This window comes from Polyodon spathula, chromosome 16 (genome assembly GCF_017654505.1).
Source record: "Polyodon spathula isolate WHYD16114869_AA chromosome 16, ASM1765450v1, whole genome shotgun sequence".
NCBI lineage: Eukaryota > Metazoa > Chordata > Actinopteri > Acipenseriformes > Polyodontidae > Polyodon > Polyodon spathula.
This window is the reverse complement of record NC_054549.1, coordinates 27522438-27594526: the sequence shown is the minus strand read 5'-3', so window position 1 is coordinate 27594526 and position 72089 is coordinate 27522438. Positions and strand designations below refer to the sequence as shown.

The window sequence follows — 72089 nt, the reverse complement described above, 5'->3', positions numbered from 1 at the left end:
GCTTACCACCCTTAGCTGTGGTCTATCATGATCATTTGAGCTTTACCTTGCCTGACCTTCTTCACTAATGAGAGTCGGGTGTAGCTGGAGATGCTCTTCCTCCACACATGTTGACATTCAGACAGGCATCACTAAACATTTATTAGATTAGCAGCTGTAAGGTCTTGACGTCACAAGTTGCTGACATGTCAAGCTTTCACTGTGCATTTTTCCATGATTTACTTAACTTTGCTATGCTTTTAGTATAGTATACATAACTTTTAAAAGGAGTGGAACCCCACTGTTTGTTTGAATAACAAGCATGATCATGGCTTTTCCCTGAATGATACCATAATGTACAGCAGAATCGTGTTTATTATATGCAAGGGTAGACACTAGCCTTCCACAGTAGGTTTCCCAAGATGTTAAGCGCTAACATGGCAGACCGGAGTGTCCAATCTGAAAGACATCAAGCAAAACAGTGCTTTGTGTATCCTCCACATAATGCTATAAGCCTTTAAAACTTGTAACGGATCAGTGGATGGTAATAAACAGTGGTGTTAGACAAAATGTACCCCTCCTAAAATCGATTGACTTTTTTCCTCCTTTTTTACAAAAAGACTATCTTATCTTACAGGGGTGCATGTTTTTCATGTAAGTTAATCTCTTGCTGTCTAGACTTGTGAAGTCACTTTCCAGGAAACTGAAGGTACCTGAGGGACCTTCATCAGGGTATAAATACTATCCCAGGCTTTATGAAGACCTTTTCCAAACAAAGCCAAATCTGAGCCTTTGTGTATACAAGTGTCTTGTCAATGAGCAATGACCAATTTGTGGGAAGCCATGTGTGTTTTAACTTCTGTTATCATCAGAGCTGAAGAACTAGTCCCAAGAGCATGCACCCATGCTTTACAAATTAGTCAATTTCCTGTCCGAATGTGTACATACCACTGTACTAGCCAGGAGAATCCCAACTCAGGTAAACACTTGGCCTTGTACTTTTACCTTTGTAATATATTTGAACTCAGCTGTATTTAAAGGTGTAGTGTCTTATATGGTGTTAAATATCAATTTGTAAACAAACTGTACTTTTATTAAGAGTCACTAATATTATATTTATAGACAAGCTAGCCGCTTCATGTGAAGAACATATAAATATTGATTAGAAATCTACAGTAGGAATTCAGAATGTTATTCTATCAGTGAAAATGGAACTTTTCTGACAGAAATAAAACTATTGCAATGATATACATATTTGAAGATGTATAGTGGTCACATCTCGCCTCTGCTGTTCAAATCCTGCTTCTGTCATTGACTGACTCACTGTGTGACCCTGAGCAAGTTACTTTACCTCTTTGTGCTCCGTCCTGCTGATGAGATGTTAAATCGATGTCCTATTATTAGTGACTCTGCATATAATGCACAGTTCATAGCCTACCTCTGTAAAGCACTTTGTGATGGTGGTCCACTATGAAAGGTGCTATATAAAAATAAAGATAATAATAATATAGTAATTGCAGGATGTAAGAAGTCCATTTATTGTTCTGACTAGCTGCTTTCTGCTTTGTTTTGTTATAAATTAATATTCTCTCTGAACTTGTGACTTTGGTATTGTGTTAATACCACCAAAACCATTTGGATTACTTATGTGTTAAGCAATCAGCAAACTGCTGGCTTGAAGTGGTCCATCTGGAATGTGTTTTAGTATCCTAATCTAGGGGTATATAGACTCTGTCTGTCTGTATTTCATGCTAACACTTATCTAGACATCTACTTGTCAAGTTATGATGAATCTTGAAAAGGCCATTCTTTAGCAGTAATTATAAGGAGTATTTTGGTCTGTAAAACACACATTGTGTGTATCCCTTGTTCAATTATAAAGAAATGAATACATATGTACAGCTGTCTGTATACCAAACTTACATTTCTACATGTGCATACAGTTTATTTTAATGTTACTACTAGCTATGAATTAACAGTCTTGCCAAGGGAATAAATGTCAAGGGCATTTACTGTGTCTCCAAAATGCACAATACAAATATTCATTCTCTTTCATACTGGGCCCTTTATGCTTTTCTTATCTGCTACCAAGCACTGTGAGATATATTGGACAGACATGTTGCTCTGTATAACATTGCTTTTACTCCCAAAGATAGAAATAGTAAAAATGTAAATTTTTGAGCATGCATCTGAGTTGTATATTACATGTTTTACAACTCAAAAAGTCTCTTGTGTCAATTTAGAAAGAACGATAGAGTTTTATTTTTCATATTTATCATTTTGTATTGAGTGCATGCAGCAGCTTATTCTAGAGTCATTGAATGCTTATAATGTACTACAGCAGATAGTTCCTATAAATGGCACAAATACCTAAAAGAGGAGACCCATATACAAATACTATTCTATCTGTAGTATTAGCATAAAGACTATAGTACAATATACAAAGACTATATAGAAATTAATCTAAAAACTAACTAATGTATGTAAATACCACAATGTGCAGCTAATGTCAATGAGCTTTAATGTCAAGGATCAATATTCATTATTCATTGAAAGATAAATCGAGTCAGGACAGAATTAACAACCTCCTGCTCTGTAAAGGCCATCTCTATCCATGTCAGGGCTTACTTCATTGTTAACATTATGAGGAGGCAGGGCTGCTAGCCAATCTGAAAATGTTATTTTGTTCAGCTGTTTTTTTTATATAACACTGCTGTTTTGAATGGAGAACCTGTGTGTGTGTGTGTGGGTAAGTCTGTATACAGTATGTAGATAGATCACATTCGTTCTAGTGTTTGTGATTGTCTACTCTATATGTCCCCTTGGTTCTAGGCTAAATCAGATATCAGTGTCTTCCAAGGATGTGATCAAGAAGAACAGAGAAAGGAAAGCAGCGGCTGATCTATTTGACAAAGATTCAGCCAGGGGCTTGTTGCTACTGAAGAGACGCCAGTCCAGACCATCAGTCCTCAGTAAGAGGTAGGCCTGCTATTCTTAGGTCTTCTGCTGTACTAATCTAAGTACATAGTAATACTGCAGCATGTTAGCAAGGCACAGCTGTTTAGCAGGCTTGTCAGTATGTTTTATAGTGTGTTCTTTCACAGTAAATGTACTCCACACAAAAAAACTGTTTCATGTTGGTTTTACTGCTGTAATATAAACTTTATGTTTTAGATCATGAAAGTTCAGAACTGTGTACTGCTGTTACATAAAAAAAAAAAAAAAAAAAAAAAAGTTGACTAAAAGCTTTAGTAGGGACACTTTTTCAATTTAAACAGTCTATTCACCTATTAGTGAATCAATTTTTTAAACCTTTCCCTGTCTCTATATCTGTATTTATGTGTATAATTAAATAAACGTACAGGTGTGCCAACCTATTTCTATTTTCTTTTTATCTGATCCAAGCTAATGTGAGTTCTTTATCAATCAATCAATCAATCAATCAATTAATCGATTGATTGATTGATTGAATTACATATACATTTCTTTTTAACCAGTCTCTATCATGTCCCAGAAAGAATTATAAAAACACCAACCAAATACATGTAAGCCTCAGCATATATAAACCTTCCTCAAACACTAACATCATGATAAGATTAAATAGCTCATAGATCTAGTTTCAAACACAGCTGTATGTTTTTCTTTAGCAATCTAGTACTTTAACCATTTTGAAATATACTGTTTTATCCACCACAAGTTCTACCCCATTGTGATGAAAACAACAGCCCAATAAAGAAATCTAGGAAAGGCTCTTATTCTTGTCCATCTCATTACACAACAACACATTGGATGATGATTGTAAGCATGATGCCTATTGTACAGATTTTCTTCCGAATTACAGTTTAAGTGGAGCTGCTGTGTTCTCTATTTCTGCAGGCGCTACATTCTGTTGAAAATTAAAAGCGACACCCCAGATATTATTTTACCCACTGCATTTGAAAAGAGGCTGCTGATGGACCGCTTCACAAATCACAGAGGAGTCTCCAGTCAGTCCAACACCTAGCCATAATAAAAAACACAAAGAAGTCAATAAAAAAGCATTCACTGGATCTCAATTCATTTATCGCAATTCTGGTGATCAACCATCCACAGTTGTGACAATGTGTATAGAAACATGACAAATCTAATGAACTGATGTGAACCCGAGAGTCATCTGCTCCCAGGAAAGATGTGTGCAGTGGTTCTGCTCGGGTCCGAGACAGCTGTCTTCTTCAGCCTGTTTGCACCCTCTCTGTGCTGCTCAGAAAGGTCTACTAGGCATACACCTTTATTTCTGAAATGAAATGTGAAAAATGAATTGAGGTCCATTCATAATAGATTAGACCAACAGAACCAGAGAGTCCATTTAATAACTTGAACTTAATAGACAACGATCTTACAGTCCACAAGCATGATAGAAGCCATGACATCAGTTTCTGTCAAAACTTTACCTAATGCAGTATAACATTCCAGTACAAAAGAATGTTTTAAGACAGTAAGACCAGCTTTCATAAGATTACAGTGCGTTTTAAGTATTGTAAACCTTTTGTTGTATACCAGGCAGTTAAAAACAACCAACACTTCACTGAGATTTTAGACTGGTAAGTGCAAATAACTGCTTAGTTCCAAGGACCGGTGAAGACTGATTTTACAGCACTGTACTTAATCAACCAACCTTAATCAACCAACATTAGTTTGAGCCTGTAATCAGGGGAATGTCCCGACAGTAAAGTGACTATTAATGCAAATGGCTATATTTATTTATTTTTAATGGTAGAAGACAACACAGACATTTGAAATGCATAGGCGGTATGTTAAAATAAAATAATTGTATTATTTGCTTTTGTGGTTTGATATATATATATAATATATATATTATATATATATATATATATATATATATATATATATATATATATACTATTAGAAGAGCTAGCAACTGTATTGTTATTAGAGAAAAAAAAGAGATTTTAAAAGCATATGTATTGTGAACAGGACCCATAGTCTACAGTTCATGTCCTTTGCAGTTTATTTCCTGCAGGCAGTTGTTTTTTTTACCAACTGTTAGTAACTTCAACTCAAGCTTCTTCTATTTTCTTAGAACTTTTACTGGATCGATAAAGTGCAACATAAAATATTCATTCTCTTTTTAAAAGCCCGTTTGGGCTTCTATTAAGCACTGCCAAGTTAGATTGCCTCTCGTATAGCACTCAATAAAATGTGGTTTTGTCTGTCATCATCAACATTGAATAGAATTTGGTTTCTAAAAGTTATTTAAATTGCAAAAACTCTTCCTGTTTTAACAGTTATCCTTTTGAAAAAAACATGGAAATTATATACAGTATTCAATTAGCATTCAAGTAGCAAGCTTTTTATTGAAGGTTGGTGCAAATACTGTAGAACAACTGTCAGAAGTCAATCTTGTAGGCTGTTTTTTAGTGCCAACAGAAGCCTGAATTGGCACTAAGTGGCAACAGGACCAATATTTTGATACTAAGCTTGAGACAAATACCAGGGTTGTTCTGGAGAGATATGTGACCATTCCTCAGTGATTACCAGCACCTGCATTACCCTCATGAAAGTTTTAGATGAAAAGTCTGCAGCAAAGTCCTTTTTCACATCATCAGTTTTGAGGCTGTTTCTTGTGAAACATCAGTAAAAATCCACAGACGACAGATCACCTCTTAGGTATACCATTGGCATAATAAGTGAGCCAGTTGGGGAAAGTCCAGCTACAATGAAGAGTATGCTTCATAGCACAGGAGTAATTTTTGTCTAACTCCTGTGAAAGACAAAGGGACAGAATTACTAAGCTTGTGCTCTAGTGCAACATTATTGCATAATTTATTTGTTATTGATTATTCAACAGATAACAATAAACAATCAACAGATCTAACTTTGATATAACAGATGTAAAAAGAGGAAACAATCAAATATACAGGATGTCCCAGAAGTCTCTCTGTTTCTTTCAGCAAAGCATAGATAAACCAATTCAGCTCATTTTGCTGTGTGGCGTAGATAGTCAACAGGGTGTGGCTGCCCAATTTAATAGGGGATATCCTATGGCATGATATGTGATATTGCTTGTTTTATGTCACCCTGTACAAACAAATACAACCAAAGCAAAGCTCATCACAGCATAAATGATATTGTTTTACATACTATCAATTACTGATCCTGGACGAGGTCTATTAGACATTGTCGTGTTTACTCCAGGTAAGTAATATCTCTGAAAGAATATAGCCAAGGTAGGACCTAAGGGAGATCTGGAATGAACCATGAAATCAGAAATGTGCTGCGGAAATGCTTGCAAGTAGTATTCTCAATGCTGCAATTGATTGCTAGAATCATGAATCATCACACAATACAAACGCTACTTTTCAAAAAAACTTGGACCTCATGTACATGCACGGAATGTTGTATTAGAGTGAAGAGTTTGTCTTCAAAAAGGTTACCCTCTAGCTGATGGTGTCCCTCGACAGACTAGCATCTGTATAGCGGGCACAGTGCAATTATGCAAGTCAGCATGAAAACTGACGGCACTTCTGTGTTGTGCCAGGATTTCCTTCTGCCTGAAAAGCTTTTCTTTTCTCACTTTGCGGGTGTGTAGTGGACAAGTGTTTTATTCACTCTCTGTGGTTAAAGCTATCAGTGCAAGTAGGAGCGCTGCCTTCTAGAGAGGTGCAAACTGAACTCGTCGGCTGTAGGGTTGATAACTAACTGAAGTACAGCTCTCGGGTAAATACAAAGGTTGAACAAGTTTTCAAGGTGTTTACATTGTGGCATTCTCCAGTGTTTTCTTCTAGGAAGGGGTGGAGAACTACAGCCAATCTGATGATCCAGAGAGTCATTGCTTTTGAGACTGTCCGTCATAAAACATGCAAGCAATTTGTTCAGTTGGATACAGAAGCGGCAACAATCATCCCTCTGCCATTGTCTGTCAGATGTGCTGTCTTGCCTATCATCACCGAAACAAACACAACAAAAAAATTAAACCTGTAACCTTAGCCACATTGTATTTTGATCAGCCAGGTTATTATCTGAGATGTTGAGGTTTTGTCAATATGTATTACTGTGTCCTCCATTTATACAACTTTATTATTAATAGAATAAACATGTGTGGGAGTAATATATTCACAAAGCTGTTGACAAAAGATTGGCTCAATTGTACAGTGTTCAAAACATTTAATTTTAACTTTATTATGTTACATACTGCAACCACTTTAGCATGGCATATACTGTTCTGCCAGACCAACAATACTCTGTATATTTTATATGCCGTCTTCTTGTTTTGTGAAACCACAGCACTGTTTGTTCTTTCTTTTTTTTTTTTTAACTAACACTTACATGAGAACAATGGCACGTCTATGCAAATATAAAAAATACGCTAGCGCTGGTAATGTTTCACAGCAACCATTAAATAAAATGGTTTAAAGAGCATATGGCAAGATGTGATTTGGGAATTGGGGACTCTGAAATTACAGAGCTATATACAATTCTGTCTTTAACAATCCTTGACAACCTTTCTGTGATTTTGAAAAAGATAAATCTCCCCGACAGTTTCAGTCATGATGGACAACAAAACAGATGTGACAGACTTTGACAAGGGATTTGTTGTAGGCACCTGGTTGACAGACTCTTTTGTATATAACACTATGCAAATGGTTGACGTTTCAAGAGGAACAGTCTCAAAAGAGTTGACTACAGGTGGTTCTAGAAAACAGTTTTTGCTTAAGATTTCCACCCCATCATGAAGAGATTAGGTGATTATGAGGAATGGTCAAATATAATGTAATGCCCTTGTAGACTAGCCACATTTGATTTAAACCCTACTCATGCTACCTAGATCAGGGTTGTCCAATCCTCGTCCTGGAGGGCCTCTGTCCCTCCTGGTTTTTGTTCTAACTGCCCTAAATTACTTAATTGGACCAATTATTACCAATTATTGTTCTAATTAAGTAATTTAGGACACAGTTAGAACAAAAACCAGGAGAGACACCGGCCCTCCAGGACCAGGTTTGAACACCCCTGACCTAGATAATGAACAGTCATTTTAGAAAAATGATGTGAATGGCAAACAGGTGGTTTCTGCATGTGCTGATTGCGCTTTGCTTGGTTCAGTAGTTCAGGACAAACCACAAAAGATACAGACTTTGTAATGAATTGTACGTTTATTTGATGATTATGGAGTATGGAATGGAAATGAGAACTTGCTAAATATGTTATTGCATGCATTTGGTAAATAGTGGATGACATAACAATACATTGATTTAAATACTGTCACACAGTAGATTTGTAAGGGTTCTTTGGTGCAAATGAGGTATCTGACTTCTACAGTATATATTGTAGAGATCTTGATTTCTCTGTATTTCAAGTCTACACTGTACTTAATGAATAAGTAGCTTCTAGTTGAATTTTCTTATCTTGTTGTGATCTAATCATTCAGAGTGGTTCTTATTACAGTTACTTAAATACTGTATGATGGTGTTATTAATATAAAGACACTTTGGCTGATCCAGCCTACATTACAGTACATATGTCTATTACTTACTCTTTAAATATGGCAAGAGTTAGAGGCGATGACATGCCATATATAATGTTAATGACACATTATAGACACTTAGGAAAGGCTACACATGTCATTTAAAGAACATATTTAAAGTACTCAGTATGTTTAACAGTTTGTAATCAAAATAAAACCCTGATTACCTTGGCTGCTAACCATGTACAGAAAGCCCCCTGTCAACACGGTCAACTAGAAGACACTAATGACCACTAATCAGGCTTGAATTGCTTAAGCAGTATAATTATCTCAAGAATCTGGCTTTAATGACTTTTTATAGTATCTGTCTGGTGGGCACATCCCCTGGAGTTGTTCAGTCAGTTGCTGTAAAAAGTGGCACCAGCACTCATATTTAAACTGGAATAAAGTTTATTGTGGAAGATGTTTACCCAGCAACTGCTCAGATAAGGTTTCAAGCTCATTACCATATCGATACTTATTTGACTTCCTCCTGTTTGGCCCAGTGTTCCAGTCTGCTTTTCCCAGTTAGTCTTTGCTGTTTCCTTTTCATCTTCATACGGTACAGCAGGTGCCAGATGGTACCAGTTTAACCAGTGAAAGTGTCTGATATGAGCGAAATAGGGAAGTTCCTGGTACACTACTGTGTACATATCATATCTTCAATCTGTATTACATAACTTTGAATGGGAAATAGAGGGTTTCCTTTTTTCCAAACCATGTTGCTTTGTTATACCAATAACATTGTATTGGAAATACAGATAGAGATGTTGACATGCATATATATTTTTTATTAATATATTTGCAGTATTTACTGTAGATCTGAAACTGTTTATATGGATTGCACCCTTACATCTCTGTAATATACTACTGTTTTATTTATGTACGGCTCATGCAAATATTCAGGATGCCTAGCATATGCAGTATGTAAAGTTTAATAAACCAATGAGCCATGATCTCAAAACAGATTTCCATAGTAGAGCATATAGTTCAGTGTTTCAGGTGCTGTTTGTTTCATTCCTAAGAGAGAAAGAACACCCACATGTTACAGTATGTATCCTGTTTACAAATTAACAATATGCCCTCCGCTTACTAAATGGTCCTCAATGGCAACGAAATGCAGCAGATACAATGGTATGATCCATTGCTAGAATGAAAGGTAATATGTTCACATGTTACCAGTGCTGTGATATCAACCACTCAAGTACCATGGAAACATAATATCACAACCAGAGTTCTTCTGAAATGGGATAACTGCGCAGTTTTTGTTCCAGATCCATTGTGTTGCCATGCTCTGGTCTGAGGGGGGTTCCTCCACCGTGTATTTGGCGTAGCAGACTGGCACATAATGGTATCCCACTAAAGATGACATTTTCTGGTCAAAAATGAGGCAGACCGTGTGCTTCAGTGTTTTAAACCAGCGGTGCTCATCCCACACTAAAGGAAAGCAGAATGTAAGCTATTGGCATCTCTCACTTTGCTGTTTGGCATCAACTCAATTATCAAGCTGAGATGACTCTCAGAAGTCTATAAAGACCCAAAGTTAATCAGTCAGGTATGCCACTGTATCTTTGACTGGGAAAAACAGTTTCCTTTTGCTGTATTTTTCTGCCCTGAAATTAAAAGAAGTCTCCTTGAATTATTCATTTACTTCAGCTGGAGAAAGGTGTGAAATACTGAACAGCTGTGATACATTCTGAGGTCCAGTATACTTTCTGGATGGATTTCTAATAGGAGCGAACAACTTCTTTGGGCTAATGGAATTCTCTCCCTATATGGATGCATTGAATTATATAAATGGCATACAATAGGGAACTGAATCACTCATTATTTCAAGCTGTTGAATGGTTCATTGGGGTGAAAACAGAAAAGTACTGGTGCAGTATTTATAAATGACAGACAGCAGGATTTTCAGAATGGCCAAATAAGCTTGAGGTTGCAAAATCATTTTAAAATCTTCTGCACCCAACAACATTGCAATTTTTTTTTTTAAGATGGAGTATTATTTGTGTAACAGAATTAAATCTGAAGCCATTACATTGTTTACTATGTGATTACCAACAGTGTTTTTACAAGACAGTTGTTCTTCATTTTCCAAATAACAAAATTATTATAAGCGATATTTTTGTATACTGTACTCCAGCCCCAAAATTGAGTTGACTGGACACATTTTCATACCACTTGAATGGAATGAGGAATGCACTCCAGACATGCTCAATGCTAGGTAAAGGCAGATTTAGAGAACATTTGTAAAACTCAATATTGGAGCAACAGAACCCAGATTGAGTCACAACGATTGGAAGCGTGATAGTAAGGGAAATTCATTTTCCAGCTACAATTTTACTGGAAGCAGAATACTGTACTGAATTAAAAGGCTATTGCAGACAGCTGGAACTCTGACGAAAATCTGAAACAAACTTGGAATCAGTCCCAAGGATAGTTATATGTTACAGACACTAGCCCCCAAGGTAGTTAGAATGTGCATAAATCTGCACTCAGTTGTATACTGTACATTTACCAAATGGATATACAAGCATAAATATAGTTTATTATACATCTTCGCTACAATTGTACAGTTACAGGGTATATTGCCTAATGCTATGTTAAAGTTGTTTCTTTTCCTTCACTTTTACATTGCTATCCATCATTGTGGGTGACTGAGCTCTGTTGCTTCAATGCTGAGATGTAAAAGCAGATGAAGCCAGCAGGGTTGAAATCTAGTCATGCACTCTGTTAAATGACTTTACATTTTGTTTTGGGGTAAGGGATACATTTATCAGTGGCAACACACAGCACATTGATTGAAACTTTGTACAGATTTTAAATCCAAAACCCATAAAACGTGGCACTATATATAAACCGCCACAACGGCAAGCAATTATAAGAGATTGCAGAGAAAGCCGGTAGTCTGTCATTAAAATAAACAATGTCTGCTGTGCCAGGTCTTTCTTTCTAAAGCCATGTTTTTATAATGCACAACGTATGCTTGCAAAAACTGATGCACAGACATTTATGCTACGTTTATGAGGGCAACATAGGGAAACAGGCACCATATCTGCAAACAGCATGGTACCTCCTTTGACCAATCAGGTTACAAATACATTAGCATGATAATTCTGCTTAATACCACTCACCCTCTGCTTATATTATCACCACATTGAAATGTGCCAGCCAGAATATGATGGGATTCAATGGAGAAAAGCTCCTGATAATATCACTTTGGTTATCATTACATTCTGTTCAATAGCAATCACATTTATCAGTCCACTTAATATCACTTCAAGAAATAAAAGCATAAGGTAAAAACATTATCCTGTTGTTGCTGTACAGTAGCTTAAAATAATTCTAGCTCACAAATGTTTTGACAATTAAAGGGGTATATAAACCAAAGACTTACCTATAAGTTCATTTTTGTTTGGTGCCCTTCCCCCTTTTAAAAGAGTCTCTCACAAGTAAAACATAATAGTGTTAGAAATCATAATGAAAGCATGATAGAGAATTGTGAGGTATGGTAAAGCATATTATTAAACATGGCAAACCAGGGTAAACGATAAAAAAGTATGCAAAAATGCTGTGGTAAACATTTCTAATTGCCTTTCCATGGGTTATTTTCAATTTGACACAAATTAAGACATGTTTTTTCCTGCTACAACCTGCCAATGAATAACCCTGTGTCCTGTGCTTCAGATGGGAAACTATTCAATAAAGCTGGACATTCACAAAACCTATCTTGACCGTTGTTAAAGAAGCCAAAATTAGTGTAGAATTTCAAGATAATGAAACAGACAACGAAGAAATGATACTCAAAAGGACATTCTGCCTAACAGCTGAAGCAATTTGTTGAATGTTACATTTTCACTCAAACGGGGGAAAGTTGCTTGAAAATGTTACATACTTGACTGTAGTTGTTTTAAAAAAAATTGCCTCATATAATAAGCATGAACACATTATGTTGCGGCGGGGGGTGAAATACTGTGCTGAAGTAAGAATTTTATCAGACCAGCAGTTCAAATTACACTTTGGTTTGGGATTACTGACAGTTCAAGAAAACTCCATCTGTGACCAGCAGGAGGCTCTGTTCTGTCTTTGAAGTTGTGAAGTCTGCTTTCTGAGGTCCAATTAGGGGCACCCTGCGGTGGGGTTGTGGATAATATCCTCCTGCGTTCATGCCTTACTTTGCAATCCTAATGAGCCTCAGGCAAGCCAATTATTCAAGGTTTAATGGCTTGACAAGAGGAATATTTTCCATAGTAGTCAAATGGGGACTTGTTCAGTTTGTGTTACATTTGATAAACACCCAACCAATGAAGGGCTTGGCAATATTCTGACGCTAGCTCTGAATTCTGCAAGGACTTACAAAACATTGTGCTTTGGAACCTTTACAACTTTTATATGCAACAACAAAACATATTGAGAAAAATGATAATTCAACTTCAGAACAAAATAAAAACAAAAAAGCTATGGTAAATGCATAGCATAACCATTGGAAAGACATGGTAAAACTGCAAAAATACTGTGGTGATTTTATAAGGGACAATAACTGCAGTAAAAGTATGAATGGTTGTAGACATGTACTTGAAATGGTGAGTTTGTTTGATTTTATGTTTTGGCAACATGTTATGAACACTTACATGCAAGCTATGTCAGTTTTCAAAGTGATTATTAAGGGGGACTTGATTGAAGCATTTAAAATTTTAAAAGGAATTGACAAAGTTAACCATAACAAATAAATTGATTGTGCCACAGAAACCAGAACCAGGGGACAGTGAAAGTGGAAGTAGACTTGGAACAGAGAGTAGGTGACACTTCTTCAGATAGACTGGTGAGGGGATGGAACAGGTTACCTTGTCATGTTGTTCATATTGAATCATTGATGTTTTGAGGACAATCAGCTACTTTTTGTTTCTTTTGACATTATAATTGTGCACAGTGCTATGTACTGTAGACTGTTTAATAGCTTTATCAGTGAGAACGTATGATTTAGTGTTAAGGTTTGAATGGATTGTTTTGTGTACTCTCTGACTCCTTCGTAAAGTAATCAAGAAGAATTCAGAATGTTTTTCACTATTCCAGAAGACAGATCACTCATTCAGCTCACCCCCATCATTTATTTATTTCCCCTTATTTTGCCATGCAATTCCTACCCTGAAAATGTCCACTTCATCTGTTTTAGAAATGCATGACTCAAGCAAAATGGATACAGGCCCTCCTGACTCAATTATGATTGTATTAGATACTGACCAAGGTCAGCGCAGAAATGTTAGGAAAAAAGTAAGGGTGGTCAGCAGTTATTTATACAAAAGTACATAAACAACTGAACCCACTCCACTGTCAACAAATACCATAACATCTATGTACAAAAGCTTTTGCCATAGTGAATATCTAGGCCAGCAAGGCAGCTGTGTGGATTGAATCTAGAAACCCTGTACATTTCCATATTCATTCTAATCTGCATAAGCCCTATTCACTAAGCTTTAATCTGTGGGGTAGTTTACTATATTTTTTGCTGCTTCAACTAAGAGGAGAACAAAAAATTGCTTTTACCAAAGAAAGCACAAGTGAAAATTCTTTGTGAATGTGATGCAGAGTGAATGCGTCGGTACGAAAACATACAAACATTAACATCAAGTCTAAATAAAGTTGCAACTGCTGCAACCCATTTTTTAAAATTATTATATTTATCTTTTTCTACACATTTTTAAATCCCAGTGATTCAATTGTTATATCTTCAATTTGACCATTTTAGGAATTGTGCAAGTGTGACTGTGGATCTCAGGCCTGTTTGTCGATCACATTGCTACACAGTGCTGTTCTGATTTCTGACGTGTTATTATTTATCCCACATTTGACCTCAGAATGACATCAGACTTAAAGATGAATGACCTCAAATAAATATTATATTTTCAAATATGTGTGTATTATTATTCCAGTCTCATAATTTCCCAAAGTTGTTTAAAAGTGTAATGTGACATAAAATGTGCATCTGTACCTCGCTATTGTTTTGTAATTTCTTAACTGAGTAGTTCTGTGATCCTAGGGTAATGTGACAATAAAATGACTTGCTTCTCCTAAAACAAAGGGTTATCAGGGGAAAAAAAATATCTGACAAAGGTTAAACAATGACGGATCTGCCACCTGTTGCTTACAGATTACTTAAACAAGCGCTGTGAACAGGGCTAAGGATACTTTGTGAACATGTCACTTACAGTATAGAGAGATTTGACTTTAAAACCATGAGATTTGTGTTTTTGCATTGGGTGTTATGCAGTTATGTACAGTATGCTGTTACAATATGTATAGAATACAAGAATGATATTAATAATATAGTAGTAACATCTTTATATAGCACTTTTCACAGTGGATCACCATCACAAATCACGTTATAGAGGTAGGCTGTGAACTGCGCATTATATGCTGAGTCACTTACAATAGGACATTGATTTAACATCTCATCCAATGGATGGAGCACAAGGCAGTGACTTGCTCAGGGTCACGTAGCCTCCTAATGGAGTGCCATGGTTTTTAAATATTTTTTCTACTGGCTGCTCAAAATCAGACCATGTGACCTACTGCACAAATTATGAAGTTTGTCCGTGTTGTTGACTTGAAATATGTGAATATCCTGAATTTACTTTTTAAAAAGTAAAGATGAACAAAAATTCAAAATGTTAAACAATAATAACAACAGGAGGTGCATTTTTAAGTATTAGTTAACATTCTATAGGGAATGAATTACAATAAATTCGTTCTATAAGAATGCTTACCAGTATATATCACATTTATTTGACAAGTGGAAATAACACAATATTATTATTATTATTATTACTATTATTATTATTATTATTATTATTGTTGTTGTTGTTGTTGTTAATAATAATAATAATAATAATAATAATAATAATAATAATAATAATAATAATAATAATAATATACTTCTGTTTTGTTTCCTTCCAATACCAACAAAAAAGTAACTGCACCCTCCGTCTTCTACTGGAAAGCTATTTAAAAAAAAAAAGTTTATCCAGGTCTGCAGTGATTTGAAGAGCAGCGTTTCCACCACAGGGAAGTTATCGGCCGGAACACAAAGACGACTGAAGGCTGTATGACAGCTGGCTATAACCACGGACTTCTGATTGGTCCTAAAAAATTGAGGTCTTTAACAACTGTTCTGTGGAGCAGCTGCAATACCGACAGCCACCTTGAGCCACTACTTACTCGTGCATTGGTTCAAATAATAGACAGGGGAGAACAATACCGTAGCTAATACCTTGTTTCAGTCGCAAATTTGGATCCACATTCTTTTGCAAGGGACGGCACTGTTAATCACAGAAAACACAGCGACGTTTTAAAAAGTGCAGCACTGGACACACGTGAAAGCAAAAACTGGCGAACAAAAGGGTAAAGCGTTTGTGGTAATCACCTTTCTGTGGTTAGATGGTACCTCCCCCTGGATGATTCAGTTATATTTCTACCTTTTGCAGCTGGTTGCTGAGTGAAATAGATTTATGATAGGGAGCATGGAGTTTTCAAGTGGTTGAACTATTAAACTAAGTTTTGTGAAAGCTACGTTTGTTTTTTTTGCTAGCAAAAACGAAACAAAAAAACAAACCCGGTTTCGTATGTTTTGCCTCCCGGGACCTGTGATCTGTAAGGAAGGATCAGGATGAGGAAGCCGAAAATCTGCAGGCTGGTTTTGGCTACATGTTTCGGGTCTTTTGTCCTTGTGATTTTTTACTTCCAAAGTAATTCAAACCCAGGTAAGAGTCTTTTAAATGTATTATTGCTTTACTAAAAGTGACTCTCGCTGCCATGTGGTTCATATTAAAAATAGGAAGGAGGTTACATGGAACAGCGTTATTTATGGGACAGCATTACAACAATGTCACTCTGTTACAAAATGTTTTGATGTGAATGATTTTGTTATCTCCAACTCAAAGTGCATTTCTGTCTGTTTGTTTTTAATTAACTTAGGTTAATTAAACAGCAGGTTGTATGGTTTCAACTTAGTCATGCTGATACGTTGTGTACATATTTTCTCCGGCACATTTTTTTTTTCTTCTAATCGTTTTCCATTTGAAACCGTTTCTTACAGTTTCGTGTCACGCTGCTGACTGGTTGAAACAAAGTTCAGCTTACCTTATTATTTTAATCCGCTTTAAATTCAAAAGTATAGTTGTCTTGACATGGTGCAAACGGACAATGCCCACTGTGTCTTCTGACTAAATAATAAGCGATATTGCTGGAGGTTATGTGATAAGCGTGTAATACAATATGCAACACCGCTGCCCCAAATAGTACAGTTACATCTGTGTAGCGTGTGTTTTGAAAGGCATACTATCAACAAAGCTGAAAACACCGCTTCCATTGTATAGCTGTTGAATTTCCAAACAACGTATTTCGTCCCACCTGTGCTTAATTAGACACGTACTGAAAACGCTGAGGTCAGATGTGACCCATTTTAAGAGCAATGTATACTGGTAAATTTTTCCACGTAGTCGCGTCAGCGGATACAGAATTGAATTTAAAACGAATGTATCCTATTCAGACCTCCTGGCTGACACATTTTGTGTTGCAGTGTGGTGTATTGCGGGAGGCGGTCTACAGAAATGTCTGGCTGTTAAACTCTTACAGTAAAAGGATCACCGCAGATTTCGCAGGCAGCAGCGGGGCACCAGTGGAGTTGATGTATGCGGCACGTCCTCCATGCATAAATCAAATTATTATTATTATTGTAATATTATAAAACCAAACTTGAACTCAGTTATGATGTAAATGTCAGTTTGAGCTTTTACTTGTAGAAATACAATGGTTTCAGCAATGCTCTTTAATTTAGCGGAGACCGGGGCTGGTTGTCACATTTTTTACTCTTTATTTTCCTCAGTCTGGTGACATGCGAGTTTCTGTTCCTCATTATGTTGAAGAATAACTCTTCATGTACAAAGTTATGTTTTTATTTATTTATTTCAGCATAACTTTATTCCAAATACGATATTTAGACGGTTGAAAATGCGCCGGTCATCTGTGACTGACAACCAACCCACAACGTATGTTCTTGCTTTTACAGTAGACAATGCAACATTAAAAAAAAAAAAAAAAAAAAAAAAAAAAAAAAAAGTTTCTACTGTGTACAAAGACAGGAGGTTGTATTTTTACTTTTCATGTGAACATAAACAATACAGACCTATTTATATTTGAAATGATCCATGCTACAAAATAATACCACAACCTGCACAGAACCAGAGGACAAACAGTAAATAATTTAAATAAGCATTACATGATGACATATCCCACATTTTGGTGTAAAAAAAAAAAAAAAAAAAAAAAAAAAAAAAAAAAAAAAAAAAAAAAAAAAAAAACTCTTCATGGACTTCTTCCAATTAGATTTACATGTGACAACCGGCCCCAATTACATGATAATTCAATTCTCTCAGTACTACTGGGACAACCTACTGGTTTTGTTTTTACACCAAAAGATAGCCAGTATCTGGTTCTAGTTAACATGGCCACCAGTTCAAACAAACTGCAATACTACTAAGAGTTAACATAAATAACAAGATATGCATTTTTTACTTTCTGTATGATAAAAAAAAAAAAAAATGAAATATGCGCTAACCTTTTATGTTAGATGGAATTGACCTCAAATTACAAGATGGTTGACTTCCAGACAATAGAACACACATTTCAGTGTTAGTCTCACCTGCGTGCGCCGTCTAGTTTCATAGCTATGAGCACTGTGACAACCAACCCCGGTCTCTCCTATATGATTGTATGTTGCAAGGCGCTTTCCCTCAAACAAGTTTTATCGATACTCAAAGGCTCAACTTAACAAATGTATGAGTTTTCTTGAAGTATTTTAGGTCTTAGTTTTTCAGCATAGAGGAATGCAGGGCTTTGCCATTGTTGCCGTCTTATTTGCTTTCTTATTCTTTACCTGTTTGACTGGCATTATGATATTTAATAGTATTGACTCATACATTGCTTTTTTTTTTTCTGGTGCAGCCGCCATGTTGAGTTTCAGCAGACATGGAGTGAAGTCACATGATGAATAATATATATATATATATATATATATATATATATATATATATATATATATATATATATATATATATATATATATATATATATTATGTATGTATGTATGTATGTATGTATGTATAGACGAGTTCAAAACTGCAAAGTTCATGTGCAATTCATGAGCAACACGAGAGAATCACCAGACGCCTGCTTCGCCAAACCTGTACCAGCATCTCTGGTGCTCAAGCGAGCTCTGCGCTAATGTGACGTGCAGTCTGGAGTCTCGATTGAGGTTTATATTTCTGATAATAACTTGCGAAAGTTAGTAAACTGAGTGTGAAGGTTGTTGCCAGTTACCGAGAAAAATGCACGCATTTTAGCCTTAGAGGGAACGCTGATTACAACCACAGTTCGTAATTGTATTAACATCAGTACAGACTAGTTATTTATTAATGTTGTGCTCTCATTTCAGCATTCTTCTGCGTTTAATGAGAAAGTAAAGACTTGGACGATTTAAAAGCCTATTTAGTTGTTTCACATTAAAACATCATAAATTAAAGTGATTTTTCTGCTAAACGTAATTTAAAAACAACCACATTTTTGCTGAAAAACCGCCCAGTTGGCAGCACTGCAGCTGACTGACAACCCATGGGTCAGAGGAAAAATGCTGATTTACTGTATTGCTGTCTTTGCTTGAATCATTAAAACAAAAAACAAAAAAAACAGCATTTCTGAAGGAAGGTGGTTTTAGAAACGACCACTCGGGATGTGCAGCAGTATTTTCTGCCCCATCTGAAACCGTGGTAACTAAAAGTAAGTAAATTTGGGGGGTGGGGATGGACGACACCTTTATTAAAAAATCACAATTTCAAAGGGGACAGAAGCTACAGCTGATTTGCTGTTCAAATTTACTGATGAATTGACTGAGTTCTCTCCCCGCTTGCCTACTAAACTAAATCCTTATTACATTAGACAGATTTGCTTTGTAGGTCAGACACACTGTCTTTAGATTTGATGCAAACTGAGATTTAATGACATCAGAAATCTCCGTACATCAGACACCAGATTATGTTTTTTGTAACGATGTTCCAGAACCTAAATGAAACGGCTGTGATTCAGATCCTTCCACTCGTAGGTAAATCTCATTACTGCATTTTTTCTGAAACGATTCAAGTATTAAAATAACCGAGGGAGGTGGGGCAGTGGAGAAGCATCTGTATGTATTAGACATACCGTAAACAGGACAGTTTCCCCTTTGTCTGGTCACAGCTATCCGATGTCCTTAATTGTTTTAAGAAATGTAATTTTGCTGGTATTGCTGGCAGGTGCTTAGGTCTGGCTTCTATTCAGGTTTCTTACGTCCTTCATGTCTGATCTGGCATTTTGATGCCTGGTCTTCAATGTAGTTGCTTGGCTGCATACTGCTGTGAGACAAATTGGCATCCTTGCAAATATGAGATGGCTTCCACTTTCATATTTAAACAGGGGGAGCGTTTGAAGGCTGCAATTGTCATTTGACCGCACTGTAAATAATGCCCAGAGGGGTTTGTTACAATACTGTATCCTGACACCTGGAAATTCAGTTAGTTTAAGCTGCTTACTTGCAGGTATAACTCAAGATGACTTGCTGCCTATTTGCTTCTGCTGTTTCTAGCCCCTAATTCTCGCTGGCTGTTGCCTGGAATGAAGTATATGGTTTATGACATTCTATTGGCCTCCCTAATGGAAACTGCTTGCCTGGGTTTTTGCTCGTTTTGACTTGCTGCTCCTTATCCTTTTATTGTATGCAGTGTACTGCTCTTCTGCAGCAACTGCTTAGCAGTGATAGTAACATTGTGAGTAAACTGGCATACTGTACCAAAAACTGCTACCCTTTCAAAGAGTGTTCTGATGTAAAAGCATTGCAATTACAAAAGTTTAATGCACAACTGCTGTTCATATACAAAATTGCATTCAATTATAATAATAAATACTGCACTATCCTATAAACACCTTGAGGTAAGGCTAGCATAGAACTGTATAATACAGTGTAACACAGTTTAAATGTGATTTAAGTGACAGAGTTTTTGTAAATCTTCGCATCATGACCCCTCACTCAAAGTGATACAAGGTGGCATTGTGCTGCACTCTCGTCCAGTGTTCTGGTGTATGTGGGTAGAACACACGAGGCAAGGCCCAATAACTTGCAGTTGTTGGGGAATGAGTACTGGGGAAGACCAGTAATTCCCAGTGATCCTGTGTTTGCATTCAGCTTTACCACTGACTGTGTGGCTGTGAGCTTTCCCCTCAGTCCTTTTACTTAACTGTACAATAGGGGTAAACAGAAGGACTGAAAAGATGCATCAAGATGGGTTCATTTTAATACATAAATAATAAATAAACAAAAAAACGTGAGGACCAAAAAAATGTGTGCCTCAGTAAATTTAACTGCTGACTGGATATAGTTGGTGAGTTTTTATTTGTTTTCTCCAATGCAAATCCTGGCATATCTCTGCTTTCAGCTGAAAGAAGTTCAAATGTTGCTGTTGTCAGCAATTAGAAAAAGCATTGCCTGAGGGTGCCCGTTCTATATCTCCTGTATGATTAGTAGCGTACCTATCGGACACAGCGTTTTGACATGGATCTTCACTCTGTGTGCCACATTCCTGTGGGTCATTTTCATACCATCTGTGTCTGGACTTGACAGGGAAAGTCCTGTGGGTGTCAATATGTCCAAACTGCCACTTCCTCTTCCATCAGTGGATTAAACAGAGCAGAAAGAGGCTACTTCCATTAAAAAGCTGTTCAAATAACAGTAAGGTTTTATTTAAATTGAACACTGTAGCTTTAATACAACCTGCATAAATGCATGATAACACTGAATAAGTGTACTGTACATTATCTATTATTACCACTTTGAAAACCGATGCAACATACATATTCTCAATATGATGTCGTAATGTGCTAGAAACTAAAAGTACAGGAAATGAAAACTTGTCGTAGTCGCTTTTACAGTAATCTGATCTATTCTATACAATACGTGTTTCATTATCAGAACACATTTGATAACAATGTTATGAATACATATATGTACGCTATGCCAGATTTGAAGAGTAATTCTGAACGGATTAGGTGCCTTATTATTATTTATTTGACTAAAGTCTTTATCCAAGGTGACAATGTTACAGGGCAGTACTGGGTTACAATGCAAGATTCTTATTTAAATTTAGTATAGTTTACAGTAAATGCAAATAATTTTACTAAAATGCAATATGAAATAGGGTGCAACAAATTAGGATTACTACAGGTTATATCTACACTGACATAATAGTAGTGCATTAGCTGAGGATCCAGCAACGTGGTGCTTAGGTCAGGGAAGTCCAGTGCATAGTCAGAGGTGTAGATAAATAGATCTACAAGTGCAGTTTAACAGGTTTACCCAATTCTAAAAGCATTTTCTCCACTAACCAACAGAGAAAAGAAAACCATAGCCCATCATAGTTTATTCTAGTAAACTTCACTGTTACACACTGCCAGTGTACATTTAAAGAGCACTGCATACAATGTTGATATAGCATTTTGATTTCAAGACTATACTTTGCGTAAAATGTTTTCTAAAAAAAAAAAAAAAAAAAACTTGTTATGGAAAGCCAAAGGCGGACACAAATCAAGCACATCTTGTAGACTTAATTAGCTAAACTAAAATCAATGACCAAAATAATTCTATACTGTACAGATGAAAAGAAAGTGAAAGAGTGTATCTGTGCTGAGGAAATAAACAATAACACAATAACAGAGAAAAACAACACCAACAACTAGATTTGTTCCCATAAAAGCAAGTGGTATCATAATATGAAACTTTGAAAATGTATCTCGCTTTACTCACACTTCCAGTACAATGGGCAGAGGGGCGAGCAGTGTCTTCTGGGAATAGTAGTTTATCTGGTACATACTGAAAGGTGTTTTCAATCGGCAGAAATGCAGAAGAAAACTACAACTCGTTTCGTCCATAAAGCTTTAAAATATCTTTAAGGGCCTCTCAAGAAACACTCGGTCTGCAGCTTTGGTAACAAGAAAATATCTTCAGTCTCAAACTGCCAAAAACAGCTTTGGCAGGATTGAGCAATATGCTCTATAGGTTAAACATTTGTTAGTTTACTATAGAAAACACTGCAACAGAATACACCAGGGCCTCCTCATAGAGAGTTCATGTGCTTGCATGTGTGCCCCCGGGGCTTCTGGTTGGCGATTGCTTAGTATAGAGTTTTCATTGTTTTTGAAGTTTTTTTAAGAATAGGTTATTTGCCTCCTCATATTTTCAACAGTTGCTGTTCTTTTTTTGGTATTTCTTTTCACAAAAAAAATCTTTTTTTCTACACATTTACAAATTAAGAAAAGCAACATTCCATAGCTCTAGAATAAATCTCACGACCTAGAACTACTGTGTCCCAGTGGACAAGCACAGAGTTAAAAATTCTGTCTCTGAATTACCATCACTTTATTATTTAAATCATCTGGAACCAGGAGCAGAAGCTGTGATGTATGGGAAACCTACACATTCAGATGAGGCGTGAACTGTTGCTGCGATCTATATAAGGCACAATCAATTTAAGTTTTGAAAATTGTAATAAAGTGATTGGCACTAATGTGGTTTCAAAATGTGTTGATCACACAATAATTAGGTGATGTGGATAGACCAAGTCTGCAGGGTTAACATAATTAATGCTGTGATGCGTGCAGTCAGTTAAGCGCATCCTTAACTTCCTGCCATCTGGTGTTTCAATAATATACTGTATACCTAAATAAGGAGTTCTAAAGCCCTGGGTAAAGACTAGTGTGAGTTTCCAGTCACGACAGCTACTCTAGGTAAATGTAGAAGTGTGACGGACAGTGGCATCACTGAGCCAGGTTCCTTGTTCAGTCAGCGCCTGCTGGCCAGTGCTTCACATCACACGTTCAGTAATCATTTTTTATTTTTATTTTTCATATATGTCATTTATAGGAAATTTGAATCTGTGATTTGCTTTAAAGTGTCCTGGCTGTTCATTATGTTTCTTTTGCCATCCTGCCACTTTACTGCTCTGTTCCCACTCCTCTGTTCTCTCCATGCTGCACTCTCCCCCTGCTGTGAGGTGGTGAGGGTAGAGTAGCTATGGTGTATGTGTTCCACAAATTGCTTTTTTGCCTGCTGTTGATTGCTGCCATGTACTTGCTGACCATTTAGTTTCTTCTTTGGATGGAAACTGCATACCACAGTGCCACACACACAGTACGATTTTTTTTTTTTTTTTGGGGGACCTTGCAGAGTGACGATTTTCAACTCCAGGGGTACATGGTTCAGCGTAATCATTACAGTTGAGGTGAATACTTGAGCGTTCTTTTTCAGTGCAACTGTCCTAAACCGAGGAAGAGGGAACTTCACCAAACAGCAGTTACATGGCTCATAATGACAGCTGTGTTTGGAAATTTAATGCTTACGTGGGTTGTGTTTGCTGAGGCTACTTGAAATTTTATGTCGCCGGTTTTAAGATTTGTTAGCTTTGAGAGGGTCTACGTGTGGGATAATTACCACTCTAAACATGTTTGACTGAGACTATCTGGTAGGTTTGTAATTGGAAATTGTTTAAATCTGTTTCAGTTGGCTAACGTGGCAAGTTTGGTTGTAGATTATACTGTGTGCACTGACTTGTAGCACACAGTATAATGCAGCTGCCTTCACCCAAAAGGGAAACTTGTAACCTGTAACCTGACATCTATTATAAGCAGCAATAGGCATTTCAGAAGATAGGCAGGGGCGTAATACAAGAAATGCAATCATTAGATAAGAGGAAAGGCGTCTTGGGTCACTCCAGGCCTCCAGAAGTGAAAGGTATCGGCACATACCTGTTACTCCTCTTCAAGCTACTGCAGAGCCCTCTGTTGAGTGAGTCTGACAGGCTAAAGGATTGTGGCACAGGATCAGGTGTGAGCAGAATGGTACAGACCCTTGCTCTGATCTGTTTTCACTCCGGTGGCCTGGATCTCCTCCAGCAAGTAATCAATTAAATAACTGTTAATGATTAGAGAGTGTCCTGTAATCGTTCAAAATAGATTCAACATCCGCCTGCAGTGCGAGTTGGAGGGATCCAGTTCTACCAGACCGCAATCCTAAATGGGGCTTGCCAAGTCCCAGCTGAAATTAGATTGATCGTGATCTGCTGCTGACGGAAACTAACAAGACTGGCTTAAAAAATGGCCACTATGGCAAATGAAAACCTGCCATATGTTTACTCCAAGATATTTTTTGACAGACTTAATCTCCTCTTCCCTGAGACTTCTACCCCCCCCCCCCCCCCCCCCATATTTCCCTCAAAACCATCATATTTCTTTCTATTCTCAAAACCATCAAGCTGTCCAAAAGTAATTTAGAAGACCATAAGGGCCACTACACCTGGAACGACCACAGCGGCACACACACGAGTTCTGCAGAGCCCCTTGGCTTTTCTAATGAAAAGCCTGGTGTAGGTCTAGGTGGTTCTGTCTGTCTAGTTTACTCATTGAGAAGAGAACTGGGGGCTGATTCATTAATCAGTGCCCGTCCAGGCGCTGGCACAGCCTGTGAGCTCTGCAGTGTTCTTCAGGGTTGTGTGCACCATGCCAGGTCTCGCACTGCCTCTGACATGAATAAACCCTTTGGTGATGGAGCTGGAAGGACAGCCTGCTCCAGTGAAGCAAACACTATTCACTCTGACTTGTTTGTGGGAAATGATTTATTGAAATGATAGTCCTTAAATGTAATATATAAATAAAACTGCACTGTAGTGAAGTTATTGGTTTAATTAGTCTTCATGTATTTATTGTACTGAAGTGTTGCTGATAATTGTTTCTGACAGTCATGTAAAGCAGAGACAAATGTTTATTTATTTGGCAGAGGAAATTAGTTTATTTGAGCCACCCTGTATTGTTTGAGAGTGAAAAAACAGACATGCAAAATTAGTATATGAGAGAAAGAACTACTACCTATGAAAAATGATGCAATTTAAAAGGTACATATCCTTCTGCTTGTTCATGGTTCTCTTGCTCCAATATTGAGTTACTGCAGTTTTTCTTTCCACCTGTCTTTAAGTGGCTTTGATCTATTTTAATCCTAAGTGCCAAGACTGAACTTTTTCCACACTCCCAGCCCCACCTACTCTACTTGTCTAATGTTAGTAAGAGTACATGGGGCTGACCATTTAAATGTTATTGCCAAACTATATGAATGAAATGAGGAACACTGTTTGTTCCAATACTTGGGATACCAGATAAGCTCAAAGCCAGGTTAAGGGAAACAAAGAGAAAATGAAACAGCTCAATTTTTCAAGAACCCAGACAAATAGTCAGACTGCAATTAAAATGACATTTGAAGCTGCATAGTCCAATTCATTTGGTAAAAGTGGGCTATTTTATACTGTCTGCTTTTTGGTATGCATTTTAGTCTGAACTAAGTTTAGCTGCCTATGCTTGGTTCCAGTATATACTGTTTGTAAACCCTGTTGTAGCTCATACAGTTTTCCTTAAACTTGGTATGGTAGTGGCTTTTTGTTGCTCTAAAAAAATTGCTGCACTGGAAAGTCATTGTCAAGCAGGTTTCTGTATGTTAACCTGGTTTGTTATTGTGTCTGCCCACTCGGATTTCTGTCATGATGTCATGTGCTTATGACTCCAGCATTAGTTCTTTTTCTGCTGATAATGTGTTTCACAAACCTGCACAAATTTTGTACACACAGTCTTAAGTTTCATGTCTCATGGAAAATAACGAATGCATTTGACCTAATTAACTTCTAAAAAAGTGAAATGCTCTAAAGCTAAAGTAACACAGTCAGTTGATTTTTTGTTAGTTTATTTCTGTTAAATAAATAAATAAAAAGCTTTCTTGGTACATGACAGCCAACTAGAACTGAAAGGATGTCATTAGTGGGTTTAGGGAGTCCTTTCTTTCAATCTTTCTCAATGTTAATCTAAACATTGCGTGCTGATTCAGAAAATCCATGAAAAATCTCTTCCTGTTATATGCACTTGAAATTCTGCCACTTTCAATTCTGAGACTAAAGCTCCATTTACACCCACTGACTGCCAGTTTGCCGCCCCAACGTCAATACCTCAAGTAAATAAATGAGGGTTTACGGGAAATTAAGGTGGTTGTTGTCTGCTTACCGAAGAGACAAAGTCTGCATTGCGCAGGATGTATCAAGGCCAACCAAGCACACCGGTCCTCTCACAGGACTTGGTTGGCATGGAAGCGGCGGCCATAGCTGACACAGCTCTGTAATAATGTATATTACCATGCTGTAAAAAGCTGGTTAGGCAGTAAAGTAACCTAAACCACCAATAAACGTAGTTTTAACCACAAGCTTTGTGTATAGCAGCAGTTCGCCCACATCAGTCTGTTTCACAACTACTAAAAATTATCTCAGATATCCGCTGTGGTAATAAGTTCACTGTATGATGAAGGAATTTCTAACTAATTTCCGTTCCAACCAGAATGCTTCAAAACATGTTTTTCTGAAATGCAGTGTTACATTTAAACGTGTTTTGTTTGTCTGCAACTGGGAGAGATTGCAAATAATTGTTTTATGCACCCCATAAATCTTAATTGTAAATATAGTGAACAGGTTTATTTTTTAATTTTGAAAGAGTATTCAAACATGAAGAAAAAAAAACATGTTTGTAAGCAAGAGACAGTTGTGTATAATGTGCCAGTTAGAATCATGTCTCTAAGATTTAAGGCATTAAACAGGTAGTAGGTGAGTATTGAAATCGCATGCAAGAATCTGCCCTAGCGAGAACCGTATAAAGTGCCCTGTGTGATAGGCTTGAGAAATAATATCATTAAAGTCTAAAACCAGACTGAAAGCAGCTGTGTTGATCATCAAGCCATTTAGCTCCTGTACCATCCATGTGTAAGCTCTTTACTGTGTCAAATTCAATGCCTCTTCCAAACTTTAGATGTCAATGATTGTCCTCCTGGTCAGACCATTTTTAATATATTTTAAAGCGAGCAGGACAGTCGTCTGGAGCTAGGCTTTCATATCGCTTCATCTTTTCTTAATTGTTTGACTGTTTTAGAGGTGGGTCATTCTGTAATCTGATAATTCAGTGTTTATTGCACGTGTATGTGCTTCTGCAAGTATAAAATTTAAGTGTTCTAGTAATGAGCTTGAGCTGTTTGCACTGGCTGGCCATGTCAAACTTGGTCAACTGAAGTTAGGTCTGTTCCCAGCATTCCTTTGTGGAAAATGAAATAACCCCAGTGTGAAGGTAAAGGTTTGAAGATCTGTGAGAGAACTCGCCATATGCATCTTCCAGTTTATCCACCAGTTTTTCCCACTCAGGCCCTATGGTCACTAAATATGTTGGTATCTATGAATAGATTTTTTTTTTAAATCTGTCCCTCACTTGCAGTGGTACCACAAAGAATATCAAGAAGAATGTCATGGTACCCCAAAGAATATCAAGAAAGATTGGCTGTGTGGGACAATTATGAACATTAACATGAACATGAATATTTCTGCAATGGCGACTGCAAAGAAAGACTTCAGTTCTCAGAAGCAATGACTTCCCATTGCATTGCTCATTTTGTGCTGACTAAACTGCTGTACTATTTAAAGAAAAGGTGAAGAGTTTGTAGAATTACATACTTAATACAGAAAAACTGGCCATCTGTTACATTTTTGAACCCAGAGGTATCTGTTGTAATTCGGTTTTTTTGTAGGGGCTGGATCTCCGCCTCATGTAATAGCCCTGCAAAAATATTTATTTTTCAACACAGCTGAATCCACGCTGTAGGAGGTTTCAAATATTGAAATAAGCAGGACTCGGAGCGCAATGCATGGGAGTGCTGCTGTATAAAATTGAGAAAAGAGTGCCTGGTTTTACAAGACAAAATGTGTCCATTCTTGGAGCCCATTCTGTTGAATGCTCCCTGTAGTTCAATGCAGGCAGGATTCTTCTTTACTGTAACACTGGGGTCTATTCAATTGACCTGAACAGTGGCACATCTAAATACTGACAATATCGTTAAAATAAGGCCATGGTTATGCCTGTGATATGCTTGTGTGTTTTTCTGTCTGCAATAGTATTAGATCCACTACTATGTAATTGAACCCAGTGTGTAGAATACCTGTACGGCGTTGAAAGCTGAATAAGCAAGTAGCTTCAATATAATTTTATTTATTTTTTTAATAGATTTTTTACATGCTCCTTTCTATTATGTTGTGTTTGGGTTCTGTTACTCCAATTTATGAGTTAGCATTTCTCTCTAAATCTACTTTTAAGTGGCATTGTGCTTGTTTTGAGCTTGTCCTGTGAAATCCTGGTCTGGACTGGCCTGAACAGCCTTCCTTGTTCTGTTTAAGTCACGTGGCAGTGGGACTAAATAGATAGAGTAGATAGGGCAGACAGAGTTGAAAAGTTGTTGCATGATTTGAATGGAATACATTCAGTCCTGGGACTTGGGATTGTTCAGACAAGCTCAAAGCCAGTTACAGACCTCGCAGGGAGAAAAATGATGACAACTCTGTGGGAGAAATGGATTCCAGACCCGACCCTAAAATAAAATATTAAGGGAATGTTTTGTGTGTTTTTGTTAAAACATTAAATTACATTTGTTTTAATGCATTGTGCACAAAGACTTTTTATTATTATTATTATTATTATTATTATTATTATTATTATTGGAGATACTCATGAACGATTGTGTTACGTCATAAATCTTTTGAAAAAGGTGGAAACGGGGAGATGAAGTGACACCAAGCTTGTCAAGACAGTTAAATACACAAGGACAAGCCTGAGTGTCTAGAGAAACATTCCTCAATTTGGTCAGCAAGCACATGTCGTCTTAGATGCTGAAAGAGCTGCAGGCGCTCAACAGCAGGCATTCATGTGGCTTGTGAGAGAGGACTGTGTTCTGGATCCCAGATGTCTTTTGGTGTGTTTTGAGTTGTCGTATTGTTAAAATAATTTTGTAGGGTTACATTTGAACATAAACTGGGGTGGCTTTGACTTTAGTTACAAGGAATGTATTACATAGTAGTAAATCTATGTTTTTTTACATATCACAGGCATAATAACCATCAGCATCAGAAGTTATTAATTAGTCTGGGGATATATGGAGAGGAACTTTGTCTTTGTCTTTGTACGGATTTATCCAAGTTATTTCAATATGCAGGTGTAGGTCATTGGGGTTACTTGCTTGTGATCGCTCTCATTTTTGTATTTACAGCTGTCTGTCATTTTATTCACACCTTTTTTTATTTTCAGGATTTCTTTCATTACTGGAATTAGGGTGGTGTCTCCAGGTTCAGCTCTACATGGAAGCAAAACCAAAACATTTTTCAGTGTGTCATAAGACGATGTTCATTGGTTTGGTGTGACTCCAGTGTTTTTGAAAGATTTGTATGCAGGAAAAAGCAAAAAATGCTTTCAATGTGAATATATGTCACTAAACTTTTGACTTAAAGGTGGGTCTCTCTGTCTTTAGGCTTGATTTCATATATAAGGACTACAAGTGCATGATGTCATTAAAACAACACTTATTGGATGCGGGTTTGGTCATGTGTTTATGTTTATGCAGCGCCGAGTTCACAGGTCTTGTGTGATGGCATTTAAATACACAACATTTTTAACAGGGTAGCTTTTACCAATTGAGCATGTTTCTCAATACCGTAAGCTGCATGTGTTCCCTATACTTTAAATAGTCAAAATGCAATAGGTCTTAATGGTGCTGGCAACAATAATAAACACTTCTACTTGTGGTGAAACTTGGTGAAGTACCACATACATATATTTTCAGCTAGTACTATTGTCAGTTAAGTAGTTTTTAAGGTATGCTTTATAATGCATACTAAATTGTCATTTCCCTATAAACTGATTTAGATTAAGTCATTTTGAAGTCAGTTTCTCTACAACCAAATGGGGACGTTATTTAGAAGACTAAAGCCAAATTCACATTTATTTATTTATTTATTGCTGCATCCAGATAAATATAAAAACCAAAGATTGTGGTTGTAAAAGCTGTAGTTAATTTAGTACATAGTCAAAGCATTGTACAATCACATACGCTTGTCTTATCTGAACATTTTTTATTTAACTGGGACGTTTTGAGAATAATTAAAACTCAGTTGGAAACTATGGAAATATCCACAATCAGTTCACTACTTAAACTCCTACTTATTCAGCAGCAGTAAGATAGCAGATAATAATGTGGTCAACTGATTCACCTATTACCTCCCCACCTCCCCTTGCCTTGCTTTTGTCATATTTTCCCCCTGCGTAGCATGACTAAGATACTGTTTAAGGAAGTGTATTCACTTGTCTAATGGCTGTGTAAGTTTGAGCCAAAGCAGAAATCAGGATCACTTTTCTCTGTTCCCTGCCAGACCACAATGCCTTAATACGCTACCCATTCTGCTTTCATTGTGAGGCGCTCCATTGAGTCAAAGCCAGAGCTAGTGTGCCATAGCATGTAAGGAATACTTGATGCAGCATGAAATCAATTTCTGCAATAATGGGTTTAGAGCATGAGGATGGGATTAGGATTTAGGATGCAGAGTTAATTCTAACAAGAATGTAACATAGCAGAGAGGGCTTTTTGCATGGGATTTTTTTTTTTTTTTTTATAGCATATGTTAGGGTTGTTGAGCTTTTAAATTAATAAACACTAATAACCTTACAATATATCCTAGACAGCGCTGCAGTGGTACTCGCTCACTTCATTCTGGGAATGAGAACAAATCAATTAAAACAACAACAAAAAAAGTCCTGCCGTCTGTCCTGGTTTTACCTTAGCTAGGCTTGGGAATCACAATTGACAAGTTTATAAAAGGAAAAAGAGAGTTGGATGAAAACCCTGCCTCGTCCCCAGCCTACCAGTCCCTTCCTTAGTGCTGTAGCTTCAAGAATTACGGAATGCAGGAAAACTGCATTGTGAAAATGTCCCTATTGTCTGTTTGTCATCTTATAGGCAATACGGCACAACAGCGAGTGCCTGTGCTCAAAAAAGATATGTTTTAAACGTTGAGTAGGCAGGTGATAGTGCAATTGTCGATTAACCTCTCCATAGATTCGGCACAACACGAATGCTGTTGCTCAAATTGTTTTAAACGTTGAGTAGGCCAGGTGAGAATTGTTGTTAACCTCATGCCATTAATTCAGGTTTTTTTTTTTTTTTTTTTTTTATGAAAAATGTAAATGTTCTTAAGCAGTGTACAGAACGTTTTCAATACCAGCCCTTGCTGTGAATCAAATTGCCTTTGCTCTTCAAGCCCATGAAAAGTTAGCACAGAATCTGGCCTCCTACTTGTGTGCTAATTTGGCACAATGATTACCCCGGAGAAGTTGGTCTTCATGCATTTGGCATCCTCATGTGTTGATGTCACTGCATTGGGCTGTGTGCGTCAATGAAGTTGCGCTTTTCATAATTTGAGGTCTGGCAGCCAGCAAGACCTGTGTCCCGCATGAAACAATTATTAAAAAAAAAAAAAAAAAAAAAGCCCTGTGCTTTTCCTCTTAGTAAAGCCTTCTAAATGTGACAGAGTTTGCCATTGTTGTTAAGAGCATGCTGCGTGTTGCATCTGCTTTAGAACAAGCCTGAATGAGCCATCTCCAAACTAGACAATGCAATATACATCTTTATGTAAATATTTGAGTAGGTTAGGATAAACAAAAAGTCCATCAACCACGTATTTGATGACATTATTAAACACGCTTTGTTCTGTGTCCCAATGTGTGGCTGTTATTTATAAGAAAGATTTGCATGTAGGGATAATCTGAAGATGGCGTGTTTGGTTTACAGAGTGGGTCTTGAATTGTCAGGTCTTTTTAATATCAAATAACATTTGTATACAACACATTCAGATGGAACATGCAGTGCACTCCTGTGGATTCCATCTACTTTTGTACACCAAACACACTGGCAAACAGCTACAACCCAAACAAACACATTTTCCCGAGTGCCAACTGGGATCCAGTCCAAATTAACAATCCTTTTTTTAATTAATTCCTCGCTTAAACACTTTCGTTTACCCTTCGCCCTAATGAAAAGTAGGATATTCTTTTGTAGAAGTTTACATATCGGGTACAAATAATTTGCTACAAGTCTTACAAATTATTTTTTTTTTTCTACTAAATCTACTGCGCTCACGCTAGAGACCTGCTGTAGTGCCTTTGTCCTGGTGGGAATTGAGGGCAGGAAATGATCCACAGACAGTGCTCATTGTTGTGGAAGGCAGGCTATCAGGATTCATTGCGATGTTATATTGCTGCTCATTGTCTTGGGCCATGGTTCAGGTGGGAAATCCGTGGGCTCCCAGTCTTCAAGATGGCCTTGATACGGGCAAAGAGACTCCCAACAGTTTGTAAAGTTACTAAGAATACTACCCCATATTTTTTTCATGTAAATGCATTTTTATTATGAGGCTCTGAAGAGGCTATCTCTTCCACATCTGGGAAGACTTTTCTCAAGAAAGTTTTAAAACAGAATTCCCGCATGAGAGCAGTAATAGTAGTTTTGACAAATGGACTCGGCCTGTATATCTAAGTAATGTGTTTGTTTAGTTCCGTGATTTAATTTGTGCTGTTGGAGTGGTACAATAATGAATGCTACCACTGTATTGCTGCATTATATTACATTACGTAGTCATGAAATTACTGTGCTGGAAAATGTCAGACAGTAGAGCTGGCTGGTAATTTAGTTTAAACCCTTGTTTCTGGGGTTGAAAAGTTCTATTGTATAGACAGCCTGCAATATGATACCCATATAAGTAAGTTTCACACATCTCTTTTTATTTCTAGTAAAGTTTTAATTGGTGAGAATAATGCGGTAATGTTAATAAACACTCAATCTCATTCAAAGTACCATTGGTATTCCACCTTATGTTTTTATTACCAATTAAATATAGACTTTGAGATGAGAATTAGAAATCAACTACGTTGAATGGGGTTTCTTTGACAAATCCACACTTATCAGTTGAACTAGAATAGTCAATTTAAAGATCAAATATTTTTTATGTGCATACTGAATTATGCACAGGGGGGAGGGAGGCTTCTCTAACAGTGCACGCTTGTTGCTTCAGTCTTTCTCTTTTAAAAGCTTGAAAACATAAAGGAGGGTCTGAGTTTAATGCTTAAAGGTATGTCGATCTTCCATACAGGTAATTTCAGTGGCCCACATTGAATTTGAGCTGTGGTTTAATATTTAATTGTGGTTACCTGCTAGTAATTGAAAACCACAGTTTTTGAAGTTACATACAAGCTCATATGGATTCAGGTGACATTAATATTTATTATATCCCTCAAGGTATGAATGTCACCAGCAAAGGCAATACAGTGGAGGCGTCCTGTACATTTACTGTAGATGTATGTCATGCTTTTCCAGTTGTGAAGAAACTTGGTTTGAAAATTGCTATAAGGTTTCAAAATTTCAGAATTTGATTAAACCTTTTGCATGCCAACAACTTTTTTTTTGTGTGTGTGTTTTTAATAAGCTTTGTGTTATTGAACAGGCTCTAAGGTTTAAAACAGAACACACTTTTATCTAGCTTGTATAAATCCAAAAAGGAGTGGACACTTATCACAAAAGCTATTGCTTTGTTGTAATCCCTCCAATTTGGGGTTAGGAGGTCGCATCTTGAAATCCTTCAAAAGTAAGAAAACCTGGACTTGGTCCATCTAGCATAACAGAAAGAAGTGAGCAGATTGATGGGGAGTGCTGCTGGGAGATGCAGAAAGTTTTGTATATTTTTTATTTAGTTTTTTGAAAAGTTTTTGACTGGAACATTTCATTTCACAAACTGCTAAAGCTCTTTATTAAAAGCCTACTTTTAAATGTATGTAAATCTTTCAATAGCACAGCAACCTGGTTCCAGATACAATGAACATTTGCAACAGATTTCCCCAGTAATGAAAAAAGGAGAGGCTTTTATTGCTGTGAATCTCAGGTTCACTCTGCTCTGGCAAAGTTTGTGGAAAAATGCTTAAGTGTAGATATGGAGAGTGGGATTAATGCAATATAAATGTGTCTGCTCTTGAAGATGATGAGCTGGTTTGTGCAACTGGAATGGCAGTATAGGTCAATGAAAGAATCTCAGGCATCCAGTAAGTATCCTATAACAACCACATTACAGTTTGCTTTATCCTAACATGTCAGTGGAGGGCAGTTGTTCAAAGAAGTATGAAGCTGCAATTTGTCTGCAGCAGTTCTGCTAGAGCATTTAGGTTACACCAAGCTTTCTCTTGCTGTTTATACTGTTTTCATGTCCCTGAGTATCTTGCCTAGTAAAGGTGTGTGTGTGTGTACAGGGTGAATTGGGAATGCACATTATGTCTGGTGCTCCTGTCTGTCAGGGAGGTAAAGTTGTTGAGGACTGGCCAGGCACCCAGTGTGCTCAAGCGAACACCCACAGGGCTGCCTCTTGTCCTGCAGGGTACGATTCTTGGAGTAGATTGACAGTCTACTGACCTTTTAGTTTTCTTGATGTTATGGGGAGTTGCTGTGGTGAGGAATCTTTAAATAAGACTATAAATTGGGGTGGAAAATGGGGTAAAATTATTTGGCACTTAAGTTTTTGCAACTTTTTTTTCTTTCCCTACTTGCATAAACATATGGGCTTGTGGTTTGGTTTCTGGTATTTAAGTACAGATCCAGTGTAATTTAACTTTGAAGTAAATGTGTTTTTACTGGTTTGGTTTAGTTCCTTACTGTGAAAGCAACCAGAAGCCATTGCTAATTAGTTTAGAAGTGAATATAGGATTACAACCTCAAGCAAAGGCTGTTTTCTTAATTTTAATTGTTAGGCTCCTCACTTGTGCATATTTCAACACACAAAAATACCTGAATCTTGATTGTGTTGTGGAGTAGGACTCTGACCACAAACCACTGAAGGTGTCTGACAGACAAGTTAGAGCTTTCCTCCAGAGAGAGAACCATTCTTGGATTAAGTTACTGTGTTTATGGGGGTGAAGGGGCGGTGGCATCCTCATATGAGGTCATCATGTTTTTGTGTTTTCCATATGTTTGTTTTATCAGTCCCCATGTGGTTGCTATGCATGAAAAGATTAACCTTGATCGGAGAATTTCCCATTTCTTTTACCTATTTTAAAGTGTATAGTAAGTTGCAAGGTACTTGCTAATGTGGTGACCATAATAAAATAAAACATTTGTTGGATGGTGTGTCACAACGTGAGCCTGTAGAATGTGTAATTGTCTGACCTTTCCAGCCATTGATCCAATATAATTTGGTTCAAGGAGTCTTCATACGTTTGGGGCCTGGGATGGGGTGTTGTATTATAAGGAGGGAAATTAAAAACAAAGTGAATTGAAAATGTAACATGTTACACTGGATTGGGAAAGCCTGAGAATTTTTGATCATCGGACTTCTGTATATTATGATAGACCCTTTACCACGAAAGTGGTCTAAAGCTTTCCATTTAGACAGACCATCAATCACTTATCAAGACATGAATCATCTTCATGGAATGGCTTTCTGCAAAGTGTAAAAAAAGAAAGAAAGAAATAATATTAAAAAAAAAAAAAATCCTTGGTGTTTTGTAAGGAATGGCTAGCAGGTTTTTCAGAATTCGAATTGTGTTTATCTCTTAAATGCACATTCAATGTTTTTATGTAAACAACTGACTGCTGGTGCTTGCTGATTTTAAACTGCTGACCTGCTTTGTTAACATTTGCCTCTAAATGATGGGGGGACCGAACCAGTTTGGAATTGGTAGTGGTCGAGCACTTAACAGGTACACTATAATCCGCCTGTGTAATAATGAAGAAGATTAATAGACACATACACTGCACAACAGCTGTGTATGATTTTTAAGTTATGTCCTGCAGAGTTTAGTGTGGTGGGCTGCGGTTTCTGCTCAACCTCTTTCCCTGTAGTTGTGACTAGATTGATTCCTGCGCCCTGTGGGAGTAATTGATAAAGGATAGCCAAGTTTGCTGTGATTTGACTCTTAAACATCTAGTCTACACCAATGTGTGCGTGCGTGCGTGTGCACGCACACACACACACACACACACACACACACACACACACACACACACACACAAACATAATGTATTCCAGCCTTTCTTGGACAAGAAAAGAAAATGTGACCATCAATCCCCCAAACGTTTCCTTCCATTATATAATAATCAAATGCAATGTGTGTTTTATATTAGAAAGAAAGATTTGTACAGCTATGGGCAAAAGTTTTGCATCACCCTATAGCATTAACTAATTTTGCTCGATAAATTTGAATAAAATCTGCTGAACAATGTTACATTAACATATTCAACTATATACCGCCTTTTAGTTGCCCTTGTACTTAGCAAAAAAACTAAATTGTTAATTGTGTCTAAATCCAATAATACAGAACTCTATGCGGCTTCCGTCCTAGGCCCTATGGAACGATAGCCTTACAGTATGTGGTCAGCCTTGTCACCTTTTTTTTTTCTTCTATGTGTGCGGTCAAGTGGGGAGGCGGGTGGTCTTTTGACTTCAGTTTCACTTGCACTTGCAATCTGTTATAAAAGTAAAATAAGTCAGTCAGGTATTGGAAACGAAACTGAATGCTTTTATACCCTACCACTGTGCTTTCGTGTATACAGCACCCTTCATGGAAAAGAAGTTAACAAAAAAATAGGCTCCAAACTGCTTGCTGAATGAAAGTCTGGATCAAAATGGAATCTCATTTGTCTCTGCATTCCATGTAGAACTCAAGCGAAGGAGCTCTTGAGCACAATGCCCTCAGCTCCAATCAGTTTTTTAAAATGACCATGTGGCTGGTTGGCTGATCTGGAAGCACAGGCCTGAATTGTTGGGTTTAAGCAGCTTGCTTAAAACCGTGGGCAAAGTTTTGACAGAGTACAGTTCTTCATTGTATCTATCCTTTCATACTGAAGTCTGGAATCTGGTTGTTCCCTGTCTATATAAAGGACAGCCTCTGCCATTGGACATTTTTGTGCCATAAATATATTTTGAATCTAAACTAAACCCACATTCCTGATTTTTCACACTGTTTCAGTACTTCAACATTAAGTATACTGCTTAGAAAATGCCTTTTGCGTACATTTATTGCAATAGAGTGCGAGGGGACCCAATATCTATAGTTGTATTTGGTGACCATGTGTTTGCCATTGTATCCACCTGCAGGACCCTTTTAAGCCAACGTGGTTAGTCACATATAGGGAATGATAGACTCTTGGCACAGGCAGCTTTATGATCCAATAAGCTGTACATTTGTTTGAACACCCCTTAACAGCAATATATTATATAGAGCATGTTGCATTGATAAGAACTGAACAGAGCTGAAATACAACAATGATATTAACAAAGCATCAAATACTGCACAATGGGTGTTACAGTACATGATGTTTTATAGTCTAGGAATACTGCTAGTCAGATTCAGCTCAGATTCAAAATGCCTGGATCTACAGTTAGTCTCTAGAATTCCTAATTAAATTTGAAAATCCGGGTAGTGTTGTATTTCTTTTAAGGATTCTGTGCTTGAACAGAGGTATAAGAAGGCAACTTTCTGCCTGGTTTCTCTCAGAACTGCCCAGTTGCTTGTCTCCAGCTTGTGACTGCTTTTTGGCTTGTTACTTTAGGGTACTGTATACTGGTCAGTGTTGGAGACTTGGCATTAGTAATGTTAAAAAAATAATGATATCACCAAATCTAAATATAATCCAACACTTACAAGCCATCAGTGGAAAATTGGAATTCTTTAATGTGATACAGAAGCTATTGGTTTTGTACTGAATAGACCTCAAATATATGCACTGTATTTGATTAGGCCTTGTTGGTAGTACCTACTGTAAAAAACCTTTGTGTGGTTCTGTTTTCTAGGTATTTTAGGGGGTCCTAAAAAGGGAGGAGAGACTTATATACCAGTGTGACCTGTAGGCTTTTTCCTGAAATTGTTGTCTCAAAGTGGGGGAGACGACTTATACAATTGTTTTTTTCGGTATGTAATCTTTAGGCACCACTCATTTAGGCTGAGAGAACATGAATACGTTGACCAACTTTTTTTTTTTTTTAATCTTGATTTCAGTAGTCACTGCAGCAAACATGTGTAGAAACAGTTTGTCAGAGCCCAACGTGAGAAATGGTCAAGTGTAAGAGGTTGGTACAACAAAAATTAAAATCGAATCTGCTAAAATTGGAAAATTGCTTGTTTAAGTATATGTAGGATAATAAGACTGCACATCACAGGTAGATAATAAACACAATCGGCTTCACCTCAGTACAGCTGTACAAATAGGCAAAGATCAATATTATTTGTATTCATGTGGAAGAGGAATGTATTTAAATTCAAGAGTAACAATGGCAATGCTTGAGTCACTAAACTTTAAAAGAAATTGTTGTGTACAGTTGGGTGGTGGTGTTTAATTATTTATTATTATTATTATTATTATTATTGCATAGCCTCTTATTTATTCAGTTGACCTGCTGAGGGCAAGGTTGAGACCAAAACCCAAACCATCAGAAGATGAAGGGCTTGAGCTGATCCACTACAGTACAGCGAGAATTCATGATTCTATATCTAGAGGGAAAAAAAGTTGTTTGCTTCATTCTTAATGGTCTGACAAATGGTGGCTGCATAGACTCCCATTTATCTGATCTCAAGGTTTGACAGGACTAGTCTATTACCAGAGCACTGTTCCACAAGGGGCACTTAATTAGAGCCTGTCCTAGACAGGGCCTGCCAGAAAAGTCTTGATGACAAACCCGAGATTATTTTTTAATTCCTTTGTACTCGGAAGGATATGTGCTTACACAACCAATCCTCACTTCTTCTTTTTTTAGATATAGCTATTATCCAAGAGACATGCAGGGATGAAACAAATGTGTGGCAGCAGCAGTCAAATGCAATACTTATATCTGTGTCATTTATAGCTGGTCAGCTAAGATATTTTCAGCATAGCTATAGAAGACCTGGCAGAGCTGAAGACATGGCAAAGCTTCAAATCAACTGCATAGTACAGTACAATTTTCAATTATTTTGACAGTGTAGACCAGTGGTATCATCACTGTAATTTTGTCAGGTGAAAAGGCCTAATAGCACATTCACTGCAAGGATTCACAAAAAAATACAGAAACAAGTGTCTTTGAATTTCTTTAACTCTTGCTTGCTTTTCCAGTCCTAATAAAGCTGTTTTTGAATTTGAATTGGATCTCATCTTGCGTGATTAGGCACATACGCAGCGTGGGTCATGCAATGATGTAGTAAATACTGCATTATTTGTAATCAGACAGTGAGCGCACCACTGCATTGTGCAGGTATGTTTGTCTTTAAGTGAAAATTTGTTTCAGTAAAGTGAACACACATTCATTGAGTACATACCGAGTACAGCACTGTTATTGTGTGAAATGCATGATGGAGGGGGATTGTGATGCGGGGGGGAGGGATATTGCACAGTTTTGCATCCACTTAGTGAAAAACTGAGCTTTGCATCGCAACTGACAATAAGTAAGGCACAGATGTTTAAATGCAGTGGTAGTCCTGAATAATGTACTGTGATGTCATTTTAATTCAAAGGCGATTACACATAACACTGCATGACAGTTAAACTAGACACCCTCACAAGACAATCACTTCTCCAGTATACTATAGTAAAATAGGATTCTTCAGCCTCGAGTGCATGTAATCGTGATCATGTAACAAGCTGCTTACCCACGAAGACTTGTTTTGATGTATTGTCCTCAATGATTGAGCACCATTGACATTTGTATACTTTTAAACTGCTGACCTATGGAGGCTTGAAATGTGACATGGCTGAGAGCAGGATAAATTATTAGGCTGGAGTTTTGATTTTAAAATCGGTGTTGGTTTTATTTCATACTGTGTGGTGGGGAAACAGTCGCTAATAAAACAGAACAAACACAATAAACCTAGCTCTCGGTTGGAGCACCAACTAAACAATGCTTTGTGTGGTCCCTGTCTGACGTCCAGGATGGATAAGCCTTTTACCCAACTAAACAAATACAAACCAAAACATTTCATACTTTTCCTGGAACAAACAGATGTCTTACTCGCTCTTTTGTTTTTGATTGCTTTCTCTTCGTTTCTGCTTCCGCTCGCTTCTACTTCCTTACTCCTTTATACCCCGCCCTCCTCCCCCCTTCACAAAGCTGTCAGCTAAGCCCTTTTCATCGAGAGGTCATTAACTTTAACAAGCAGTTAACCAATTGACCAGTTAACCTTAATTCGTTAAGCAAACAACTATGAATGTTCCGGAGGCGTGCATGCATGTGGAAACTCATGACATCTAGTGGCCAACTTGTTACACTGCAGGGAACAAAGCTATTACTCTCAAACTAACATACTGATTCTGCGGCACTTCACCACAGTAGTCATATCGGTCCGCTTTTAAGAATCAAATCACCCGGGAAGGATAAACGGAGTGCACTGTATTTTATATATAATATTGTGTAAAAGGACACAATATTACTGTTTAAATGAGGTGAGGGGTCATTTTATATTTGAAAGCATTTGCATTCAGATTAAATATATAGCCTATGTTCTTTTCAATTTAGTAACAGTAGTTAATTACAGACATGCTTGTATTACACAAGCCTCTGTTGTCCTTAGCAAAACTACACAGTAGTTTCATTCATGTAGTATAACAGCAGTATGCCAAATAGGTACCATTTTGTGAAGTCTCATACAATACAGTTTTATAGGAACATGTATAAGAGAAATCAGTGGGGCTAAGCAATTGTAACGCTGACTGTTTCAGCCTCTTGGAGACTGTCTGTCTGGCCTGGGAATGTAGTTTTGTTGCCCCCATGTTTCTTTGTAAAGTGATCTCTCACCACTGGCACATTTGCAAAACCAATTATGGCATTCTTCCAGCAAGGTCCCCCAGCAAGGGGATCATGCAGAGAAAAGCACAAGGGGGGAGGGACCTCTTTGCACACAGGCAGGGTTCTTTAAAATGAGAGTAACATTTGTATAACATCCCTTGCTTTTAAGAAAATGTTTAGCATAGGAAAAATGGAAAGGTGAATGTTTACTGAAAGGAAAAACTTAGACTGGACCCTTGAAGAGTTACATTTTGCCAGCGTTTTCCACAGATGTTTCTGTTCCATATTACTGCAGTTAGCAACAGATATATGTTGGATCGGCTTCAGCACCACTTTCACTCCTTCCCTGATTTGTTGTGGAGTTTCATTGGCAAGCCCTCAGAGAGGATTCAGTTTATTCCATTTCAGTACTTCTTTCCAACCTGGTCCTTCATTGTTTAAGCAGGGTCAATTAAGTAACTGTGGAACTGGTTGAGAAAAGTCCTGCAATGGAAATTCTAAGCTTGCCTACCTCTGCGTTTTTATAAAGGATTCCCTTTGGATTCCAGCTTGTCACTCCCATTACTTTCATGTTTTGGGCCGCAACGTTCTAGCTACTGCACGAAATACTCCCAACCTGAAATATTGCTGTCATTTGTGCATTGGTGTAGACTAGATGTTTAAAAGATTGGACTGAGGAAGCCCCTGGATTGAAATTATGTTCTGCTCCCTGTGAGTTTAGTAAATAAAACAGTAAAACCATTGCTTCATGTTTTGATTTTGTTTCTCCTAGACAGTGTCAGTAGGTAAGTCTTGAATTTCAGAATTTACAGTAAATCGTGTCTCGTTGCCACCAGATCAATGCATTCCATCTTTTCCGGGCCCCAGAGCAATTTGGCTCTTCAGAATTTGTCACATATTTGTCTAGCTTAGACAAGCCCTGGTCCAATTCTAAAGCAGCTTGGTATGGGCATTCCAATGTCCTACTTCTAATTCTGATCCCTGGTAGATTGAACTCTATAGAGTCAATAAATCAAAAACCACACATGGGGCAGATGCAGCATTTGTGAATATATAGGAAATCCTTAACTAATCCTCTTTTTTGTTTGTATTTCCCTTTTAAGTACTTAATTGTTTTTTATAAAGAATTTTCCGCTGTAGTGAATGCTTAGTAACCCTGTTGTGTCATTCTAAAGCAACCAGCAGCACCTAATTTTTCTGATATTTTTTCACTTTAGCTGCAGAACAAGGGAATCTTTGGAACGGCTGGCAAGGGAAAGCTGGGAGAAGTCCACTCCAGACCCTCTATGACAGTGACCAGGTGGGCAAACTGAAACACCAACACAGATTCACACTGCTCCTTTCACCATGTTTCAAATAATGATCAACACCAAGCTGATACTTTTTAGTATGATCATCCTTGTACCTGCAACACTTTTGATTGAACCATTTAAACACAATATAATGACTCCAAATCCTGTATGCTTTGTGGCTACCTCTGTGGGGTGCATTAATGTCTGTATACCATACATACATTAGGCAGACCTGGAGTTAATTAGAATTAAATACATTAAATAAAAGTGACTCTTACTAATTTCTAAGTCATCTGGAATAAAGGTGTGTGCTAAATAATCAATAATAATGAAGTCCAGTATATACATGTGCCCTTCTTTCATTTATTTCTCTATCTGACTAGAAAGTGGTTTAGAGCAGGGTCCTGGATTAGTGCTTCACCCTTACTGTTAACAAATGAGATTGGAAGATTGGCTGCCTTTTGGCATGTATTGAAAATATTGTCTATATAATTGCTGTAAAAGTGAGGATGATAGTGGAGCCGTTGCTTTTTTCATTGAACTAAATAGCTTTTTTTTTAATTTTATTTTTTTATTGAAATTAACCCTTCAGATTCTAAACCTTGTTTCTCAAAAGAAGATGTTTGTGGCCAGACCCCTCCCCCCTCTTGAACAGCCTTTCCGTGGTCCTGGTAACTGCTCCTCAGCTTTCATTGTTGTTAAGTCTTGGACTTGCATTCTGATTCTGATGTGACATAAGGATTGAAAGAGGCTTGGCAAGCCTGACTGAGAGGCTTAACATGAAAATGCCCTTTCACCCTTGGTTTGCTTTTGAGAGCTGTTGTAAAATAAACAATCCTCAGAGTTAAAGCAATAGGAGTTACATTTGGCTGTCTCCTCCTAATTCATAATTCTACTAGAAAGTAGAATTTAATTTATTATCCCAAGCTGCTTAACAAGCCTAGGATTAAGACGGATGAAATCTGAGACAACCACTGAAGAGGAGACTCATTTTATGTTGAACTCCTTCACAGGAAGCCATTCCTTTTTATACATTTTTTGCAAACCACTTGACATCTAGCAGCCGAATATATACTTTTTTCTGTTGTCAAACACGAATAGTTCGATATCGAATCTGTTTTAAAGAATTTACATCTGGGTGGTCTGTTGTAGCCAATTTATTGAGTGAGTGGCCTAGTCAGACCTAGCGTCCTCTACTGTCTGTCCTCAAACTTTTAAGCTCTGCTCAAAGGACAGGCACAAGCTCAACCCCACACCTGCAGGGTTAGCCTTTGCCACCAGGGGGCAGTAGCACAGATACATCCATGTTAAATCTCAAAAACAGCACTGTCAGATCTGATTTGCTTACAAAAAACAAATTATATAATGTGAAAATGTGCAAAATATGTAGTTAAAATGAAATTCTTATGTGTTAAAGCCAGTTGGGACATTCTGAGATTTTATTTTATTTTTTTAAATCTATCTCCAGTTCCTCGGTTTTTAGTGTCATATGTAGCCAATGTGTCACACTGTTGAGAACAGATTCAAATATGCTTGCTAGGATGCTAATGTCTCCTAATGAGTCACAGTTAAAGCATGTTAGGTTTCAGAAGTTTTTATTTGTTTTTAAAAGAACAGAACCCGTGATCCGGTTTTTAAAGTGTTATTTTAAGAACAGAATGAAGTCAACACTGTACTGTACTTCAGTTTGATTCAGAGTGATATGGTGGCAAGAGGAGAAAGCTTGTGCTGCTACAACTAGAGCTACCTAACTGTCAACAATGTAGTCTAAGTTATGGAATAAATGTGTTTTATTAAAACAATAGTGTCTTGCTATTTAGAGTCCAGGGGTTGTAGCTAACAAAATACTTACATACTTACTATAAGTATTCTTTGGCATTCCCTTTGCCACAAACTGTAGGCTCAATTGTGGAATTTTGACAAAACAGGTTGTATTCCTTTTTTCAATCACAGTGTTTGTTGTTATACTTGGTAAAATAACATTTCCAGGCTTTCCTCTCAAGACGTCTGTTGCTTCACTTCCCGAGTCATTTCACCTCAACAGCACATCGGTCACTAAGGGAAGCAGTTGAATGGTTGGGAGCAATTTCACGCTTCAGGTGACACAACCAAGGCAGTGCATCACTACCTAGAAAAAACAAATTATTTAAACCTAGTGTTCTACCAGATATGCCGGATTTTAAAATGAAGATACGTGTTTATTATAATTTAGCATGACTGTGGGACATTGCATCTTTACATATGTTCTTATACAGATCAAAAAACACTTTGGTAGTCTGTAAAAGTATACTGGAACACAAGCCAAAGCCTATACTCTTTTAGATCGCATAGGAGCATGGTTATCCTCATAAATCTGTTAAGTCGTCTAATTAGAGATTCAATTGATTTAATTTCAAGTTTTGTATTGAATTATTTTTCCAATGTACAGTTCAAAGTGATTAGGTTCACATCCTGATCCTAGAAGCGTATCCTAGTTCAATGAATTAGTTCAAAAGGCACATTTTCTTCTTTGGAAGAAGGGGTTAACAATAGATGTAAATGCATTGCAAGTGCCTTCATTGTTCACGGTAGTCTGTACCAGCAGTGCACTAGGGTTTTGAAAGTGTTTTTGTCTTTTATTTTATTTTTTTTAGTAGTTGAATTGTTTGCCTTTTTAATACATTTTATACTTTATTCATTCAGCTTTTCCCTGGTCAATATTGCGTTTTATTAAACCTTTAAATTCCCAGTTGGCTAATGCATCCCAATTGGCTAAGGCGGGATCACATGACTAAACAATGGTCAATCAAAGAGCCTTTGACACCACCCGACTACAAACAAAATGGCGGACCTGCCACAGCATCACAGATTTCTGTGGATGAGTAATTTGTATTATGAGTTTAATAAACACAAGTTCTGTAAAACAAGTATTTACTGAAGTTTTTACCTAATAACGGAAAACGGTTTCACTTGGGCCTCCAGTGTCTGTCTGGGCAACCCCCCCCCATTGTAAGCCTCAACTGCAGTCAATAGTTGTATAACCTCCGATTATATTAACACTAAATGAAATGCTGGCCAAATCATGCTGTAAGAAAAGTTTATGCTCTGTTGATTCTGTATATATTTTATTTCTCATTTTCTTAGTTTCTCACTAATCTCTATTTTCCAACCAGGCAATGCTCGTGTTTGCTTTCATCGCACAGCTGGTTTTTACGTTTTAGCCTCCAAGCTTCTTTCATCTGGTTTTTAAAACCCTTTCTCAAAAATGAATGTGTGTTTTCATTTGAAAAGTCTTTTTTTTTTTTTTTTTTTGTCTTTCATTTGCAATTCATATAAACAGAAACACATGTTGTGACATGGAATACTAACTATACATTTTAATTGGCGGGTGTAATGACTTTCACAGAGCACCCAAGTTTCTTTCTCACAATCTTTCATTCAAAACTGTAAGTCGGCATAGTCTACCCGACCTTACTACTTCCTAACAGTTTGCTCTTTTGAAATAAACATAACAAGACTGTGTTTTGAAGCCCATATCATGTTCTGAGGGCATGTGAGCGTCCTCGATCACAAGCCTAAAGCCAGAATCACTTTTATGCTGAGCAACCCAGAGCAGAGACAGGCGGTTTACCGATCCTGGAGAACAGACCGCTCCTATTCCCTGTGATTGTGCTCGGTGTCTGGCCAGTAGAGGTCACTGTTGCACGATGAGGAGAAGCAATCCCTGCTCCCATCCCCCACCCCAGGAGCAACAGAGCCAATGTGACGGGGTCCCTAGCAAAGTTCAGCCTCTTTGCACAGCCAGGACATGAACTGGCAGGGTCCAAGCTGTATGACTCATCCTGCACTCCCAGCGGCAGCGCTTTAACTGGATGAGCCACTCGGGGACCCCATACCCCCCAACATTTGACATATGACAATAGGTACATGTTAGAGCAAATTTAAGGTAGTTTTGGCTTTAAAACTATAAAACATAATAAAGCATGTTCACTGTCCACCTACTCTGAACATGAGTGGATTTCAAATTTCAGTCCAATTTGTGAGGATTTGGTACCAAAGTAAGACAGCCACTACTGTACCGGCCAAATCCTTACAGTTGGAGGGAAATCTTTTAACCATGTAAAACTTCAAGATAATTAACTACTGGCTCTTTCAACTTTTTGCTAATTTTTATTTTACTACAATTCCTTAAATCCTTTCTCAAAAAATTGCCTTTGCAGTTGATTCCTGTCAAACTTTTTAAATGCATGTCTTTTGAAAGATTTACTTGAGGAGCTGAGGAACTATGACCTAAGATTCTCCTTGCATTGGGTAATCTGGATGTTTACATTAAAAAGTGTGGAAGGTGATCTCAAAGAGGGAGCGAGAGGATGTGTTTAAACTATGGAGCACTTGTTCAGCTTTGAGTTTCTGTCTGTATTGACTCTTCACTGAAAGGACAGAGTACCGCTATGAATAGATCTCAGTATTTGGCTGCTAACCCCAACTTCCTGCAGAGCAAATGTGTGGAGCCCATCTGGCCAGCGAGAAGACCAGAGAGCTCAGACGCTGGACTGTAGGGAGGGCTGTGGGGTTTTGGCAGTTTTTAGTACTTCTTAAAGATCATGATAATCTTCAATACCTGCCTGAAACATTGCACATATACAACAGGAAGTACTGCTGTATCTGTTAATTCAATTCAAAACATCAGGGGGAGAGGGTATATATCTTAAAAAACAATGCAAGAGTTATGTTTGGCATATTCCTATACTCGTTCAATATCCTTTTAATGACAGAACTTTATAAATATACATGTTTTTTTACAGTATTATATCCTTTTATATTATATACAGCAAAGCATACAGTTAAATGTTGACATAACACAATGGAGACCAAATAAATAGCGTGGTCTACTTTTATAGTTTATTTCTATCCCTTTTCAGAAATCCGCAACATTTCAACAGAAATACCCAAACTATATTTTTAGGTATATGCTTATTTTTATTTTTTTTAAAAGGTGGTGGTTAATACTTTTTTAAATATATTTTGATATGTTAGGTATGTATTTTGGATATTGGGATGATTTAAGCTTCCTTGTCTGTGGCAGAAGTGAAATTCATGGTAATATTCTTTTAGTAGTAAACAGATGACACTTTCTCGGGACAATAAGACAAAATCATCTAAGGAGAGCAGGTGGCCCCTAGTACAGTTTATTCAATATTGCACCCATTATTTACATGGTCCTGACAGGGACAATTTATCTGTTGTTGAACTCTGTCAACCCGTTTAATATCCTCCACATGCTTGGGCTTGCCACCACAGTGCTGTTGGGCTTTAGTATTTGTTTTAGCCGTGCAGGGCGAACCTCAACCCCTTTTTGTGCAAATTTACAATGTACTTTTAATGAATTGGTAAATGTGCGTAAACAAAGCATGCAGCCACTTGACGATTGGGATCCCCTTTTCAAATCTTTTTTTTCCTGACCTTACAGTAATTCTGGAGTAACACATCAGCTTAGAAGCCATGCCCCGGCGTCTAGAGTTGGTCAATATATCTGACTTGCAGGTTGATTTGATCAGCCAGGGGACTTCACAGCACTAGCGAGCCCCTGGATTGTGTTAACAACCTTTTGTGATTGATGCAGTCCAGGAGAATTCATTGGTGCTCACAATAAACAGCTGTGACTGACAGGGTGTAGGATTGATAAACCCATAGACTGTTATGGTACAAGACTGTCCACTTTTTTTTTGTCTCAAGAAGTGTCATCATCGATACATACCTAAAAATCCTATTCAAAAGCGTACTTTTTATTGAACTACAATGACTTACCAGTTAATTATCATTCTTTTATATATATGCTAGGGAAACCTATTGAATTCATCCAAACTACTTTTTATATAATGAATGCCAGTCCAAAAATGTATTTTATTTCTGTCCATAAAATATGAAGACACATATTGTAATAAATATCAAGACTCTGTTTTGACCAATAGGCATGTGAGTAATTGTTTTTATTTTATTTTTTTGACCACAGATATATAATTGGGATTGCAAAGACTGGAGTTTTGATTTTCTACAAGGGGATACCTTTTAAGAACATCTGCTGTCTATTCACTTTTGGCAAGAATTTCCCCTTGTGTTGGCTGAAGCCCCATTCTCTAGCTTGAAGTGAATTTCAGACATGTGCAACTAGAGTTGTAGCCAGACACTAGCATCCCACTGGGAGTACATTGCTGTGCAGCACCCCTTTCTTAGCAGTGTGCTTCTCTTTCTCCCTGCTCTACCTCCTCGCTATAGGGATGTGAAGAGAATCACTCCAGGAATCAAAACCTGCTCTTCCATGCGGTATGTCGTCAGATGCATATTTTAAACTGTTATTCTTAGACTTTACAACTGCTCTACCTTGTTTAAAAATAAGAAAAAAAAAACAAATCCATTTGTTTTAACCTCCCACCATATTTCAGAAACTTAACACTACAGACCTAATTTATACAACTTTTACAACCACTCTCTCCTCACCCCAAATGTTCCTTTTACCTTACAAGTCCTTATCCAGCTTAGCTTTACTCATGTTTTACAAGCATTTCTTAAGTTTTACCCCCACGTGGAGACAGTGATTTTGTTTTAAAAATGGTGTTTATTTATTATTCACTTTCATTTGTTATTTTCCTTAAATGTTACTTATTTTATGTTATTGTTTTAGTTATTGCATGGTGATCAAAACATTTTCTAACAGAGGAATTATTGCAATAGTGACAAGACATTGCTTCATTGGGTTTACACAATGTTCCTTTTGTTTTAAAAAAAAAAAAAAAAAAAAAAAAAAAAAAAAAAAACAGAAATTCATGAATACAGTAGAGCGCTTTTTGTTTTGCCAAGGATTGGGTGGTGTTTTGGGAATATCACATACTGCAATAGGAATTTCATGACACCACAATACACCCTGTTCTCCTATCTTAAGCATTTTTCCTGCAATAAGTGAGAAGTTGCCTTTACAAACTACTCTGGACTACAGATCGCGGGGCTGTTTAAAAAATTGCACAAACTTGTTGTCCAAGGGCAAAATGCTAGAAAAATCTACTTATCCTTCTTAAAAAATCTACTTGCCCTGCAAAAAAAATTGAATAACTTGTAGGATTTTTTTTTTTTTTTTTTTTTTTTTAGTGATTAACAGTGGCAGATCTAGCGTAGCTTGACAGGTTCACTAAATTCTTCAAGATACACAAATGGTTCCCTGTGACCCCACCTCACCTCAGCAAATGTATAACATATTTTTAAGGAAATGTTTGTTTTAGTGCAGTTTGGAACTCATTTGCTGGTATGTTTAAGTACCATATAAAGAGTACATCTATAATAAGCAATACTTGAGTTATTCAAATATAAATGTAGCTTCTACCTGTTTTTTTTCCACTCTCTCTGTATATGCTGAATCCAACTCGGGCGTTTCAGTTTGTTACATCACCTGTTGCCAACTATTACTGCTTTGTGGAATTCTGATTTTTTTTATTTTTATTTTTTTCTAAGTTTTGTAACTGCTGAACCCCAGATTTAAGGACTTGTGTATAACCTGGGGATAGGTTAGGATGGCAATGGATTTATTTTTCCTTTCCTGTACGTAGGCTTCTTGGGTATTATGATTTAATATACATACATTAAAGATAAATCTGGAACCTCATAGTCACCAAATCAAGTTTCTTGTGAGCAATGTGACAGATTTCCAATACTGACCCCTACAGAACACTTAACTGGTACCGTGCCAGTGCCTCCTCAATCAATAGAAGAAGTTGGATTTAAACTTGGGTGCGTTTGGTCTCCAAGCAGTAATTAAATTACATGCACATTACTAAAGGGCTCTGAGTCGAGCTGTAGTCCATCTGGAGAGCTGCTGTGCAGAGTCATGCTTTTCATTAACACTGGGAACACTCTGCACTTCCTTTTCCACCATTTGCTTCTGATATAATGGCAGGATTGCTGTACTTCTTTGTGTGCCATTGGCTACTTTTTCTCTCTTAATGTAATCCTTATGTAGGCGATCACTGGCAGGAAGTCTTGTTCTCTTTTTTTATCGTAGTCCATTATCATTTTTTTTTTTTTTTTATGCCGTGGTTTTTGCTTTGTCAATGTTCCCTTTTTAGTTCTGCCTGTCTCTTGGATGGAAAGTTGTTGGGTTGTTTATCAGCCTTGCCATGTTTAGAGATTTAGAACTTGTATAGAGCAGACTTTGCAAGCATACAATTATATAAGCACATGAACTGTATACAGCCTTATAGTTGAAAAGAAAGGATAAACTGACTTGTTTAGAGATTGGGTATGTTAAAATAATCAGATGTTGGGTACATTTTTATATATATATATATATATATATATATTAAAAGGAGCGTTTTCAGTACATTTTGTTTTTTTTTTAAGATAAAAAATTCTAGCACTCTTAACACACGTAGAGCTGGGTTTTAATTCCTAAATTGTTAAAGAAACGTACAAGATAATATTGTAAGTGTGAATGATGTGTTTTTATATTTCGTATGAATACACACTTTATCTGATTTAATCGTCTGTTTGATCGTGATAGGTACACTATTGCATCCTGGCCTGCATATCGTGATACATACTGTATCGTGATATTAGTGTTTTGTTACACTCCTACCCAAAATTGTGTACAGCATACACTAAACAGTTAAGGATTGGCAAACTCATTAGTTAATGATTTTAGTTGTTTTGTTTACCATCAAAACTTTTAAACAACATCTAATTGAAAGGCATGTTTCTTTCTTCTCTCTCCCCTGCTCTCCAGTTTGAGCTATCGGCTGCCCAAGTGACCCACCAGAGCCGGCGAGACCTGCTGGAAAGGACCTGCCAGACCTACACCAGGAAAAGGCGAGTGCTGACCCCCGACGACCTCAAACACCTCATCGTGGACGACCGCCATGGGCTTCTGTACTGCTACGTTCCCAAGGTGGCCTGCACCAACTGGAAACGTGTCCTGATGGTGCTGACAGGTGACGGCAAGTACCGGGATCCCCTGAAAATCCCTGCCAATGAGGCCCACGTTCCCTCGAACCTGCGCACGCTTTCAGAGTACAGCACCTCAGAGATCAACCACAGGCTGAGGAACTACCTCAAATTCGCGTTCGTCCGAGAGCCGTTTGAGCGCCTGGTTTCGGCCTACCGCAACAAGTTCACCCGGAAGTACAATACAGCCTTCCACAAGCGTTACGGGACCAAGATTGTCAAGCGACACCGGCCAGACCCCAGTGACGAGGCTCTGGAGCACGGGGACGACGTGTCTTTTGAGGAGTTTGTGTACTACCTGGTGGATCCCCACACCCAGCGTGAGGAGCCCTTCAACGAGCACTGGGAGAGGGTGCACTCGCTCTGCCACCCCTGCATCATCCACTATGACGTGGTGGGCAAGTACGAGACTCTGGACGAGGACGCCCGCTACATCCTGCAGCTGGCGGGGGTCAGCGATAGAGTCCATTTCCCTTCCTCCTCCAAGAGCACTAGAACTACGGATGACATGACTGCACAGTTCTTCCACAAAATCAACCCCTTCTACCAGAAGAAACTCTATAATTTGTACAAAATGGACTTCTTGTTGTTTAACTACTCTTTACCAACCTACTTGAACTTTCGATGAGAAGCATTGTCTTTTTTTGATGTGATATTTTACCTAATGAATGATAGGTATTTGTGGTGGTGGTGGTGTTGATGGCTGTGTACGCTGATGTTGAGGAATTGTGACATGCCTTCCTCAAAAACTGGAAGTTTTAAAATAATTTGCAGGATGTTAAGACTCTAAATAAACATAATGTTATTTGTGCAATACATCACAAACCTATTCTTATAGGAGTGAGTAAACACACACAAAATAGCCCATGTATAGTATGCAAGATTGAGGAGCAACTAACCCCAAAACAGACATTAGCAGAGTAAAGATGAAGTGTTCGTATTGTGTGCCATCCCAACACGTGTAGAACTTCAACAAAGGCATTTTTTTTTTTTTTTTTTTTTTTTTTTTTTTTTTTTTTTTTTTTATTTTTTTTTTTTTTTTTTTTTTTTTTTTTAAGGATCTATGTGTAACATTGCACACAGAATACAATACTGGAGGTTTATGTAGTTCTGCTTTGCGAGTTTGCAGATAGCCCCTAATGTACATATTTATTCAAGGTCTACTTCCATTCCAACAGCTTTAATTTATTACTAGTTAAATACTCAAGTGCTCATGAGCTTGAGTTGCAAAGATGTATTAACTTTTAGATGCACTGTGCACAATAGTGCAGACAGCTGAGAAAGTAGAAGCAGCATATATAATACAAATGTATTTGTGAAATCTATTCTAATTTTGAGAACCTTCAGACAGGTCAAAATTCAATTAGCTGCCATGCTGGATGCTTCATCAGCAGTTAGTGAGGGTAAATTTACTTCCCTACATCAGAGGAGGCAGTAGAATGACTTTAGTGTTTCTAAGGAGAGCAGCTTTTCTGTTTTAATGTCTGTTGTACTGTGGGAAGTACAGTACTAGATTTTTTTTTTTTTTTTTTTTTTTACTTTTATATACCTTATTGCTGGCAGAACATGGATATTTTTTTAGCCTTTGTATACATCCGCAGCAGACTTTGTCCTTAAATTGCCAGGAAGATGTTGTATTTTACTGCACAGTATATACATGCACATTCTGAAAAGATTACAACCTTCAAGACCTGTCTTGTTCTTAATGTTTCATTTCTTATATTGAATATCATATTGTGTGGTCTGTACGCTTCTCTCATTGTTTCTGCTTGGATCATAATTTGCCATGCTTACTAAATATTCCAGCTTCTGTATGAGGAAGCATATTGGTGTTGCACACCAGGAGGAAAAATATTTATGTCGCACGTTATTATCCTTCCCCAGCTTGCATTGCCTTTTTAAAAGATTTGTTTGCTAGAATAGTTAGTAAGCATGACAATCTAAGCTGAAACAGCTGCAGAGAATCGGACTGAATAAACCAATAGGAGATTAAACTAGTAAAATGGCATTTTAGGAAAACTTACCATAGATTATGGTAGTTTCCTTTTCATTTTTCTTATCAGATCTCAGTTGAACTGAGTATTGTTCATAAACGTGCTTGCATATCTGTATCTGTGACAGAGTGCTGTTATTGCAGAGTCAGTGGCTGAGCTGCAATTTGAAATGAGGATGTTTGTGTGATTACATGTTTAAAGGTACAAGGTGTCTTTTGTGTGGATTACTTAACCTTTCTTCTGTCATGATTTTTTATTATTCAAAAGTCAAAGTGCACAGACAGCTAGTTTTATTTGTTGCTTTTTACTCCAATAAGGTTAGTTCTAAAGAATTGTAAGGGGTGTTTGTTATTAAAGACAGGGCTGTTTTAGCAGACAGATACCTGTCTTCAGGAGGCTCCAGATACAGTGACTGTCACTCGTTAAGTCAGTCTGGCCTTTCTGTGTGATCAACAAACGTTTTAGTGACTGCCTGGAATTTACATTGACAGAGATTAATAATGTTGCAGTGGAGGGTGCAATATGTGCTTTGTCTCACTCTGGTTCTAGGGTTTTTGTAGCGCCTTAGTTAAATGAATTATAGTTATTCGCAAATGCAGGTATAACACATTTTGATGGTGTATCATCATGCAGCATTGCTTTTTATGTCAACCATACAGTATGTGTGTCTCATAGATACAATACTACATACACTTCACCATTCAAAATAAAAGTATACTGCAATTCTAGGTTTAAGGCCATTGATCCATCTCCTTGTCCAATTTGTATTTATACATGAGGTAAAGATACCACTTTAGTCATCTTTGGTTTGAATATTCAATGTGCAAATATATGGGCAGTTTCTGTTTTTGGCTGTTGATTTGCAGTCAAATTACGGGGTGATTTTATACATTGAAAAATAAGACATTTTTAACACATAGTATAACATTCACTAGTTCCAACAGCATCACATACTGTAGTGTCAAACCTTTTTCTTTGGAGTGCTGTGCCATGTTACGGATAGGATTATATTTATTGAACAAGGATGCTGTGAATTTCAAACGTTTTAGAATTGGTGGTTTAAACTGTTGAAACTAAGGTAAAATAGTGCTATTTTATGTATTAACAGACAAATGTAAAAAAAAAAAAAAAACCTGACCTGTTTACAAACTGAGTCAAGATACTTGGATTTATATATTGGTGAATTCCGTGACATAATCAACAGTGCCAAGAATCTCCACTAAACAGAGATGCCCTACAGAAGGGGTTCTCAAACCTGGTCCTGGGAACCTTTGTCTGCTGGTTTTCATTCCAGCTGAGCTCTGTTACTTAACTAGACGCTTAATTGAACTAACGGTTTGCTTAATTTGACCATTTTACTTGCTTTCACTTTTTTTTTTTTTTTTTTTTTTTTTTTTTTTTTTAAAGCAAATTATCAGGTCTCCGTTGGAATGAAAACCAGCAGACACATGGGGTCTCCAGGGCCGAGATTGAGAAGCCCTGCCCTACAGTATACCGTTGATGCAGGCCAGAGTGACTTGACATATGTGGTTCATTATGATCTTTTTAATTATTTTCATTTTTTATTTGTGTGTAATTGTCTGTTGAAAATCACTGGACGTTAATAGTATTTTTCATTGAGGAGATGTTTTAATTTAAATAAGAGGTACTTATCTTAGTTGTGTTCCAGTGGTTCTAAGCATGAATTTGGTTGTGAAAGTGAATCGGCTGGAGCAAAACTTGCTTCATAACAGAAGGAGGTCTCTCTTCACATGATTGTTAAACAAATAAAGTACCCTTTTTATGTAAAAAAAAATAAATAAAATAAAGTGCATTTTTAAAATAATGCTAAGATGGTTTATGTTTTGGACTTTAATAAAATCTATTAAAACTCTCAAGTGTCTAGTGAAACATATATTGACACCCCTGCCCCCACTCGAGTGTCCAATAATTTCTACTTGGCAATGTAGGTTTAATCCAATTAAACAGTAATGTTCCAGGCAGTTCCAGCCAAATAATTGACAGAGGCGTCAGTAAAGCAGCCAGTTTTTTCAGTAACGGTAGTTTTAACTACAGGCACTGATTCCTCCCTTAAGTGTTTTCTACCTGCATGCTGTCATGCTGTCAGAGTGTACCTCAGGGAATCTAAATGTGTGTTTGTTCCAATAATATTTTTTTAGAGAAACCATCTACAACATAGACTTTAGAGAAAGCATCTACAACATACAGGTTATGTTGAGTGTGGTGTTTTTTTTTTTTATTTTATTTTTTTACAGTCCCTCGTGTGTGTGTTTGTTGGTTGTTTATTATTGTTATTATATTTATGATCTATTTTTTTCAATTTAAAAAACACACAGAATAATTAAAAACATCATACAATGTGAAGGTACAGTAGCTCAAAAGTATTCACCACCCTTGGACTTTTCCACATTTTATTGTATTACAACATGGAATCAAAATGGCTTTACTTGAGTTTTTGCCACTAATCAACATAGTCCATAATGTCAAAATGAAAAATAAAATCTACAAATTTTTCTAAATTAATTACAAATACAAAACAGAAAATAATTGATTGCATAAGTATTCACCCCCTTGAGTCAATATTTGGTAGAGGAACCTTTGGCCCATAAAGGCCATTCTCAATTGGATTGAGGTTCGGGCTTTGACCCTTTTGTTTTAAAGCCACTCCAGTGTGGCATTGGCTGTATGTTTGGGGTCATTGTCCTGCTGGAAGATGAATCTTCTCAAGTCCCAGGTCTCTTGTAGACTTCAGCAGGTTTTCCTCTGTACTTCTCTGTACTGATTTCTCTGTACTTTGCTGCATCCATTTTGCCCTCTAACTTCACAAGCTTTCCAGGCTCTGATGCAGAGAAGCCTCCCCATAGCGTGATACTGCCGCCACCATGCTTCACGGTACGGATGGTGTTCTCAGGATAATGTGCGGGGTTAGGCTTGCGCCAAACATAGCACTTGGCGATAAAACTAAAAGCTCTATTTTGGTCTCGTCAGACCATAGAATCTTCTTCCACTTGGTCTCGGAGTCTCTCTCCCACAACTCTAGCTGAGATTCAATGTGAGGTCCCCCCCCCCCAACAGTGGCTTTCTTTTTGCCACTCTCGCATAAAGGCCAGTTTTGTGAAGCACCCGGGCTATTGTTGCCATATGCACAGTATTTCCCAGCTCAGCTGTGGAAGACTAACTCCTTTAGAGTTGCCATAGGCCTCTTAGTGGCCTCCCTGACTAGTGCCCTTCTAGCCCAGATACTCAGTTTTTGAGGACGGCCTGTTCTAGACAGATTCACAGCTGTGCCATATTCTCTCCATTTCTTAATAATGGACTAATTAGTGCTTCTGAAGAACCTTATTCTGGATTTACTTTGAATGTTCCTTCATCTTCATGATGTAGTTTTTGTTAGGAAATGTACTAACCGACTGTGTGACCTCCCAGAGACAGGTATATTTAACCTGAAATCATGTGAAATACCTTAATTGCACACAGGTGGACTCCATTCAACTAATTATGTGACTTCTAAAGACAACTGGTTGCACCAGAGCTTATTTAGGTGTGTCATAGCAAAGGGGGTGAATACTTATGCAATAAATTATTTTCTGTTTTATATTTGTATTTAATTTAGAACAATTTGTAGATTTTATTTTTCACTTTGACATTCTGGACTTTTTTTTATGTTGATCAGTGGCAAAAACTCCTAATTAAATCCATTTGATTCCATGTTGTAACACAACAAAATGTGGAAAAGTCCAACGTAAATACAAAAATGCTTTCTCCTTGAAATACAGTGGAAACCATCATGGCTACTCAAGGGAGCAACACAATATGCCCATAATAGGTGGTGGCCTTTGTACTGAAGGTACACAGACTTTATGGTTTCTTGTAACACATTTATTATGTAGGATTGTTTTAAGTTCTCGGTTTTACATTTGCATGTTTTTGCTCTGTTCTGCTTTTAGCTGTGAGGTGAACTTTATTCTAAGTTGGCTTTTAAGCAAGGGTTTACTGTGTGGGGCACTATACCGTTTAAGAAAATGAAGCTACCGTTGTAATGAGTTTAAGATTTAAAGCTGGCTGAGTTTGTCTTGGAGGTCAGATGCTGCAGCCAGGCTAGTCTTGTTTACTTAGCCTGGATAAAACTCTGAAGATGTATAAAACCATGTCAAATATTTGCTTTAGAAGCTTACAAAAAAAAAAAAAAAAAAAAATGAATTTCACTTTTCAGGGATGAAGCGAGGATTTACAAAGAAATGCAAGAATGGCTGAAAAGATGAAAGCTTCAAACTAAAGTGCAAATGGTATAAAAATGAAAATGTTCCACGCATCCCCTTCTAGTATTTGTGTACAGAAAATATTTGACTACTTTTTTTTATCAAGTCAAAACAGCTGAAATAGTACTGTATTCAGTTATCAAATCTCAATTGTGTTAAAGGAGTTTATCAAGCCACTGTATGATACATTTAAAACAGTAATGAAAAGACAAGGAAATCCATTGTTTGTTGGAATCAGGGTCTATTAAACCAGTTAGAATTATTTGTACAGGAGGGTTTGTAAGAGATCAGTTTTGCTTACAATTAATGGACAAAAAAGAATATTTACTATAGAAATTGGTTTTCCTTTTAATATAACTAGTATAGGGTATATTTCCAATAAACTTGGCTGTAGCCTCGTTTTCTTAGTGATTTTTAATGTGTATCAAATCCTATGTAGGCCTGCTTAAATAACTTCAGTCTTTAGTATATTGTTTCTTTATGGCATGTGCTAAATATTAAAAGATTGCTTGTTTAAAGAGTGCTCACATTTAAAATAAATAAATAATTAAAAGTAGGGTCCTAAATAGTATTTAATAATAAAAATAAGAATGTGGCAATAGACACTTTTCATTTCTGCAAATGTACTGTATAGTAAGTATTTCCTTTTTGTTTGTCGTTGGGCCAAAATCCCATCTTTAAGATGGTTCCCATCATACTAGAATTTCTGAATAGAAATCATACTAGAAATCCTCATTCTGGAGCTCATGACTTTGTATGGGGACTGAAAGAGTTACCAGACATCGAGAGGGGAGAGGGGAGAGGGGAGAGGGGGCATTCCAATTGTTACCCCCAAAGAAGACTGGAGAAGTGTGGGGGAAGTGGCAGCAACCTCAAAAAACACGACAAAAACAATTTCAAGAGGTGAGGTTAATAATTTCTTAACTGTGGCTAAAACATGTTATCTATTTAGGAAAGTTACATTTTAACATTTGTGGTTATTTGAAAAACCTGGGTCAAACCCCACTTAACTTTGTTTATATTGTGATATTTACTGTAGCAAACTAGCCACTGACCCGGTCACACAAAAAAAAAAAAAACTCAAACAAATTTGCCCGGCCCCTTTAAAATGAACAACACATGCAGCTCTTGAAGCTAGCTGGCAATAGAATGCGATACAGAGGTCACAAAGTATGTGCTGCACCAGTTAAATAATAGCCCCTGCTGGTTGTTGTGCAACATGGCCTGGCACAGAAGAATCCAGAACTATAAAATACTCAATGTCTTCATCTGAACATTTGTGTAATAATGTGTATAAATTGATTTTAGTAAAACTATAACATTGAAGATTGTTAGATATAGTTTACAAACCAGGGGCAGTAGTGGGTATATGTAATAATATGTTTACACTAACAGCACTGCTCTGGGTTAGGGTGACCATATTTCTCCTATCTTGGCAAGCAGTAAAAAACCAATGGTTTCTGTTATCACCACTAGATATTGTGGATAGCAGGATCTCAAAACTATGTAAACAGTTTGGTATGTTTGTCACCCCATTGGCAAACACTGGAGATCTCTGAATGGGATATTATGATAAATTAGTCATTTTAAACAAGCTGCTTATTACAATGTCCTACATATTCCCATGATGGCTATTTTGACAAAATGGCGGCCAAAACTGGTATATAAATAAATAAATTCATCCCGTCTGTCACACTCCATGGCAAATACCATAACTAGCTTGAATTTTCACCAGGCTCCACCAAACTTATCATACACTCCGACTTCTATAGATGCTTGCATTTACCTATAGTCCTGATAAACTCTCGATTTTATACAAATATTTGTAACTTTATCCTGTGATTTATTGTACAGACTTTCTGTATGTGTGTAGTGGTTTAGAAGTAGCTTGATAAGCTGAATATACAAAAGCAGCACGTTCTGCTGGTGACCCTTTTAAAATACACACAAAGTGATTTACAACCCTCTGTGATTATTGAATTACATTGCTAGCGTCCTTCTTAACTTACATTACCATTACAATGGAGCAAAATAACTGACCCATTTTGATTCCAGGCTTCTCTATTGGGAACCAGAGCTCAATAAGTTCTAAATTAATTTATAGAAATGAAATATTATTGTTATTATGTGTTGCCTCCAGCTATTTTGAAAAACAATTTTGCAAGTGTCAAATGTAACCACCTCTTAAGATGATGTAAATGCATTGCAGGGGGTGTATTTAGAAATTGTCAGGCAATTACAGTATTTCATATGCATTTATTTACTTATTGTTATTTAAAAAATGTATTTAATATACCTATTAAACGGCTTGATGTACTAGAAATTGTGTTCAACAAGATTTGTTTAAGAATCCAAAGTTTAAGGCAAACAATCAGTCCTACTGTAGATGTTCACCATAAATCAGCAACAAAGAAAGCAGCAGGTAAGGGCATATATCATATTTCAAAGCCTTTTTTGACGTTTACTCTTTTGAATAATGTTTTTAGATGCTAGTGTGCACATGTGGTCCCTTTCTTCATGGCTGCTGAACAGCAGCTCCCTGTGCACATGGATTATGTTGCCCTTCAGCCATGCTCTGTATTAGTCTGGTTACTTACTGCTACAGGTAAATCATTTTCTGAGATCTAAGCTAATGGTTAAAGATGCATGACACAGTGGTTGATTTACAATGGTTGCAGTTACACTCAAGGATAGGAGATGCTCTAAGTAGACTAACTTTTAATGTTTGCTACTGATTGAAATGTAACTTATTAATGTCACTTGTCAAAATGGTTCAACTTCTTTGGAATAAATACAGTTTTTATATATATTCCAAAGAAGTTAAACCATTTTGAATGATATGATTTTCCAGCTTTATTTCCTATTTGTTCTAAAAGAATGGCCACACCCTATAGCACAAAGTATTGGATTTCTTGACACCGACCCAAGCCCTCCAGTAAAAGAAGCTTAACTGACTTCATCTTTGTCTCAGAACTGGATAGCGTATCAGATGTTAACAGTGCATAACTAAAGTAGATAATATGGTTTTAATATGATAATATTTGCAAATGGGTAGATGCAGAAGATGTGAAATGCCTCAAAACCCTTTTTTGTTAACTTTAAAACAAACAAAAAAAAACTTTTCATGTATGTTTGTTTGTTTGTTTTAATGTATGTTGCATGTTAAGGCTTTTGTTTTTTCAAATCCACTCTGCGTCATTGAATAATTCATGTTGAACTTACCACCTAATTCATGAGAAATGAGGGCTAAACTACTAGAAACCAGTCGTTTTGATCCCAGTTTCAATTTCTCTTTTTTCTTGACATGAAAATAGAAGTTGACCACATAGTACAACAGGCCATTTGAATAATTTAAAAAAGCATTGAAACGCCACATAAAAAAATCAGTTCTAGGACGTTAAATCATTTGACACCAAATTTGTCAGGGGATTAAATTAGATTCAACATGTTAGTTTGGTCACAGTCCAAACTCCCACACAGGGATAAAGACCCTTATTTCTGCTTACCGTATTGTCTTAAGGGCACAATACACTCTAGCAAACAGAACTGGAAATGGCAAGTAGAGGCAAGAACAAATATTTAAATCATTTTATTTTGCACTTGCAACTGAAAGTTGTACATACACAAAATTACATTTTAAACACACAAATGAGACTTTCCATTTGAGCCATAAGACTCAAAACAGACCAGCCAAGGAAGGCAGCTCTAGATGGAGTCCCTAAAGCCTCTCGGATAACACATCAACAGTGTATAAGCACTAACATCTGATGACTTGGCTAGATTGGGTTTTCATAAGTGCACAGCTGAGCTGTGGAATCCTAAATAATAATATTTAGAATTATGTTGAGAATCATAAATTAACTATACATAACATAATTGTTTGATACTGCACAGTTCCGTAATTGATTCATTGAGTTGACAATAATAAATATATTTCAAATGTTATACTTTTTTAAATATTGTACAGTTGTGGGGTTGAATCATTATTCAAACTCATTATTCAAACTCTTATTCCCAGGGATGTACTACTGCTCTGAAATGTTATTTTGCTAACTGATCGTAAAAATCAGACCTCACCCATGAAGAAAGATGACAAAAGAAATGCCTTGAAAACAACAACAAAAAAAACCTGTTAATAAAAATAAAAATAATAATGGATACAACTTACTTGCTGTTTTTCACATAGCTAATACCAAATGAGACTGCGGTAAAATGTATTCTAGTGAATACACAGGCAGAGATGCAGGATGGCAGACTCAGTTGCCTGGCTCTGCGTCCGCTCCTGCGACCAGTATGACCAGACGAAAGCAGAGCGCCAGGAAGCCTGTGCCCAGCAGGTCTCCCAGAGCGGTGAGGTAGGGGATGGAGAAATTATCAGGGTCCAGACCCTTCCGCCACATCAACCGAACAATGAGGTCCGCCACGTACAGCAGGATTCCCACCTGAGCAAAAGCAATACAAACAAACATGGGGGATCCTGTGTTTCAATGACAGAGTTCACCAAGGGGGCTGTTTGATTTAATACCACTTTAAGTAACTTAAAATAGGATTTATTCTCTAATAAATGCAATTGTCTCACAATTTGGTTTACGGCTGCATTAAGAGTTTCTATTCTGGACCACCCCAATGATTGTAGACAGTACTGAAAATACAACTGCATCTTTTATTAATTAACAATACTGCGGGGGGAATTGGGAGATCTTCAGATCATGCCCAAGCTGAACGGAAGGGCAGTAGTCGGGGGTGGGGGGAGTTACTGTGGTTCTGTACCTGAAGGAGAGCGGCAGTCAAGTAGAAGAGGACGAAGGTGAGAGTTACTGCCATGTGGCCTCCCTGGAGCAGGGTAATCGTATACAAGAACACCAGGTGACCAGGGACTACCAGCAAGAACAGGACACGGGCTGACCTGGAATTGACTCCTGCAAAGGGGAAAAAAAAAAAAAAACATTGCTTTTACTGCAGCACAGTGATTCAGCTCTGTTAGGAATATCAAGGTTGGCTACAATTTTTACACGTAATGAATCCATAAACACAAAGTCACAAAGTAAAGCACAACAGGAAGTTCTGTAAGTGATGCATCAGATAATATCTGTCTTCAGTTCCTTTAGGTGTAATTTATATGTAGATTTTTCTACCAAATTATACAGCCTTCATATCTTTGCTGCTAACCTACGACTAGTTAATTTCACAGTCATGGTTGTTGGTACATCTAGGAGAAATGAATTGAAAAAGGAAAAGACAAGGAATATTAACTTTGTAAAACTGTACCAACAGAAGTCGGTGAAACCAGACAAAATGGCTGTAGTTACAACATACATATTTTTGTTCTCTGCATTTCCAATACCATGTAAGGTTCCCAGTTTAAAAATGATAAAGCCACAGAAAGGAAATTGGCCCTGTTACATAAAACATACACCTACATCTGGCAACCCTAACTATAACATATAAACTATATGGAAAGTGTATATATTACACAGAACAGCTGGGTATATGGTATGCGTTTTGATAGTTCGGTCCACTGACCTGAGGAGAAGAAGGTAGTGAAGGGGTTGGGCCAGTGCTGCCTCAGCTTGTATGGCAGAACCCCAGGCATACTCCAGAAGTGGAGGTAGGTGGAGATTCGGCTAGCCTGGATAGCAACCAGGTTCCCTCCAACACCTAGAGAGACGGGGGAGGGGGTGTATAGCAATGAAACTGCTGTAGAGGTGATATTTGCCCTAACTGTTCATCTGCCATGACCAAGCTCTGCAGCAGCGTTAGTTTATTATTGAACAGAGAAGATTAGTTCATACACTGTGTTGTATGTGCTCAGTGTGCTGCCATTGCTGGTAGTGTCACGTGAGCTGTTAGTGTCAGTGTGTTGATGTGTAAATAAAACTTGGTCGCCTGCGGGGCCTATCAACTTTAACCTCCGTCTGGATCTCCTGCCTGTCACTCAGCAGCGAATGCACACACCCACACGGCAGACGACTACTCTGTCACAAGCATTAATACCCTGTACCTTTTTAAACAAGGGATATAGGGGAGATCCCTAATAAAAGCTTAATCTCAAAAGACAACAATTGTGTGAATACAGTAATTGTTACAGCTGTGTATAACGGTATTTAAAACAGGACTAATTTATCTGACTTTTTACATATCCGCTCTTACTCTGGTCGAACCGCAGTCGGATACGTGACGAATTAATATTAATGCATAATTTTTTAATAAAAAAGGAAATGGCAGTGCACAGAGAATGTGAAATACAGATGTTTCTATAGAGATTTGTTTTTCTTAGTGTTATTTTCTACAGCTAGTAGCTGTATATTGAATTGACGTCATTGCTCTCAAAGTGATTACAACATTTATAAAATAAAATCAGCCAACACAAGCAAGCATACTTTATTTTTGGGATGAAGCCAGTTCTTGATGATCTTAGATCTTATTTTACTGGAACCAATCAGATAAATAACCAATTAATTGTATAGTGCAGCTTGGCCCACTGAAAGAAATAATGATTGAAACAGATATGCCCAGAGAACAAATGGGTCGTCGCTGCCACGGGGATAATATAACGTGAGGTGGGCCAGGTTTTTCAATCCAACCAATTGGCTTGCTCATTGGTGATCTATAAGCTATTTAGGGCTTCTGAGACATGTACCAATACACAAGCTCAACCACGATATATCACAATATATCACATAGCAACGACTCATGATCCAGGTATACACAATTAACTAGTTCACATGTATCTGCCTGTAAAATGAGTCAATGATGTGTGTCGGTTCCATGTTTAAAACCCTTGTAAATCAGCCCAGAGACTACTGAGAAACCACACAAAGGCATCACAATATAATAATGGCTGTTTTACTGTAATCCTCATAACAATATAATGATCTGACACCGCCAAAATGTTTAAGACAAATGAAAAGGGTGAGAGATGCCTTCGTCAGTCAGCTGCTTAAATCAACAGCAGCTGTTTCTTTAATCAGGTATTTTGGAGTTCCCTGTGATAAGTGCATCTAAGTATTATTTTGCAAAACATACAGATTTACAGGAGCAGCAAATGGACTAGAAAGACAACATTGATCTCTAGAAGTATTTCAGTTTATACTTTCATTCCTTTTCAAGTAATAATTGTATAGGCATGTATTTAATAAAAAAAGGCTTCAAGTGCCCTGCAGCAGTGCCTTTGATAGAAATGCCAACATCTTTTGCTCACTTGTATGCATTAAAACACAGGAGGGGAGATGTACAGTGAGAGCAAATTAAATAAAGAAACCTTGTATAAACTAGGCACAGATAGCAATAACGAGAGGAAATGTGAACCAGACTACATATTGTTCCAATGTAATAACTTCGACAAGCCACTTCTAAACTACAGTTTGACATTTTCCACTCGGTTTACATTGAGTGTGGTGACACGCTGATATATATTTCTATGATTTACTATCAGTCTGACAGACAGATCTTTAACCATCTGTCACATTAAATCAACGTGAATGTTCAGGTTTAGACTTTAATATAATTTTACACTTTTATGCTCAGTTATTTCTCCTCCATTTAGAATGTCCAATTATGTTTCCTCACTGTACCACCTAGCAACAGATTGAAATAAATGAAGGTGAGTGGGTGTCCCACAACCAAGTCTATTGCCTCTTTACACCCAGGTGCTTTACAGCGGACCTTGGCCCACAAAGGACAAAGGCCAGCAGGTGTCTGCTTGAGCCAACTCAGGCACTGGCCAGTAGGGGCACTGTAACAGGCCGAGGAGAAACAGTTCCTGCTGATTTATTTCCCTGACCCACATTAGCAAAGAATTACCATGTGCTAGGTCAATGTTGTGTATGCATCGCTGTGTGTAGAGAACTATTTCTAGTATATTTGTAAACACCATAGATCAGGACTGATGGAAAATGAGATGATCACATTGAATATGCAGAAAAGTCCTTAGCCTCCCACATTCTAGCAGAATTAAACACAAGCATGCCTGCATACCTACCATTTATAACTGGGGTGAAGACCGCCATTCCCTCAAAATCAGGGTCTGTCACAGTTTTGTCCAAAATAAGACCGCCAATACTGTAAAACAAACAGAAAAAATAATGTGAACACTAACACAAAAGCACAATGTTTCATTAATTGGTGTTCGCTGTGGTTCCTCAGGCTACTTGCTCCGTCGACTGCGGTCGAGCTGTTTCTGAAGATGCTGAATGGTGTTTGCTGTAAAACATCGTTCAGTATCCTCATGTCTGTGAATACAAAATGATAGGTATCTGTATCAATAAAAGGTAGATCACTGTATGCATTTGTTAAAAATGCAAGTTTGACATACAGAGTTTGGAAAGACGCAGAGGTATCTCCTTATACTGAATTCCCTGAACACCTTGTGCTAAAGAATGTCCTAACCAAGTTTCATCGTAACAGGTTAAGCGGTTCTCATGAAAAAATCTTACAAACGGGCTTTTCACTTATTTGTCTGTTGGTGGGGTATAACAGCTGGTCTTGACTGTGAAACAGCCCCAAACCTGTGCGAAGTATTACCAGTAGTGCTGTTTCTACTGGATCAGATAGACGTGGAGGTTAGACATGATTACGAGAGCTCTATTTAGCCCTAAGGAGTGCTTTAAACTTCTGAGTTTTAAGAAGTAACTGGAGGCGCTTACTGAAACAGAAAATTATATAAAAATCAATCTAAGGAAGGCTCATTAGATAAGAAAACTCTGACCAAGTTGCTCTAAGTTAAATAATAATAGAAGAAGAAGAAGAAGAAGAAGAAGAAGAAGAAGAAGAAGAAGAAGAAGAAGAAGAAGAAGAAGAAGAAGAAGAAGAAGAAGAAGAAGAAAAGCAATCAGTATCACCTAATTAGCATTACTATTAAAACCTCTCTTTCTGTAGTATAGGAAGGCAACTGTTCAAAACGTTATGGAAAATCTCATTTTGAAACTCCAAATTAAAAAAATAAATAAATGAATAAAAAAAAATTAATAAAGTGCTTTCTTGCATAATTTTCTCCAGTACTGGCATGCACAAACCAAACATCTGGCAACCGGCAAGCCATTTTTACCAGCTTTTTTAATTCCTGTTATTTTGATGAGTTTTGAGTACTGGCACTCTGGCTACAAAGCCTTTCCCAAACTAACCACAGTACAACACACAGATATCACAAGGCCACAACAGAGGCCCTACCTGCTTATTGACATGGCGACAATGACTGGCTGCCAGCCTGACTTCAGCACCTCCCTGATCTGAGGGCTTCTCTTAGCGATGACCACCCAGAGTGGGATCAGCACAATGAACAGGACACATACCAGGGGAGACAGGTAAGGGATATCTGAGGGACCACAAAAACGAACGCAGGTGTTAGGACAGTGAGAATAAAATTCATCATCATTATATTTCAATATGTTATTAAATCATGATGTCAATTTAGTTTTGTTCAAATGGACTTCTTTTCTTACTTATAAAGTCTTTCTCTGGTAAGGTTCTACAGCACAAGCTTTGACGCTACTTAAGGTTGGCTGACACCTGGTGGCAAATAATTGTAAGCACTAATATCAATATTTTTATGTTAATTTGGTAGAAAGAAGAAAAAAAATGGTTCTATATATTGTTTTAAATTATTTTACTTAACATATATGGGGCCATATGCACCAAAAAATTCATGTAATAGCTTCAAATAAAATAACTATAATAATACTTTTTGTGCACGCACTTTCAAACAAAAAACAACAAAAACACAACAGGACTTAGGTAAACAGTGGTTTTATGCAAATACTATTATTCCACAATCAAATTCATAAGTAAAAGAAGACAAACATTTTGGCTATGTCCATGATCAATTTAACTCCAAAATATCTGTTTATATCAAAATGTACTGCTATGGCCAAAAGTGTTGCATCACCTAGAATTTTAGCATTGACAATTAAAACAAAAAATATGAACATAGAACTTAGATCTTTTATTTAACATATCGTAATCAAAGAAACAAAATGTCACATTTTTCAGAGGTGTGTAATCTGATATGAAGCTAAATTAGTTAATTTATAAGGTAATACAAAACGTTTAGCCATAGCAGTACAGTGAAACTAGACCACACAGTTGCCTACTGTTAACCAGGTAACTATCTTACCTTTATATTTGTAGAGTGTAGTGCTAATTCCGGCCAGCAGTGAAAGGGTTATCAGGTCCCCAAGACTGGCTGCAATAGGTGTGGCCACATTATCAGGGTTAATTCCCACCTTTCTGGATGCAATAATGACCCCAATCATGACCAGACCTAGAGACAGTGAGAGAGACATTAATATTGTCATTAGAAAATAATGTAGACAATTAAATCAGTCCGTGAACACTGCTTTAAAAAGCAAGCAGCTTAAAATTGCGACAATGAAAACCTGCCTTGACTACTTACCTAGCGACAGGGCGGCTATGAAGGCAGTCGCGACACTGCTGGCACACAGAACCGCGGCCTGCTCCAGATCAATGTGTCCTTTAGATATAAACCCCAGAATGACAGCCGCTACTGCAGCCAGGAGCCCCACAACGGTGGCCTGGACCTGTGAGTGCAGAGAAGGGGGGAGAGAGATGAGCATTTAGAGAGTACATCAGCTCTTTAGGGGTAAAGTAATTCATTGTGATACTTTCAAAGTTTTGTATTTCCATACATGACTAACATAACTGCATAGCTTCTTTCTACCACGTGATTTACGACTGATTAACAACTACGATTTATAGTTATAAATTCATCTCAGTTAGTTTTGCCTTTTAACAAAACCGTCCATCGCAAGATCATTTTATCAAGATTGCTCATTATACAAAGTAATCGCTTTTCTGATGTGCTGTGGTCCATGTGGACAGCACGTTAAAAAATGTATTACTGTAACAAACGTCCATTTAAATTTGGATCAATTTCAACTGAACAGGTGCCAAGACACCTCCAGTGTTAGTGTTACCAATCACAATCCAGAAATCATCTAAAGGAGATTCTGAGACCCTCAAAAATCTGATCGTCTCCAGGCCATCCCCACTAACAGGGAAAACACAAAGTGTGTAATATGTTGTACCCAGCACTGGTATTTCAAAATCCGCTTCACAGTTTACCTGAATCAGGGCTAGGTTGCAGGTAGCCATCCTCCACTGTTCCCGCGTGTTGTCCATCTGACCAGTGTTTGACTAAGAAAAAAAATATATACATATCTGTAATGAATTACAGTGAGCAGTCGTGCAGCTATAACTTAGTTTCATCTTTATATTTTTGAGTCCATTGTACTTCATAGTATTTGACCCCTGTTTTTCTGTCTAATTTAAAAATTCCCTGACCACAGCAATCCTCAGAACAGCTGGAGAGCGGTGGTCTTCCCCCAATCCCATGACCAAGCTAACTGCCTCATTACACTCAAAAGCTCTAGAGAAGATTTTGGTGAGCCACCAGGCCCTGGAGGACAAAGGCCAGCCCTGCAGGTCTTCGCTTTGAGTGCATCAGGTACATGGCCAGTAGGGTGCGCTGTAGCCTCCCTAACTCGTAGTGAGTCCCAGAGGTAATGCAAAGCTTCCTGTGGAATCCTCAGCAGAGATCAGCCACTTCGCAGAGCCAAGGCGCCATCTCTGCACTCCCCTGTCTGTATGACTCACCCTGCCCGCCTACAGTCATGCCTTACACGAGGTCTCCAGAGGTCAAAATTACATTTTTCAGAAGATTTAGCACCTATGAAATAAAATGACACCACTTTTTACATCCATCTTCATGTCTCTCAGAGTTTCCTCTAACAGAAAATACATGTTGTATAAATGGATACCTTCTAGTAAGCAAAACTTTCCAGTTTGGGCTCCTGTACTAAACATACAAAAAGATATATTTGGTGTTTGAACTTCGCTGTTATTGTTATTATGCATTAACAATTTTGCATGCTATAGTGTGGTAATAAAGTACTTTTTTACAGCAAACAAATATCTGCACCCCATTAAAATACTCAACAAGATACATGTGTTGTTTGTATAATATATTTTTGGCATACTAACATATCTAAATTATATTTGTGTTGACTTGCCTCTGAATACACAAATATCTACAGTCCCAGGTATGAAGCTGTATAAAGAGGTGTCGTATAGCCAAGACTTCACAGGGAGACATACACTTTATGTTATCTTATACTCACTGCCGTCGACAACCGGGAAGCCAGGGTCATTTCAAGGTTACCCTTCAATCCCACCAAGGCTGGCACCAGAATAAACACTTCAGTGATGGTCTTGAATACCTCCCAGTGCTGAAACAGAACATTATACAAGTAGGTAATCACAGCCTTTCTTTATTACTAAGCATATGTTTGTGTGAATTTGGAAATCTGCTATTACAACTTCTAATATTGCATACATTATTTCAGATGCTGACTATTTTCCATGTTATGGAGACTGCTGGGGCCAAATCTAATTGTGACCTTCACATTTACTTAAGATGGTCACCATATTGGGAGCATATGACATTTGGTTTTTGGATTAAACAGATTAAATAAGGAGTAAATATCAAATAATTATTAAATAGTCTATTTGGTTTCCAATTCATGCTCTGTTCCTGTTTTTCATTGCATCCTTGAAAGGTTCATAGCATTATTAGACTAAGCGAGACTAAGCTTCCCTGTGGTGAAGAAAACAAAACATCAGAATCAATGCATCTTGCTGGCAGCAGCAACAAACTCAGCTTGCCCATCACAACGTAAATGTCAGCAGGGAAACTCACACAGGAGTAGGAGGTGATATTAATAATCAAATTAGTCTTTTACATTTTGTATACCCTATTTATTATATTTAACACTTTGAGATATTGGCTGCAGACACAACTGTATTCTCTTCCATTGTGAGTATCAAACAAGAAAGAATCAACAGCTTGACCGTGTCTTTATTAAGTGATAATGCCTCTTGACTGTAGTTGACTGCGAAGGAAGTTATGCGTTCCTAGCTGAAGGCAAAGGCAATAACGAAAGTCAAGGTCAACTACCACAGTGAAGAGCCTTCATCGAGGATGCGCTTGTCCTTGACCTATTCAAAATGGCTGGCTGGCAGCCATCTTCTTGTTTTTGTAAATGCAAACTGTCAGCGATGGGTAGGAACACATAATGCAGAATACAGCTTGCAATATTTTTAGAATACACAGGGTGCCTCCACAATATCCCCTAGCACCTCACCTGGGATTTGTAACTCCAGCACGATGCACTTACAGAGTTTACCTGATCTCTAAAACAAACAAATACTGTATAGGAATAGTAACTGTCTTACAGTGAAATGTGAGTGCAATGGATGGCAGGTGTAACACTGGGCATCTCGCCAGCCTCTGTACTGAGCACAGAAATTAGAGATGAAACACTGGGCCTTTTGAGCCTACAAGCTACGGAGAGCTTTACATTCACATAAATGGAAACCTTATACCAAGCACTTCTCTCACAATAATTCACACCTCGGTTGACTGCAAAGCTTTTTGCACCCGTGGGCTTGTGTGTGCATAACATCAGTGTGGGTGAAGCTGTATAATGGCAACAGGACAGTGCTTACGGTACCAAAGTTGGTAATATGTGTTGAGTAAACTCTCAACGTGTATGTTACTCTCAACATGGGCACTGACATTTTTACTATCATACGAAGGCTGTAAACTGACAATGAAAACTTGTTACAAATCTAGGAAATGCAGCCTACGTAAATGTGACCTTTCCTGAAATCTAATTTGGGTGCACACAGTGAAAACACTCTGTCGAGTTTAAACAGAGATTACATTTTAACCAGGATTACAATCCCATAATTCACTGCAGAAATGATGCATTTCTAAGGAAAGTGAAATGCAAATGATTTCATATCAAAAGTACAAAAGAAAGGTAAGGCAATCGCTAAAAAATATGTCGTTTTAGTTCACGGCAGGTTCTATGTTAAATGTCATATTTTTATAGATTGATACTCAATAACTGTGCAAACAGAAACCCAGCATCCACAATTGTTTTATGTTGAGTAATTAACATGTTTTATTCCATTTAATTCATACCTATTATCTTAAAATTTCTTAAAGGTAATTACTCGGAACATACATACTGTAATGCTACCCTGTCTTGGTGGGTAAAAATTACAGTTGCACACCCATAATGGTCATTTGCCACTTCTGTTTTGCTTACTAATGTAAAAGCACTATGGTTGATCTAGCCTATACAAATTTGTCAAGCAGTTAGAACTGAACAGCAGCTCCTGCACTCATGGTCAAAGCACCTCAACACAATTAAAAAGCTTATTCCTAAGAAAATGTCACTTGCGTACTCTTTACATATTCAGAAAAC

At 37.4% G+C, this 72089-nt stretch overlaps 2 protein-coding genes across 6 annotated transcripts in view; one reads left to right on the top strand and one right to left on the bottom strand.

Moving 5' to 3' along the window:
- The first annotated feature begins 15642 nt into the window (after positions 1 to 15642).
- On the top strand, positions 15643 to 52542 carry LOC121329359 (carbohydrate sulfotransferase 11-like). 2 transcript variants are annotated; one of them, XM_041274930.1, is made up of 4 exons: positions 15643 to 16236; positions 42507 to 42589; positions 48837 to 48884; positions 51331 to 52542. In XM_041274930.1, exons 1-4 carry the CDS (start codon positions 16143 to 16145, stop codon positions 52174 to 52176), a joined length of 1071 nt encoding a protein of 356 aa, XP_041130864.1. In that variant the 5' UTR covers positions 15643 to 16142; the 3' UTR covers positions 52177 to 52542. The 2 variants fall into 2 exon arrangements, with proteins under 2 accessions (XP_041130864.1, XP_041130865.1); XM_041274931.1 differs by lacking the exon at positions 48837 to 48884 and having other exon boundaries at positions 15645 to 16236.
- Positions 52543 to 61361: 8819 nt separating this feature from the next.
- Positions 61362 to 72089, bottom strand: part of LOC121328252 (solute carrier family 41 member 1-like) — a 17267-nt gene continuing 6539 nt past the window's right edge. For all 4 annotated transcript variants that reach the window (XM_041272828.1, XM_041272826.1, XM_041272827.1 and 1 more), the window contains 9 exons: positions 69936 to 70043; positions 68881 to 68952; positions 68192 to 68336; positions 67913 to 68059; positions 66970 to 67114; positions 65783 to 65862; positions 63325 to 63459; positions 62572 to 62720; positions 61362 to 62243 (listed from right to left, as the gene is read on the bottom strand). In XM_041272828.1, the coding sequence (XP_041128762.1) occupies positions 62058 to 62243; positions 62572 to 62720; positions 63325 to 63459; positions 65783 to 65862; positions 66970 to 67114; positions 67913 to 68059; positions 68192 to 68336; positions 68881 to 68952; positions 69936 to 70043 (1167 nt within the window). In that variant the 3' untranslated portion in view covers positions 61362 to 62057. The remainder of the gene's footprint in view (positions 62244 to 62571; positions 62721 to 63324; positions 63460 to 65782; positions 65863 to 66969; positions 67115 to 67912; positions 68060 to 68191; positions 68337 to 68880; positions 68953 to 69935; positions 70044 to 72089) is intronic.

Coding starts and splice junctions, on each gene's coding strand:
- LOC121329359 (XM_041274930.1), top strand. CDS start 16,143: ATGAGGAAGCCGAAAATCTGCAGGCTGGTTTTGGCTACATGTTTCGGG. Junction 16,237..42,506: donor CCAAAGTAATTCAAACCCAG/GTAAGAGTCTTT, acceptor TTTTCACTTTAG/CTGCAGAACAAGGGAATCTT. Junction 48,885..51,330: donor AAAACCTGCTCTTCCATGCG/GTATGTCGTCAG, acceptor CCTGCTCTCCAG/TTTGAGCTATCGGCTGCCCA.